The sequence below is a fragment of the Gekko japonicus genome, unplaced genomic scaffold, assembly GCF_001447785.1.
Source record: "Gekko japonicus isolate JY-2015 unplaced genomic scaffold, Gekko_japonicus_V1.1 scaffold305, whole genome shotgun sequence".
Taxonomy (NCBI): Eukaryota; Metazoa; Chordata; class Lepidosauria; order Squamata; family Gekkonidae; genus Gekko; species Gekko japonicus.
The window spans coordinates 1,073,871-1,133,214 of NW_015165839.1; the positions used below are offsets into that span (position 1 = coordinate 1,073,871).

Below are 59,344 nucleotides of genomic sequence, written 5' to 3' on the forward strand. Positions count from 1 at the left end.
TCTGCGCCCGGGGGGGGGGGGGATGGGCAAAGTGCGGCTTTTGAAAGCCGCACCAAAATAGAGACGCGGCAGCGGGATTTTACAGATCCCGTGAGCCGCCGCACAATCGCTCCCCAGCACGATCAGATGCCGGGGAGACCGGGGAGACAGCGCCGGAAGGCTGCCGAACTGCGCATGTGTGAGCATGCGCAGTTCGGCCAGGAGCCGGGGATGCGCCGGCAGAAGCATGTGCCGGCAATCCCATGGCTGCGCTTGCCCCGGCTGTTCCGGTAAGACCTCCTCTGGAGGTGGTGTATTTTTGATGCGGGTTTTCGGCCGGAAGGGCCGGATCGGGGACGGGTGCGCAACGTTTCCCAGATGTTGTGGTGGGATCACGCCCATTTGCTGTGCCCCCGATCCGTCCCTCTCCCGGCCCAAAACCTTTCGTGTGACCGGGGCCCTGGTAACTATAAATTTCCTGCATTGAGCAGGGGGTTGGACTAGATGACCCTCGGGGTCCTGCATCTGATTCCTAACTTTGCTAGAGGTTTGCCGTGCACTCGGTCACGTCATTTCCCTCTGCTTCAATCCTCCCCCAGTTGTAAAGCTGGAACGATTGCAAGTTGCAACCTAACCCCCACAGACGATTGGGCGATGCTTTGCAAATTTCAAACAGAAGGCTGATGTTTAAAATTCTAAATTATGCAAATGAGAGACACTAGGAAGGGTTTCTGGGTGAGTAAAGCAAAAAAAACCCCCACAACAGCCTTGCGAAAGCCCATTCATTTTGACTCTGCAGGCAGATGCTCGCGCGACGTGGCGTGCCATGTAGCGCTTTGCTTTCCGTGCACAGTTGTTGTTTCTCTCCACACATGATGAAGAGTGACGGAACATGAAAAGAGCATGAACACCCCTTGGAAAGCACAAACCTATTAGAACATCTGCTTGCCTTTTTGCAGCATGCGGTCGTGAAACGCTCTCCCTCTGACTCCACAAACAGGGAAAGCTCTTTCGCTCCAACTGTGCCTCTATTTTAGGATTGGGGTTTTTTCCCCCGAGCTCCCTTTTCAAATGGTTTCGGCTGCCAGCTCTGCAGACTGCTGATCAACTAAGATGACAACATCTTCCTCCAGGTGCTTGATTTGAAAGAGGGAAGCAGGAGCCCAAACCCCCTTTTATGACAGATCTCAGAATGCTTCGGAGCTGAGACTTGTCATTATCAAGCTGTGGGAGAGAATGGAGGGTTGAGTGTGCAGAGCTATGAAACCTGTTTGCTCTCCAATGGGTATTGGGCCTAGAAAATGAGGACTGGAAGTTCACGCCCATATAGTCATCACTGTCTCTCCCTGCCCCACCTTAACTCTTGGACATCTTATGCTTGGCAATGAAGCTGATGGGCAGGAGGTTCAGGACGAGCAAAAGGAAATACTACTTTACGCAGAGAGTGATTAAAATGCAGAATTCACTGGCAGAGGATGTCACGATGGCCACAGGAGTGAACAGCTTGAAAAGGGGATTTGATAGATTCACAGAGGATTAGTCTATCAGTGGCTACTAGCCGTGGTGACTGTGGGGAACCTCCACATTCAGAGGCACTAGTCCTCTGAAACCCAGTGCCAGGAAGCAATCTATGCTCTGTTGTTGGCCATCCAGAGGAACTGGTTGGCCCAGGCCTGTAGCTACAGTGGGGCATCTTGGGGTTAGGCGCCCCAACTTCCCATCCAGTGCAGGGCCCCCAAGTGGTGGTGGATGCCGGGAAGGAGCCGGGTATTCCTTTAATTTGATTAGCCAGTGCCCCCTAAGAAATTTAATGCCCTCCCCGACTAAAAATGTCCTGGCTACAGGCCTGGGTTGGCCACTGTATGAGACAAGAGGCTGGAGCAGGTGGACCACTGATCTGATCCACTAGGGCTCTTTTTATGTTCTTAACGTATAATCTTTTTTTAATGTTATTTCTGTACAAAATTTGTATCCCGCCTTTCGGCCCTTACAAGGGCCACCAAGGCAGCGAACCATTTAGAGCATCCGTGATTTTTTTTTAAAAATCACATTTTAAAACCACTAAAATCAACACACCGTTAAAACAATTTTGAAAACAGAGTCGACATACACACAAAAGATAACAATAGCAATGAAATCTTTGGTTGGGAAGCAGAGGTCGTTGAGGGAATGGCAAATGAGAGAAAAGCGTCTTCACCTGCTGGCAGAAGACGGCAAGAGAAGGGGACAGACGGCTCTCCCTGGGGAGAGGGTTTCAGAGCTTTGGTGCCACCCAGGGGTCATTTCCTGCAGGAGCGCACAGGAGCGGTGCTCCGGGAGTAAAGAGCCCAGGGGGCGGGCACATGCAACAAGCCCCACCCCCTGCTCCCAGCAGCCCTCAATCAGAGCAAGAAGCAGCCAGGTAAGCTGCAGAGGCCCCCCCCCCGGCCCCAAACAGTCCAGTGGCACCTTTAAGGCCAAGTTTTATTCAGGTACAAGCTCTCCCTCCTCTGCGAGGACAGATCTGCATGCCCCCCCCCAATAGCTAGCAATCCAAAACAGTCCAGTGGAGCCTGAGCGGTGGGTGTTGCCTTCTGACACACATCCGGTGATGTCAGGGGGTGTGGCATATGCAAATAAGTTATGCTAATGAGTTATGTTAATGAGCTCCTGCACCTCTTTTTTTACAAAATTACCCCTGGTGCCACCACTAAGAAGACTCTCAGCTCCTGGGTTCCGACCCGCCTAATCTCAGAAGGCAAGGGCACCTGAAGCAAAGCCTCCAAAGATGACCACAGTGATCAGGTTCAAGTGGCCTGAACTGAAGTCAGTGAAACTGTTGTGCTTCAGGCAGGGTTGCCACTTGCCTGGAACAAAAAAAAAAAGTCCTATTCTTTTAACAGAGATTTAATGCAGGGATGTCGAACTCATTTGTTATGAGGGCCGGATCTGACATAAATGAGCCCTTGTTGGGCCGGGCCACGTGTGTCATAAAATGTAATGCCAGGTAGCGGAGGTATAAACTTTATAAAGGACACAAACACAAAGGGTTTTTTAAAACTTAAAATAAAAACGTGCTTAAAACATCAGCACTCTTGCAATATCTTGTTTATATAACAGTGTCTGATAACTGACACCTCTTGCTCTGAATGATTGCATCAAAATGCCTGTGCTGTTGCAATCTTGAGTATGCTGTTCAGGTGTGTATCTGTAAGCTGCCAACCTATGATGACGCAGCAGCAGCAGATTTGGAAGAAGAAGCAGAAGACAGCCAGTTCCACTGCGGGCCTGATAGAAGCCCTCCGGGGGCCTGATTTGGCCCCCGGGCCGCATGTTTGACACTCCTGATTTAATGTGTGGAAATGGACAGCTGAAACTTTCATGACATGGAAATTGTTATTATGATGATTAATTGTCACAGTCAGGAATTTGACTGGTAGGTGGTGTTCTGAAATCTGAGATCTAGCCAAGTTCTTGGAAATCACAGATGTATCTTTGCAGGATTCTTGCGGTTATAAGCAGCACTGTCGTCTGGAGCTGAGCTGGTGTTATTTGCTCAGTGCCCAGAACGTCCAGGTGTTTCTTGAGACTTCTAAAAACAGCCCCAAGGGCTCCAATGACAACTGGCATGATGGTCGCCTTCTTCTCCCAGAGGTGTTCTAACTCTATTCGTAGGTCTTGGTATTATGTGATCTTCTCCAGTTCTTTCTTTTCTATTCTGCTGTCTCCTGGCATTGCAGTGCCAGTGATCCAAACCCTATTGCTCATTTTTTTCCCCTACATTGATGATATCAGGGGTATTATGCTGCAGGTGTTCATCTGTTTGCAAATGGAAGTCCCAAAGGATCTTTGTTTCATCACTCTCCATGATCTGGTCTAGTTTGTGCTCCCATGAATTTCTGTCTGATGGTAAGCAATGCTTCTTGCTTACTTACTTCTCACAAACGTATTATTCTTGCATAGTTATTGCTGTTGTTGATGAGGTTCTTGTTGTTGCTAATCATCATCTTCATTTTCTTTTTCATTTATAGTCTGCCTTTCTCACTGAGATCCGAGGCAGATTACAAGTGTGACGAATCTTCCAGTCAATCCGTAAGCGGGTTGCAAAATATAACGACACTTGAATCTAACAGCAAAGATTCCTAATACGACAAAATAAATGCAGTCGGGTCAATGACATCCTGTATAGAAATATTGATTTCTATAGGCTTCATGTCTTCCCTGGAATGTATCTTGCTGATCCCCTGCTGTGTTGATTTCCTATTGAAACCAAATGGCTTTGAACATTTGGTCAGAGAAGCTCTACTGCCATGCTATAAACCACATACCTTCACACCTCATGCTGGAAGCTAGGCTAGCATGCCAGAAACAGCACATACGCTATGGGAGTTGGGGCTTGGGGGATCACATAACTGCGGGTGTGGCCTTCAAGACAACTGACCATTCAGAAATTGTTCCCATGGTAACTCTACAATTGGGCACTCCCAGGTCTCCTTCAATTGGCCCCTGGCCAGGGCTAATTTGAAGACTGAATTGCCGTATATCTGCTTAAACCCTATGGGAGAACTCTCTCTCTCTCTCTCTCTCTCTCTCTCTCTCTTCTGTTCCTGTGATCTCTACTGTTGTGTCTGTCCATCTGAGATGCTATGCTACCATGTGGCTCCTAACAGAGACAAAGGATTGCTTTGGAGCTGAGCACATGGCTAACTTTCATGACATGGAAATTGTTATTATGATGATTAATTGTCACAGTCAGGAATTTGACTGGTAGGTGGTGTTCTGAAATCTGAGATCTAGCCAAGTTCTTGGAAATCACAGATGTATCTTTGCAGGATTCTTGCGGTTATAAGCAGCACTGTCGTCTGGAGCTGAGCTGGTGTTATTTGCTCAGTGCCCAGAACGTCCAGGTGTTTCTTGAGACTTCTAAAAACAGCCCCAAGGGCTCCAATGACAACTGGCATGATGGTCGCCTTCTTCTCCCAGAGGTGTTCTAACTCTATTTGTAGGTCTTGGTATTATGTGATCTTCTCCAGTTCTTTCTTTTCTATTCTGCTGTCTCCTGGCATTGCAGTGCCAGTGATCCAAACCCTATTGCTCATTTTTTCCCCATCAGTGGTGATATCAGGGGTATTATGCTGCAGGTGTTCATCTGTTTGCAAATGGAAGTCCCAAAGGATCTTTGTTTCATCACTCTCCATGATCTGGTCTAGTTTGTGCTCCCATGAATTTCTGTCTGATGGTAAGCAATGCTTCTTGCTTACTTACTTCTCACAAACGTATTATTCTTGCATAGTTATTGCTGTTGTTGATGAGGTTCTTGTTGTTGCTAATCATCATCTTCATTTTCTTTTTCATTTATAGTCTGCCTTTCTCACTGAGATCCGAGGCAGATTACAAGTGTGACGAATCTTCCAGTCAATCCGTAAGCGGGTTGCAAAATATAACGACACTTGAATCTAACAGCAAAGATTCCTAATACGACAAAATAAATGCAGTCGGGTCAATGACATCCTGTATAGAAATATTGATTTCTATAGGCTTCATGTCTTCCCTGGAATGTATCTTGCTGATCCCCTGCTGTGTTGATTTCCTATTGAAACCAAATGGCTTTGAACATTTGGTCAGAGAAGCTCTACTGCCATGCTATAAACCACATACCTTCACACCTCATGCTGGAAGCTAGGCTAGCATGCCAGAAACAGCACGTACGCTATGGGAGTTGGGGCTTGGGGGATCACATAACTGCGGGTGTGGCCTTCAAGACAACTGACCATTCAGAAATTGTTCCCATGGTAACTCTACAATTGGGCACTCCCAGGTCTCCTTCAATTGGCCCCTGGCCAGGGCTAATTTGAAGACTGAATTGCCGTATATCTGCTTAAACCCTATGGGAGAACTCTCTCTCTCTCTCTCTCTCTCTCTCTCTCTCTTCTGTTCCTGTGATCTCTACTGTTGTGTCTGTCCATCTGAGATGCTATGCTACCATGTGGCTCCTAACAGAGACAAAGGATTGCTTTGGAGCTGAGCACATGGCTGGAATCTTGCACAAAGATGGGACCTAATGGACTTTATCACAATGGACAATCTTGGACTATGGATTCCTGAAGTTGGTAATTATGCATATCTCTAATGTTTAGTTAGGGCCAAGAGCCATAAGTTTTGTTATTTTGTAATCCTGATTAGTCTGTGCTAAGTCTGTGCTGAATAAACTTTATTCTGGTTTATAAATAGTGTCTGGATTGTGGTAGCTGGACTCCAAGCCTTTTTCCTGGTGCCTGCTGCTCGCCAAAGGCTGCTACCTGTGAAAGATTAACTGTGCAGCTCTAGACAGAGTTGCTCATCTGTAAAACCCACATGCCAACTGAGATTCTGGGGATCTCTAATCTCAGGTTGGTGAGGGGTTAAGCTTAGAGATTCCTGGTGGCTATTGTGTTTAAATCCAGAGAGCCTATCTCTCTGGGTGATTGAGTAATGTATTGTGCCAGTGTAGAATTCTTTCCCCCATCCATGGACTGGCCTGGGGGGTAGAATCTATACACATCCCCTGGTAAATAAAAATCACATTATTTTGCTGTTAAAGAACCACAACTTTTTTTCTCCAGGCCATTGGCACTGAAAAGAGATTCCAGAGGAGAGTTTGGGTGAGGCCAGGAACTAGTCAAGCTTTGCTCACGCATCTGCAGGTTTGAATTGCATCTAAAGGTTCTGGGGAACAGAGTCAGTTTCTGTGCTCTTAGCTGGAACAGCTATAGGAGCTACAGTGGCTCAAGTGGTTAAGACACTGAACTGCAGACCGGAAGGTCAGTACTTCAGCAGTTCAAGACCCGAGTGCCACGTGACGGAGTGAGCTCCCATCTCTGGCCCCAGCTCCTGCCAACCTAGCAGTTCGAAAGCAAGAAACTGCAAGTAGATAAATAGGTACCATCTAGTCATGCCAGTTACATGACCATGGAAACGTCTTCGGACAGCGCTGGCTCTTCAGCTTGGAAACGGAGATGAGCACCGCATCCCTAGAGTTGGATTCGACTGGCTTTCGAGCAAGGGAAACCTTTACCTTTACTAACTGGAAAAGTTAGATTCAAGTCCTATCATACCTTAGAGACCAACAAGATTTGGAGGGTATGACAGGAGCCTGAAGTTTTGAAAGTCAAAACCCTGAAAAACATGTTGGTCTCTACAGTACAACTGCACTCGAATCTCGCTTTCCTGCTGCCGACCGACACGGCTCCCCTCAGCAACTATCTAGCTAGAACGAAATTCTCATCTCCCTAACAGGAGCAGGGCTGTAGGGAGCAGATGTGAATTGAAACCGACATGAACACAAGAGGGGAACCAGGACGAGTGCTTATAAGGAAACGAGTTGAATCAATTAAAGAGGCAGAGATTGTTTCCTCTCCGACACTTCCGAGTTCAGTAACATGCATAATGAAGAGTCCCTGTTTTGCATGAGAAAGGACTGCTTTGCCAGAATATAATCATGGTACAAAAAAAGGAAAGGGGGAAAAAACCCACCAGCAGGGAGCAGAGGAAAGATTTCGTGTTGCAAACTCATGGATAGAATGACAGCACTGCTGGGATATTGTTGTTGTTCATTCACACAGTCAAGTCCGACTCTTCGCGCCCCCATGGACCACATCACGCCAGGCCCTCCTGTCTTCCGCCATCCTCTGAAGTTTGCTCAACTTCATGTTCGTTGCATCAATGACACTGTCTAACCATCTCATCCTTTGCTGTCCCCGTCTTCTTTGACCTTCAGTCTTCCCCAGCATCAGGGTCTTCTCCAGTGAGTGCTCCCTTCTCATTTGGTGGCCAAAGTATTTGAGCTTCAGCTTCAGTATCTGGCCTTCCAGGGAACAGTCAGGGTTGATTTCTTTTACGACTGACTGATTCGATTTCCTTGCAGTCCAAGGGACTCTCAAGAGTCTTCAAGAGCAAAATCTACCAGGTCATGTGTCATTTCTACCATGAACTCCTGCACCTCTTTTTCTACGAAATGACCCCTGAAATGGAGAACAGTTGAAAGAGAGGGAATATTTTGGGAGGCACTGTGGCTGGAAAAGGCAATCATGCTAGGAAAAGTGGGAGGCAGCAGGAAAAGAGGGAGACCCAACATCAGGTGGATGGACTCAAGAACGGAAGCCGTGGCTATCAGTTTGCAAGACTTGAGCAAGACTGTTAAGGGTAGGACATTTTGGAGGGCATTAATTCATAGGGTCACCACAAGTTGGAAGTGACTTGACAGCACGTAACACAACAACACACTCACACCGTGGCTCAGTGGTAGGGCATCTGCCTTGCATGCAGAAGGTCCCAGGTTCAATCTCCAGTATCTCCATTCAAAAAGGACCAGGCAGGAGGTGATGTGAAAGACCTCCGCCTGAGACCCTGGAGAGCTGTAAAGAGGGGTTGTGGCTCAGTGGCAGAGCATCTGCTTGGTATGCAGAAGGTCCCAGGTTCAATCCTGGCATCTCCAGTTAAAAAGGACCAGGCAGGAGGTGATGTGAAAGACCTCCGCCTGAGACCCTGGAGAGCTGTAAAGAGGGGTTGTGGCTCAGTGGCAGAGCATCTGCTTGGTATGCAGAAGGTCCCAGGTTCAATCCTGGCATCTCCAGTTAAAAAGGACCAGGCAGGAGGTGATGTGAAAGACCTCCGCCTGAGACCCTGGAGAGCTGTAAAGAGGGGTTGTGGCTCAGTGGCAGAGCATCTGCTTGGTATGCAGAAGGTCCCAGGTTCAATCCTGGCATCTCCAGTTAAAAAGGACCAGGCAGGAGGTGATGTGAAAGACCTCCGCCTGAGACCCTGGAGAGCTGTAAAGAGGGGTTGTGGCTCAGTGGCAGAGCATCTGCTTGGTATGCAGAAGGTCCCAGGTTCAATCCTGGCATCTCCAGTTAAAAAGGACCAGGCAGGAGGTGATGTGAAAGACCTTAGCCTGAGACCCCGGAGAGCTGCTGCCAGTCTGAGTAGACAATACTGACCTTGGGGGTCGGATTCAGTAGACTGCAGGTTCAGGGCTGTCCACACAAAAATCCTCTCATACCAAAATCATTATTTTGTTCCTGGGGAACAAAGCTTCACAGAAAATGGACTTTTGCTACCCATTGACGACACGTCCTGGTCTGTTGAAGAAGCAAAAGGAGAACTTCTGTTACAACTCTGCAGGCTGGAAGAAGCCACTGAGCTTTATAGAGGATCACAAGAAAGAGATCCTGAAAACTGGGCAGATCACAAAGGCTTAGAAGAGGGACTTAAACCAGGTAACAAGCTTGGGCAAAGATAAGTGTAAACCTGTGAAATAGTTAACAGTTCTAGGGAAGGGGCCGTAGCTAAGTGGCAGTGCATCTGCTTGGCCTCCCTGGCCTTTCCAACTAAAAAAGGATTGGATGGCAGATGATGTGAAAGACCTCTGCCTAAGATGTTATTCTGAGCAGACAATATTTATTTATTTTTCACATTTATATCCCACCCATCCTGCAAATGGGCTCAGGGCGGGCCACAACATCTTAATAAGTACAATAAAATTTAAAACACATTAAAACATATAAAACCATTAGTCATGCTTGCCGTAGGGAGAACCCGGCCCATTGATGTAACTGGGTATGGCCGGTTATCAGTAGGCGGGAGATTGCAACCATATGTGGACGTCCGCTACCTCAGCCAAATGCCTGGCGGAAGAGCTCCGTCTTTCAGGACCTGCAGAACTGAAGACGGTCCCGCAGGGCCCTGATCTCAATAGGGAGCATGTTCCCCCAGGCGGGGGCCAGGGCAGAAAAGGCACTGGCCCTGGTCGAGGTGAGGCGGACGTCCCTTGGGCCAGGGATCACCAGGAGATGTTGACTCTCAGAGCGTAACGCTCTCCGAGGCGTATATGGGAAGAGGCGGTCCTTTAGGTATGTTGGTCCCAAGCCCTATAAGGCTTTAAATGACCACCTTGAAGCAAATCCAATACTCAACCGGCAACCCATGCAGCAGACAGAGCACATGCCGAGCGTGGGCCCGCACAGGCGTCAACGTCAGCAGTGACACAGTACATGCCAAGCGTGGGCCCGCACAGGTGTCGACGTCAGCAGGCGCGCCGCCGTATTTTGTACCAGCCAGGGGTCATTTCGTAGAAGAAGAGCTAGGGGAACTCATTAGCATAACTCATTAGCATATGCCACACCCCCTGACATCAGGGGCCCGGCGGTGGACCTGCAAGGCCAGCGGGAGTGCAAGGAAGCCCTGCCAAGGCCCTCCCTGGCCCCAGGCAGGCAGGGGTGGGGAGAGGCGGGGAGGAAGCAACTTACCCTCCCTCTTCTCCTGCCTCCTCCTGGCTGAATGAGGGCCTTGAAGCAAATCCAATACTCAACCGGCAACCCATGCAGCAGACAGAGCACATGCCGAGCGTGGGCCCGCACAGGCGTCAACGTCAGCAGGCACGCTGCCGTATTTTGTACCAGCTGTAATTTCCAGATCAGCTTCAAGGGTAAGCCTGCGTAGAGCGAGTTGCAATACTGACCTTGATAGACCAAGGGGTCTGATATAGTATGAGACAGCTTCACGCGGCCTTTCATTGCACCTGTCTCTTCTGTTTTCTCTGCAGTGCCCCGATCCTGCCCCGACTCTCGGCTCAATGAAAGCAAGTGTCTCGCTTTTAAGAGGCTGGGACCCCTGTTGGGGAGCGAAGCCCGGTGAACAGGCCTGCCCTCCCTCCTTCTGGAGATCCAAACTTCCTCCCAGAGAGGCCTGGATCTTCTAGAGCCCACCCAAACCTCCTGTTCTGCTTTGAAAAGCAAGAGAGGCGTCCCTGCCTCTCTGAAGTTCTGCATTCCGTCAAACTGCTGCTAAAGATCTCTGCAGGCAGAAGTCACCGAGCGAGCGTACAAAAATATCACCAAAGGAGCTGAACCAACCCCTTCCGGAGGATACGGCAGCAAAAGGTGCGAAGCAAAGATAGCAATTTGCGGACTGCCAAGCTTTCAAGTCCAATCTCCCCAAGCGAAGCTGCTGATAAAATGTTGCTGAGGTTGGTCCCCCTCTCCCCAGCGTGTGAAGTTGGCACCTTTTCGAGCTTTCTAATTTCATAAACCATCAGCGCTTTGCCGTCTCTTCCGTGCTCTCCTGCTCTCTTGAAGCCCCCCAAAAGCCGAGTACAACAGTTCAATAATTACATGTAATTGGATCTCTCCGCAGCTGGAAGACGGGAAACGGGTGACACGGAGCAATGAGGAAAGGGGGTTGCGCCGTTCACTGGACGGCACCGGAGGCCAGCCTAGAGCCTGAAGGGAAGCTATTTTTTCTGCCTGCAAAGTGGCTCACAGGCGGGGGAGGGGGGCAAAGGTCTCCCCTGAGGATGGATCGACTCAACACAGGGCCTTATTATCGGCACTGCCTATGTCACTAATTTAATCTCAATTTGGGAAGTTTGTCGCTTAAGTGAACTCCGAATAGCAGAGTGCGGTCTCGCTGCACTAGATAGAAGGTTGCCAACTCTCGTTTGAGAGATTCCTGGAGATTTGGGGGTGGAGGCTGGGGAAGGTGGGGGTGGGGAGGAGAGGGGTCTCAGCTGTGGAGGGGTCTCAGCCAGTTTGGTGTAGGCTTCCAATAATACTTTTTGTATTTGGTGTATACGTTTGGTGTAGTGGTTAAGTGCGCGGACTCTAATCTGGGAGAACCGGGTTTGATTCCCCACTCCTCCTCTTGCGCCTGCTGGATGACCTTGGGCAAGCCGTAGTTCTGATAAGAGCTGTCCTTGGAAAAGAGCAGTTTCTGTCAAGAGCTCTCTCAGCCCCACCTACTTCACAGGGTGTCTGTTGTGGGGAGGGGAAGGGGAAGGAGTTTGTACGCTGCTCTGAGACTCCTTTGGGTAGTGAAGGGTGGGGTATAAATCCAATCTCCTCTTCTTCTTCTCTTCCTCTTCCTCCACTTGCAGCTGCTGGTGTGACCTTGGGCAAGCCGTAGTTCTGATAAGAGCTGTTCTTGAAAAAGAGCAGTCTCTGCCAAGAGCTCTCTCAGCCCCACCGACCTCACAGGGTGTCTGTTGTGGGGAGGGGAAGGGAAAGAAGTTTGTACGCCGCTCTGAGACTCCTTTGGGTAGTGAAGGGCGTGGTATAAATCCAATCTCCTCCTCCTGTGCATAATGCCATGGATTCCACCACCACCACCCCGAAGAGGCCGCTTCCTCCAAAGGGGCTGGTCTTTGTCACCTGGACGAACAGATCTCCAGACCCCACCTGGAGCTTGATAACCCTACACTGGAATGGCTAGCTTGTCGTGCCTGGATACATTTCTCATTAGTTTTTAGTACTGATCTAGGACCAGAAATAGGATTGTCGACTGGGCAGTGGATCCTGGGGAGGGTGAGGTTTGGGGAGAGGAGGGACCTCAGCAGAGTATAATGCCATAGGGTCCACCCTCCAAAGCAGCCTTTTTTCTCCAGAGGAACTGACGTGTCATCTGGAGACCACTTGTAATTCTGGGAGGTCTCCAGCCACCACCTGGAGGTTGGCAACCCTGCTGCCTACTCGCTCACTGGGGCTCTTCCCACTTGCCTGCCAGAGTTGAGGCTCCTCCCACCCACAGTGCCTGGGGTTAGACCATTAACTCACGCAGGTGGTGACTTGCCCCCCATCTTGCCTGGGGGGGGGCTGTTGATGCCACCTCTTGTTTGGGTTGAGAGGGGTCCAGATATGATTCTGGAATCCATCCGGGACTTTTGCCTGGGGCCCCGGAATCATTCATCAGTAGACCCTGTTTATGTAAGCCGCGCTATGGTGCAGGAGGTCAGGTATGCAGACTGGCTTGTCATGCCTGGATACATTTCTCATTAGTTTTTAGTACTGATGTCCCCCCAGATCTAGGATTGTCGACTGGGCAGTGGATCCTGGCTAGGACCAGAAATAGGATTGTCGACTGGGCAGTGGATCCTGGGGAAGGTGAGGTTTGGGGAGGGGAGGGACCTCAGCAGAGTATAATGCCATAGGGTCCACCCTCCAAAGCAGCCTTTTTTCTCCAGAGGAACTGACGTGTCATCTGGAGACCACTTGTAATTCTGGGAGGTCTCCAGCCACCACCTGGAGGTTGGCAACCCTGCTGCCTACTCGCTCACTGGGGCTCTTCCCACTTGCCTGCCAGAGTTGAGGCTCCTCCCACCCACAGTGCCTGGGGTTAGACCATTAACTCACGCAGGTGGTGACTTGCCCCCCATCTTGCCTGGGGGGGGGCTGTTGATGCCACCTCTTGTTTGGGTTGAGAGGGGTCCAGATATGATTCTGGAGTCCATCCAGGACTTTTGCCTGGGGCCCCGGAATCATTCATCAGTAGACCCTGTTTATGTAAGCCGCGCTATGGTGCAGGAGGTCAGGTATGCAGACTGGAGGCTGAGATGGGAAGGGTCATGTTTTGACTCCCAGCCTGGTACAATATATTGGGGTGGACCCTGACATCCAGCAGCAGTGGAAGACCCTTTGTTTGGCCCCACCTGGAGATTGGCAACCCTAGACCACTGGAAAGCCCTGTCATCCCCACACTCCCCTACCTCCTGAAACGTCGCTGTCCCATAAGGACTAGTTGTTGTTGTTCAGTCGCACAGTCGAGTCCGACTCTTTGCGACCCCATGGACCAGATCACGCCAGGCCTTCCGGTCTTCCGCCATCCTCTGAAGTTGGCTCAACTTCATGTTCTTTGCATCTATGACACTGTCTAACCATCTAATCCTTTGCCGTCCCCGTCTTCTTTGACCTTCAGTCTTTCCCAGCATCAGGGTCTTCTCCAGTGAGTGCTCCCTTCTCAGTGGGTGGCCAAAGTATCTGAGCTTCAGTTTCATTATCTGACCTTTCCAGGGAACAGTCAGGGTTGATTTCTTTTAAGGATTGACTGATTTGATCTTCTTGCAGTCCAAGGGACTCTCTAGAGTCTTCTCCAGCACCATAGTTCAAAAGGACTAGTAACTTAAAAAAAAAAAATCCAAGTTTAAGCTACACTCCACGGTGCTGGGGAGTCGCTGAATGCTTCCATTTCATTGCATGGCTGTTTTTGATATTCTGGCATCAAACTGATATTCTGTAAGCAGCAAATATTTCCTGGAATTATAGGTACAGAATATTTTGAGTCCATCCTCTTGAAGAATAGTTTATCAATGTGGACCAACATTCTAGACATATTCATTCTGCTGATTTGTTTTATGTGTATGCGTATATATGTGTGTGCCTGTGTGTGTGTGTCTCTGTGTGTCTGTATGTATATAAAGGTAAAGGTAAAGGTTCCCTTGCTCGAAAGCCAGTCGAATCCAACTCTAGGGTTGTGGTGCTCATCTCCGTTTCAAAGCTGAAGAGCCAGCGCTGTCCGAAGACGTTTCCGTCTAAACACCAAGGCTCACGGAACGCTGTTACCTTCCCACTGAAGTGGTACCTATTGATCTACTTGCAATTTCTTGCTTTCAAACTGCTAGGTTGGCAAGAGCTGGAACCAGAGACGGGAGCTCACTCCGTCATGCGGCACACTTGGGTCTCGAACTGCTGAACAACCGACCTTCCACAGCCTGCAGTTCAGCGTCTTAACCACTTGAGCCACCGCAGCTCCAAGTTGTGTGTATATACACACACATATATACCACACTCCCAGGAGAGTTGTCAAGGCAGCTTCTGGTTAAGAATAAAACCCATTAATGCCAATGCAAAACAGTAAAATAATCAGAATTGAGTAATGATCAACATTACAACCGACAGTCCCAGGGAATCATCAGGAGACCAGCAGAGCGGATATTTCAAATAATTTTTACAACCAGTCCATCGATAAATGTGTGGAAAGAACAGGCAAGTAAAAACTCAGCAGCAGGCCTGAGAAAGTGTTTTGGAGGCTTGGTGCCAAACAAATTATGGCAGCGAAGGCGTTTCATCATCGAGACATTTCTATAGCCTGGCTAGAGCAGAGGATTTGCACGCAGGACCTCAAATTGCAAATCTGTATGCAAGGATTGATATCAAAATTATTGATCGCCTCTCTGGAGTATCTTTTGGCTGATATAATATCGTGCAGATTAGTATCTGCCGGAAGAGCAATTAGTGATCCAGCGGAAAAGCTCTTTCCAAGCCAGATTTAGGACAGAAGAACTGATCCATGTGACTTTTTGTATCCCCAGCATTTTCCTTAAAAATGGCCCTCAGCTGCTATGCGTGCGGCATTAGCATGGAAGAGATCTGTGACCCAGGCAGACATTGTGCCGGCATGCTAACATTACGTCCAGAGATGATTTGCTTGAGAAGTTGTCATAAGAACATAAGAACATAAGAGACGCCAATGTTGGATCAGGCCAAAGGCCCATCCAGTCCAACACTCTGTATCACACAGTGGCCAGAAATACCAGTGCCATCAGGAGGTCCAGCAGTGGGGCCAGGACATTAGAAGCCCTCCCACTGTTGACCCCCCCCCCAAGCACCAAGAAGACAGAGCATCACTTGCCCCAGAGCCCCTAGCTATACCTTGTGGCTAATAGCCACTGATGGACCTCTGCTCCATATGCTTATCTAATTCCCTTTTGAAGCCGTCCATGCTTGTAGCACCCACCACTTCCTGTGGCAGTGAATTCCATGTGTTAATCACTCTTTGGGTGAAGAAGTACTTCCTTTTATCCGTTCTAACCCGACCGCTCTGCAGTTTCATGGAGTGCCCACGAGTTCTTGTATTGTGAGAAAGGGAGAAAAGTACCTCTTTCTTTACCTGCTCTTTCCCATGCATAATCTTATAAACCTCGATCATGTCACCCCTCAGTCGTCTTTTCTCCAAGCTAAAGAGCCCTAAGCGCTTTAACCTTTCCTCATAGGGAAAGTGTTCCAACCCTTTTATCATTCGAGTTGCCCTTTTCTGCACTTTTTCCAAAGCTATAATATCCTTTTTAAGGTGTGGTGCCCAGAACTGCACACAGTATTCCAAATGAGGTCTCACCATTGATTTATATAGGGGCATTATTATATTGGCTGAACTGTTTTCAATACCCTTCCTAATAATCCCCAGCATAGCATTGGCCTTCTTTATTGCAGTCACACACTGTCTCGACATTTTCAGTGAGTTATCCACTACAACTCCAAGATCTCTCTCTTGCTCAGTCTCTGCCAGTTCAGACCCCATCAATGTGTATTTATATTTAGGATTTTTGGCTCCAATGTGCATCACCTTGCACTTGGCCACATTGAACCCCATTTGCCATGTTGACGCCCACTCGCCCATCCTTGACAGATCCCCTTGGAGTGCCTCACAATCCTCACTGGTTTTCACCACCCTGAACAACTTTGTCAAGTCTCAACAAGATGGAGCACCTCGGTTTGGAAGTCCCCATCTCCTCCACCGTTGCATGCCTGGTGGGACAAAGTATGGGACCAATTTGTAATGTCCAAAATCACTGACTCTTTACATCGATCCCAAACTGGCTCTCACACAGCGTATTCCCAATTTGTTCTTACCTGGGTCCCTGTCCTGCAATTCGTGGAAGACCACAATCTTCTTCCTTCTGATGTCAGCTACCACACTTGGCTCCACCGATAATGTACCTTTTGATTCTGACCACTGTTGGGACCTCTCATGTTTGACTGAGTCTTTTCCCACGGTCATTTATATTCCTCCTAATAAATCTATGACACCCATCTTCTTTGGGTAATTTGTTGGAGTTCTTACAGATCTATGCAGTGTGTATGTTGATATCTCCTCCTGCACGCTCTGCATTCCATAGAATCTAAATAGTAGTTAAGAATTTAAGGATGCTATATGTGCTAAATTTAATATTGTAATTCATTACTCTGAGACCATGTTCTGCTTTGATGTTTTCATTCTGATTTGTATTGCATTCTTGAAGTCAATAAAGTTTGAAAATTGGGGGGAGGGGAAGATGGAGCACATTTCAAATATTTCAGAGGGTTGTCATGTTGGTCTATAATCAATCAGTCAATCAATCGACCTTTATTGGCATAACATACAGAACATAAGACTCAATTTGCAAGGAATACTGAACACCTTCTTGAAGCTTCATACAGACATTTTGCAACACTTTCAATTATCACGTGATTCTGGGTTGTCAGCAAAAAGTAAATCTTACATATATCAGGTTTCCCTGAATACTTTCTCAACCACAGCTCAATGAATGTAAGGCGCAGGTCCGAGTAGAAAGTACATGAAAGAAATACATGTTCAAGAGTTTCTGTCTCCTGCTTAGTGCAGGAACACAATCTACTGTTGAATGGGATTTTTTGGAATCTCCCAAAAAATACTGCTAATGGCAACACATTAAACCTTGCTTACGTATATGCTCTTCATTGCCCCAGGTTCATTCAACAAGTTAGGTAGTCAGCCCTATGTCCAAAAGGTAAAAGCCCCAAATTGAAGGTGAGCATCTACTTTTTGCACGGCACTCAAGAACCTGCCTCTCAATGTCAACCAGTCTTTGCCTGATCAGTCTAAAAGGCTGACTTTTCTGCGTACAGATATAGGTCTCCAATGTTAAGCCCAATGGAACTGATTTTTTCTTCTATATGACAAAGCCACGTAGAAGACTGGGGCTCTGTTAACATATGAGCAATAAGACCATTGTTGCCTCTTTTAAAAAGTAGGTGTAACCAAAATTTAATGGCAATAATCCATACTCTAGTTTCAAGGAGTCTTTGGTTTGTTTCTATACACATGGCCGCATATGGCACGCATGAGGGTAGGCCCAAAATCTTACGAAGAAAGTTAGACTGAATTCTTTCCGCATCCTTATTAAAGGCCATTATCCAAACGGGACCTCCATAGAACATTCCTGCACTAAGTTTATGATTAAATACTTTAATTGCAGCGGGAGCGTATTGGTTGCCTTTAGTAAAATAGAAACGAGTAAGCGCTGACAGGTTACAGTTTGCGGATTTACTATAGACATTTTTTGATGCTGGTCTATAGTAGAATGGCTAGATTAGAGTCCAGTAGCCCTTTTGAGACCAGCAAGAGTTGGAGGGGGAGTTCTTCTGTCTTGTCCACATTGTGTTTAAATCAAAAGAACTAGAGCAACCCTGCTGGATCAGACCAATGGTTCATCTGGACCAGCGCACAGCGGCCAATGAAATGCCGCTGGGAAGACTACAAGTGAAATTTGGCCACGGAAGCCAAAACCTCCCTTTCTAGTTGCGCCCCCACACCACTGGCTTTCACAGAGTTACTTCTGTACCTGGAGGTTCCATTTAGTCTTTGTGGTTCGTAGCTACAGTTGCCAACCGCCAGGTGGTTAAAAGTAAGAGAGATCACAGGTCGGAACGGTAAACAACAAAAGACAGCCGTGATATAATAACCATGTCTTTGTATTATCAAAGCTTAATGCAACTCCTCCAGGTGGCGGCTGGAGATCTCCCGGAATTACAACTGATCCTGAGGCAACGGAGATCAGTTCACCTGGAGAAAACGGCCATTTTGGAAGGTGGACTGTTAAGTAGCTCGCTTAACAAAGCAGTCAGAGAGTGATTCAGCAAGAACACAACTTTATTCTTCAACTCGAACACAACTCCAACACGGATCAACATCAGATAGCCAGAACAGGTTCAGCTTTTCCATTGCAGTAGTCCTGCTTTTAAACATTCCCGGCTAATATAGCCACGCCCACTGTACCATTACCAACCAATGAGGTTGTACCAATAAAGACCAATCACGAGCGTTCCCGCTCAGGGAGCTTGCTGTGAAGTGATTGGATGTTAGTTCCTGGGCTAGTAACCTGATTGGATGTATTTGGATCCTAGCCCAGGATGAAGCTCAACATGGCAATTCAATTAGATGTTTCACAACACCATGCATTCAATAGGCAGCCTATTGAATACATTACATGGACTCGATGGCCTTATACCCCGCTGAGGTCCCTCCCCTCCCCAAACCCCACCCTCCGCAGGCTCCACCCTCAAAATCTCCAGGTATTTCCCAAATGACAGATGGCATCCCTGTTGATAGCCCTTGATGGAACTCTCCTCTGTGAATCTGTCTGATCCTCCTTTTAAAGCCATCGCTACATCCTCTGGCAGCAAATTCCCCATCGTAACCACTCCCCGTGTCAAGTAGTCTTTCCTTTCAAACGCACCTGCAACATATTGAGAGGAGAAGAGAGACGTAGCCCTGTATTGTGTCGTTTATTTGCTTTTCTTATCATACCTTTCCTTGTCAGGTGAACTTTAATCACTTCCCAACAGTAAAACTACTGCCTCCCCCGCGCTCGCACACACTATGATCTCAAGAGCAGGGGGAAACAGGACACCCAAAGAGAAAACAGAGGTTTCTAGGGATTTGGGACTGTTTAAGTGCACAGAAAATACAATGTTGTGAGCCCAAGGTCTTGTTTAAGCCATGTGGCAACTGTAGGTTTGTCACCCTCCAGGTGAGTTGATGTTGTGTATAAAAAGCAAATATATTTAGCTATAAGTACATGTGAATATTGTGTTTATTATTTCAACACGGTGTTTTCTGTGTTTACCCTCCAGGTGAGGCCTGGCTATCCAATGGAAATACATCTGATCTGATTATGGAGATCAGTTCCTCTGGAGAAAATGGCAGCTTTGTGGGCTGGATTCTATGGCATTATATCCCCCCTCCCCTCCTCAAAGCCTGACTTCCCCAGGCTCCACCCCCAAAACTCGGAGAATTTCCCAACCAGGAGTTGGCGACCCTAGATGTAAGTGAGTATGCAAGGACTTCCGGTGAAAAACAATAGCAGTCATTCGCTTAACACTGGAGAGAAAAATGCAATTTATAGTGCCAGAGTTGGGAGCTTTCAGGGCTCTGGAAATTGAGTTTGTAGGTGTGGCTTCAATATAAGTTCAGTCTTGAGCATGGTCGGCTCACTCACTAGGCGAACTAGGCGATCGCCTAGAGTGGGCTGGTCCTTAGGGGCGCCAACCTGCACCAGGCCCCGTACTCTGGGAGTTTCTTGATTATTTGTGTTTTTAATTCTTCCTAAAATGCATTTATTTTTGAAAATTGGTGGGCGCGGGGGGGGGGGGGGCACCAGAAGGGATCCTCGCCTAGGGTGCAAAATAATATGGAGCTGGTCCTGGTCTTGAGAAAGGATTACCAAAAAGTTTGTGTAGCTGGTTCATCTTCGACTGCTTTGTTTGTATTTTGGACTATAAATATATCTCCTAGCAAGATTCGTGTGTTGCTATTTTGTTTGGAAGACGAAGGAGTCAGAAGGCTGAACTGGGAGTGTTTACCTTTAAGAAGGGCCTGGCAGATAAACGGTGTTTTTTCTCTGGTGTTAAGTGAATGACTCTGACCCTAGATGTAAAGCAGATACGTGTGTTTAGTTTGCCCACTCCTGCAATGTCTGCAAGGACCACAGATCTCCGGCATGCAAACCAGGCCCGTAGCTAACGCAGGGCCCATGGGGCCTGGCCCTGTAGTGTTTCTTCCAGGCTCCCTCCCACCTGGGCTGGCCCCAGGCTGAATTAATTGAATTATTTTTGATCCAATTACCTGTGCCCAGGGAGCTGCGGTGGCTCAAGTGGTTAAGACGCTGAACTGCAGGCTGTGGAAGGTCGGTAGTTCAGCAGTTTGAGACCCAGGGTGCCGCAAGATGGAGTGAGCTCCCGTCTCTAGTTCCAGCTCCTGCCAACCTAGCAGTTCGAAAGCAAGAAATTGCAAGGAGATAAATAGGTACCACTTCGGTGGGAAGGTAACAGCGTTCCGTGCGCCTTGGTGTTTAGTCATGCCGGCCACATGACCACGGAAATGTCTTCGGACATCGCTGGCTCTTCGGCTTTGAAACAGAGATGAGCACCGCAACCCTAGAGTCGGATTCGACTGGCTTTCGAGCAAGGGAACCTTTACCTTTACCTTTTAGGGCTATTTTTGGTCAGGAACGCACAGGAACGGAGTTCCGGCTGGCTTCAGATTTGGCCACACCAACTACAGCCAAAACCTCTGTGTGCCTGGCTACAAAGGCCTGGAGAGCGACCCCCTCCCCAGTGACTCCGAGGCGGGTGGACCAGGGGGGGGCTGGATCTGTCCAAGGGCTGGCTTGTCCTGTGGGTACACAAAAAAAAAAGGGAAAATCCTCCTGTAGAATTAAACCTCCCAAAACACTCAAAGGGTGCAGTCAGACGGCATGTGCTGGGAGCGGTTTAAATTGCTCCGGTCCTGATGCGGTCTTTTTTAACGTGGAGAATTGCAATCCCACTCACCTCCGTGCTCCGGACCACCGCGCTGTTGTTTTTCTCTCTCTCTCAATTTGGGCATGAGCACAGGCAGCCATCTGCGGAACTAAAAGTCTCACGCCTGCGCAGAACAGCGATTTCCACTTCAACCCGACTGCTGTAACGCTTCCCTTTAAACTTTAAAGACACACTTCCCTTTAAACGTTTTCCGCTGAAAATGGCCTCAGTGAGATCCCGAACTCGTCTAAAGGCTAAGACTAGGCACCGTTTAAACATTGTTTTTAATAACGCAGTGGCGGACCTCCGCCTATGCGCACACCACCAACACTTTTTAAAAATGGCTGGCGAAAAGCGGAAGCCTCTGGCAGCTTTCGAGCGGGGAGGGGGTTTAAATCAGAAGTGGCTTGACACCGGAGGAGCGATCACACAGGGGGAAAAGGCGGCTGGAACCGGAGAATCAGGAAAACACCACTTGGGGACCTAGTATGAAAATACTCCGGGTTAAAGCAGTTTTGAGCTGGAAAGCGATGGCTGGGGACGGGAGGCAGATGTTGACCATATGATCGCGCAGATAAAATCCGTTTCTGAGGTGGGCCGAATGCGGACTAAGCAGCCCGTCTGACTGCACCCAAAGACACTAAATATAATGCTTACAATTTTTTTACACAGTCAGCAATCACACACAAAACAGTCTCAATAAAAATATTAAAATTCATACAAATAAATTGTGCCAATAGGGTAAGATCCAAGTTCATGAGTCACAGAACAGGGGATCCAAATGTAAATTGCAAATTCAAAAGTCGACTCAATACACCAATAGTACTTCAGGTGAGTAGGACCCTCTGTTCCTGAAGACTTAAAGTTCCTTTTGTATAGCGGGTCTTTAAAACATTTATTCCACTTCTCCTGGAGAAAATGGATGCTTTGGAAAGCGGACTGCACCGCATTTCTTCCCCCCTAAATTCCACTCTTTCAGGCTGGACGGCACCGGAGACTCTTTCAGGCTCCACCCTCAAATCTCCATATATTTCCAAACCTGGAGTTGGCAACCCTAGGCATCACAGTGCTGCTTGGATTGCCAGGTGCAGGGTAGGCACAGGAGGACCTTTGGGGGACAGGGCACGTGGCACTGTGTGATGCAGCAACATCATCTCCACAAGAAGGGGACACTCTAGGAATTTCATCAATCTGGTTAAAAACCATAGAGATGGGGGGGGTTCCTAGAGAGTCTTTGTCTGGAAGTGACATTACCATATCATGCAAAGTCGTCTGCCATTTTTCCATAGAGTGAGAACAGGGGACGGGGAAGATGAGTGGGGATTGCCTGCCCTTAGAGGCAAACCCTATGTGCTGCTGTGTCACAGATTCACTTCAAGGTGCTGGTTTTGACCTTTAAACCCTTATACAGCCTGGGACCAAGAAGAAGAAGAGATTGGATTTATACCCCACCCTTCACTACCCAAGGGAGTCTCAGAGTGGCTTACAGCCTCCTTTCCCTTCCCCTCCTTACAACAGACACCCTGTGAGGTAGGTGGGGCTGAGAGAGCCCTGACAAAAACTGCTCTTTTTCAAGGACAGCTCTTATCAGAACTACAGCTTGCCCAAGGTCATCCAGCCAGGTGCAAGTGGAGGAGTGGGGAGTCAAACCCGGTTCTCCCAGATTAGAGTCCGCGCACTTAACCACTACACCAAACTGGCTCTCAACAGACCAACATATCTAAGGGACTGCCTCTCCCTATATACGCCTCGAAGAGCGTTACGCGCTAAAGATCGACACCTCCTAGTGGTTCCTGACCTGAAGGACACCTGTCTTGCCTCAACCAGGGCCAGGGCTGTCTCTGTCCTGGCCCCAGCCTGGTGGAACATGCTCCCACTTGAGACGAGGGCCCTGAGGGATCTTCTTCAATTCTGCAGGGCCTGCAAGATGGAGCTGTTCCGCCAGGCCTCCCCAGGGCTTTTTTTGTAGAAAAAGCCCAGCAGGAACTCATTAGCATAACAGGCCACACCCAATAGCATAAACCCATTAGCATATTTGGCCACACCCTAACATCACAGCTAATTAGCATATTAGACCACACCCCATGTTACCAGAAGTGTGGTCATCCAGCCACACCCACCTTTTGCGTCTTATTATGTTTACTTTGTTTATTGTCAAAACCCAGGGCTTGTTTTGTAGCAGGAACTTCTTTGCATGTTAGGCCACCCACCCCTAATGTAGCCAATCCTAATGAGCTTCTGCTGTTGGGTGTGGCCTGTTATGCTAATGAGTCCCTGCTGGGCGTGGCCAACTCAGGAGCCAGCCGCGACACCTCCTAGTGGTTCCTGACCTGAAGGACACCTGTCTTGCCTCAACCAGGGCCAGGGCTGTCTCTGTCCTGGCCCCAGCCTGGTGGAACATGCTCCCACTTGAGACGAGGGCCCTGAGGGATCTTCTTCAATTCTGCAGGGCCTGCAAGATGGAGCTGTTCCGCCAGGCCTCCCCAGGGCTTTTTTTGTAGAAAAAGCCCAGCAGGAACTCATTAGCATAACAGACCACACCCAATAGCATAAACCCATTAGCATATTTGGCCACACCCTAACATCACAGCTAATTAGCATATTAGACCACACCCCATGTTACCAGAAGTGTGGTCATCCAGCCACACCCACCTTTTGCGTCTTATTATGTTTACTTTGTTTATTGTCAAAACCCAGGGCTTGTTTTGTAGCAGGAACTTCTTTGCATGTTAGGCCACCCACCCCTAATGTAGCCAATCCTAATGAGCTTCTGCTGTTGGGTGTGGCCTGTTATGCTAATGAGTCCCTGCTGGGCGTGGCCAACTCAGGAGCCAGCCGGAACTCCGTTCCTGTTCATTCCTGCCCAAAAATAGCCCTGGGCCTCCCTAAGGTTGCTGTCACCCGTCTATTTACTGACCACCGGCAACTGGCCTTTAACTCACTGCGCCATCGGGCCAGAACTTTATAGCCAACTGATGCTGTTTCAAGCTGTACCCATTGTTCTAATTGTTAGAATGTTTTATCGTGTTTTTAACTGAAATTGTATTTATTATAATGATGTTGCCCATCCTGAGCCCACTCACGGGATGGGCGGGATATGAATGCAAATAATAAATAATAAATAAAATGGCCGGGAGCCAATGAGCTCCTGCGGTGCGTCAGCACATTGCACTACCTACGGTGGCCAAGTCTCCCGCATCAGCACGAGACTTCCCACTCCCACGCTCTTGCTGCTCTGTATTCTTGCCACTCTCCCAGAAGAACAGCAGGAACAAAATGAAGGGGGAAACTAGCACCGTAGCAAAGCCACAGCATCACCGCCTGCTACATACCCAGAAGTGACATTGTTGTGTCACAGCAATGCTCTAGAAATTTTCTCAGATCATAGATGTTGGAAAGATGTGTGTTGCAAGGTCTAAATTCAGTCATTATAGGGTTAACGTGTTGACCACCTTGTGTGCTACTGTTTAGACTGACCTGGATGGAAACATGGCACAAAGTCAATGGGGAGAAAGGCCGGGAAACTGGAATCTGTTTACTCACAAATGCATTCAGGTGATTTCCTTCTAGGAGTCAAGAAGAAAGGAAGAATCTCCAGTACTATCTGTGTCTGTCTGTTGTTGCAAGCATGTAGTCTTCAGTGTTTGTTGTTTTGTAGATTTCCCATGACTCACAATCATTGGTTAAATGCATTCAGGTGATTTCCCTCTAGGAGTCAAGAAGAAAGGAAGAATCTCCAGTACTATCTGTGTCTGTCTGTTGTTGCAAGCATGTAGTCTTCAGTGTTTGTTGTTTTGTAGATTTCCCATGTGCCCTTCCCTTTAGAAATGAAGATTGTTACATAGAAGAAAAATGCCTCCTCTCCAGTGAACAAAGATCCATTGCAACCTCTGAATATTTATCTATTTTCACCAAATTTTCCAACAATAGAAACCATGGAGATTTGGGAAATTCCTAGAGCCTTGCTGCAACACTGTGACGTCACTTCCGGGCACGTGCTGCAACGTCACCCTGCCCCACCCCTGAAAGCTCCCGGACGTTCCCAGCAGATGACTGGCGACTGTAATGCTGTCCCAAGGCTGCGTGGGTGGCTGGGCCAGTGAACTGTCCCTGTGCTCTGTGCTCGAGCCTCTGCCTCTAGACTCCTGGAAGGGATTCCTGGAAGGGATTCTCTTTGAGATGGAGATTTCCAAGCAGTTGTCTGCCATGTGCATGCGCATAAGTGCACACAGACACACACAGAGTCACAGGCCCCCAGGTTGCTTCTGAACACTTTTTTAAAAGCCGTCTTGAAATGAAGTTCAGAACCATAAGAAATGTAGGAATGATGTAAGTAAAAGGTAAAGGTAAAGGTTCCCTTGCTCGAAAGCCAGTCGAATCCAACTCTAGGGTTGCAGTGCTCATCTCCGTTTCAAAGCCGAAGAGCCAGTGGTGTCCAAAGACATTTCCGTGGTCATGTGGCCGGCATGACTAAACACCAAGGCGCCGAAGTGGTACCTATTGATCTACTTGCAATTTCTTGCTTTCGAACTGCTAGGTTGGCAGGAGCTGGAACTAGAGATGGGAGCTCACTCCATCATGTGGCACCCGGGTCTCGAACTGCTGGACTACTGACCTTCCACAGCCTGCAGTTCAGCGTCTTAACCACTTGAGCCACCGCAGCTCAGGGAATCAAGGAATGATGTATACACTGGCAAAATCCAACATGCATGTGGGAGAACCCCCCTTCCTCCCTCCCCTCTAGATTTGAGCATTAGGCAAATGTGTCTGTGAATTGCTCAAGCCTCACATTTTTGCACAATCAGCAACAGCCTTGCTGGGCAAGCCCCCCCCCCCAATTACGCCTCCCCCCCTGCCCAATGTTTTTCAAAAATCCCCTCGTCATCAACTGATTTGGAAGCCGAGGTTTTCAGAAAACGACATCAGCACTTCCTCCAAGAGGGAGAGGGCTGTCTGCAGGGCAAAATCTGGTTCTCCTTTTTATGACCTTGTGCGTCTTATCAGGAGGCCAACCTCCAGGCAGGGCCTGGAGATCTCCCAGAATTTTAACTGATCTCCAGGCTACTGAGATCAGTTCCCCCAGAGGAAATGACCGCTTTGGAGGGTAGGGTCTACAGCAGGCCCATAGGAACAGTGGGGCTTTTGGGGGCTCCACCGCCTTTCCTAAAGGCACAGCCCCACAAAAAAATTCTCCTCTAAAGGTGTGCACTCCTTTCAGCAGAGTGGGGTGCTGTAGTTGACTAATTCCCACACTGAGGAAGGGGGTTGGAGTAGGTGACCTCTAGGATACCTTCTGTGTCAAGAAACTGGTCTCCTTTAAGAGAGTTTTTCTGCCTAAGTGTAAGCTTCCCTGACTGTAGAAGTCATCACCACCACCACCACCACCCCATGTGCCAGCTTGTTATCAGAATAGCTGCTTAGGCGGGGATCAAACACAATGACTTATGTTTGATAATGTATGTACTTACTATATCTAGAATTCTTATAGCTAAGTGTTGGAAAACAGATAAATTACCAGAAAGCGAAGAGGTAATTATGAAAATTATGGAAATAAAAGAAATGGATAAAGTGAATATGATATTGTTAGAGAAAGATGAAAAGATATTTCAAAAAAGATGGCAAAAAATGAATAGATGGATGGGAAAAAATGTAAATGTATACTCCAAAAATATGTTGTAGATGAAGATACTTACCTTGTGTTGTTTTGACTGTTATGGAAAAGATAAATAAACTTGGGGGGGGGGGAGAATAGCTGCTTAGGCTGGCAGAAGTGATGAACTTGCAGCAGCTGAGAACTGTCATCTAAAGCGGTTGACAGCTTGCAATTGAGAGATCTGTCCTGGTGACAGCTTTCTATTGGCTACGTGGCTTTTCTTTCTGCACCAAGAACTTCAGCCCCACGGAGTGGGGGGGAATCGCCCCAATAGCCACAAAATCCTGGCTACGGGCCTGCTCTACAGCATAACATCCCTGCAGAGGTCCACCCCCTCCCCAAACCCTGGCCTCCTCAGGCTCCACCCCCAAATATCCAGGAATTTCCCAACCCAGAACTGGCAACCCTATGCTGGGCACGCGTGACTTCTTGGAGCAGTCTGGGCTGTGACCAAGTGGGCTCTTCGGAGTGCCAGGCATCGGTGCCAATACAGCAGAAGAAGCTTTAGAAACGAGCCGAACACGGCATGATGGATGAACAAAGAAGGCGCAAGCGTTCTTCAGTGAAAGACGGAGCGTGTGCTTTTCCTGGCAGACAGTTGAACTGTATTGTGTAATAAACTGAAAGATGAGGATGCGGGGAGAAAAGGGGCGATGGATAACACGCCTGGTGATAGATAGATCAAAGCACAGTTCTCGATAATGAGGGAGATTGAGATCAGCGGTGGGCAGACAAGCAGGCCGTTAGCATATTGATGGCTAGACAGGGTTAAACACCGAGCAAGGGAGAAGGATACCTTTTCTTTTCTTTTCCTTTTTTTACAGGGCCAATTATAATGCTGGCAGTCTGTGCTTTGATCTACCTATTCTTCATCGGGTTTGACAAGTTCAGAACACAAATAATTTAGAAAGGGAAGATTTTTTTACAAGATAGCGGTAACCTGGCAGAGTCCCGGGTGCCTTAGAAAATCAGAGTGGAGGGGTTCGAGATGGGATCTCTTTGTGTGTTACGTTGGGTGGAAAGCTGAGAGATTTTTTTTTTGTCAAAATCACGTGCCTGGAAATGTCAAGTGTGGCAAGCAGGAGTTTAAGAACATGTGTCATACACGTAGCACAGCAGCTCGTGAAGCGGTTTTCTGGAGGTAGCGTTGTCATGTACCTGAGTTCTGCAGGTATTCTCCAGCTTGTGCTGTGTCCTTTCAGCTGCTTTTCTCTGAGCAGCAGAAGGGGAATGGAGGGGACCAGCATCACATGCATCACGACATCACTTCCTGCAAAAACCCAGAAATGACAGCACAGTCATAGCATAATGCACTAGGAATGCCCTGCATCTCTATCCTTTTTACCATAGAGGTTTGAGGGATTCCTAGAGCATCACATTGTAGCCATGATGTCACTTCCAGGCTTTCGCTGTTTTTCAAAGGTTCCACCCCTAAATCTCCCGCTATTTGCAGGAGACAGGTTGGCAACCCTAGCTGGAGGACCCCATCTGAGCATCACTGAATGAAGAGAGGCATCTGGCTACATTGCCAAAGGCTGCCAGAAGGAGTCAACAGAGGCTCCGGGGCTCTTGCTGCAGCATTATGGGATGTATCGCCTTGGTAACTCCATTTTTGTAACAGGCTGGTGCTTGACCTTTAGTTACCCTGAGCTGTGTGAAAGGGCAGCCGTCAGGCCACTCCCAAGAGAATATTCTTCTTTCTCATGCTTGTTAGCAGCTCTTAAGTTCAAAGCCTGACTTTTTTCCTCTCACCACTAGATGCCGGGTGTGAGATGGCCTGGCTCATCTTGGTGTTTATTATTATTATTATTATTATTATTATTATCATCATCATCATCATCACCACCACCACCACCACCACCATCATCATCATCATCATCAATAATAATAATAATAATAATAATAATAATAATAATAATAATAATAATAATACTTTCAATTTATTAATCGCTTTCCCCAGTGAGATCAAAGCGATGTACAGTTACACATTAGACAGGGGACTAAAAATGTTCAAAGGGGATAGGGAGGACAACATATATTCATTTTTAATTGCACACGCTGTCACTGCATGGTGGAAACTTCTTCTGGCTTGGCTCAGTCATTTTCCGAACGGCTGCTTCAGGACCCATATGTCACATCACCACACTGTCACCGCCTGGCCGGAGACATCCACTGCAGGGATTTTTGTAGCCGAGAAGTTCTTTTGCCTTTTTCCAACCTTGACCAGGAAGTCCCGACCGTCAGCTAACACCCTCCCACAAGGGAGATTGGTGTGCCCACCCTCTCTAAGGAGTGGTTCCCATTTTATCTACTTGCCGAAGTTTTGAATCGCTGGATGGACGATGAGCTGGGGACAACAGGCTGGCTGCTCACAACAGTGCGGGGCTCGAACTAACACAGTTCGGATGTTAAGACAGTGGGATATACCCACTGTGCCACCATTTGGGGTAGCTTGATTAATGATTTCTTGACTCATAGCCAGCAATTAGGGTATAAGATGCTTAGTTTTAGCTATGCGTCTCGTCTCGAGGTCTGGCTAAGTTTCACTCTGTGTCTGTGTGCTTTCGAGACCCAGTGGATGGAAACTTGGGCCGTGGTCACACAGTCATTTCGATTGGGTTTCACCGCTGTTCCCTCTCGCATTTAAAATTGCTGATCAGATGCCCACATCCATCTCCCGCACCAAAGTGGGCTCACTCGTGCAATCCTCCCGGTTCCCTAGTGAGTTTTCCTACACTTGGAAAATCAAGTACTTTCCAGATATTTCTGCTTTGAATCTGCGATTTTGCCGATCTGGACAGCCATCTCTCACAATGATCGCGATTAGGTCATCTGAACGTCCTTCTCATGATGGTTTTTTTTAACAAGCTTCCGTCGTTGTGCGCATGGGCAATCCTGCGCTGAATAAATTAAATGTATAAACGTTCAAGCGCACATGTAGACTCCAGCGCTCAGTTGTAGGTCACCGGTTAATTTTGTTCGCTGTTCGGGGGGGGGACCTGCAATAACAAGGGAGTGCGGCGAGTCCCAGTAGGAGCGGTGATTCGGCCATGTGTCTATGCGCAAAGCCAAATATTTTTTTAAAACAAACCATGCCGCCCAAGCAGCGGCGCGGCTATCTGAACGGTGCCCGCAGCCTCATTGCGCAATGTAAGCAGTTCAGGGAGGGATGTGTGGTCATCCCAACCCGAAAAAATATTCCCGATCAAATCTATAGTGGAAACAAATCGGGATAAACTTGCCGTGTGACCACAGCCTTAGCCAGCTATTTCTATAAACTTGATCATTGCTTATTAAAATCTCCTTGTAAGCAAACCTGGATCTTGCATGTCATTTCCTGGGGATTTCTGTGAACCTGGAGCTCCTGGCCAGAATGGCTAGAAATGCCTGGCACTGGCTCAGGTGATGAGGTCACCAGCCCGTAGTGGGAACTGCTGAGCCATTCGGCAGACAAGTGCTTGCACAGGAACGGATCTGATGGATCCAGAATCACTTCCTGAGTCCATCTGCTAAGGGCACCAGACCCTCCTCCCCAGTCAAACCAAAACAAAGGACTGCTGTGGGGAGAGATGCCCAAACAGGAACAAGAACACTGTTTGAACTGGCTGTGGAGCCCATTGGTGAGAATGACTCCTTTAAATTTTTTTAATCAGCTGTGAAAATAGCTTTCCAACTAAATAACCTGTCTGAAACCTCTGCTTTGTGTAACTATTTACAGACACCGCTCAAATTCTAGAAAAATGTATTAGGGTGGACAAGAACAATATCCAAGGAACATAAACAATATACACAAACAATGACCACAGATATTGAACAATTCTAGAGCAAGACTACAGGCAGCCGGTTAACAATCCTCTTTCGAAAATAATCTTCATCAGGTCTGGAAAAAGTAAATAATCCCGAAGCTCTCTTGGTGGATTGAGTTGCACAATAGCAGAAAAGATCAAGCCTACTAGAATGAATTACATTAGAAGCCAATATACATGACATTGCTGAGTTAGAATGGATAAAAGGAAGCACTTCTTCACCCAAAGAGTGATTAACACATGGAATTCACTGCCACAGGAGGTGGCGGCGGCTACAAGCATGGACAGCTTCAAGAGGGGAGTGGATAAGCATATGGAGCAGAGGTCCATCAGTGGCTCTTAGCTACAAGGTATAGATAGGAACTCTTGATCTGGGGCAAGTGACGCTCTGTATTCTTGATGCTTGGGGCCGGGGGGCAACCGTTGGAGGGCCTCTAGTGTCCTGGCCCCACTGGTGGACCTCCTGATGGCACCTGGTGTTTTTGGCCACTGTGTGACAGAGTGTTGGACTGGATGGGCCATTGGCCTGATCCAACATCGGCTTCTCTTATGTTCTTATGAAGTTACTTCATATTAGGTTAGATTTTTTGTTGTTGTTCAGTCGCACAGTCAAGTTCGACTCTTCGCGACCCCATGGACCAGATCCCGCCAGGCCTTCCTGTCTTCCGCCGTCCTCTGAAGTTTTCTCAATTTCATGTTCATTGCATCTATGACACTGTCTAACCATCTCATCCTTTGCCGTCCCTGTCTTCTTTGACCTTCAGTCTTATATCAGGTTACCTCATTGTGTCGAATCCATCATCCTTGTGAAATCATGTAGTCACCAGTCACCTACTAGTTGGCAAAAGCCTGTCCAAATTTCAAGCCTTGTGTACTTCTGTTTCCTGCCGCATTTAAGATTTCAAGGAGTCCTCCCCATTCAACAGTGCTCGCCTACTACCTGCTTCTTTCAACTGGCGCATTTAAGATTTCAAGGAGTCCTCCCCATTCAACAGTGCTTGCCTACTACCTGCTTCTTTCAATTGGAGATGCCGGGGATTGAACCTCAGACCTTCTGTATGCCAAACGGATGCTCAACCACTGAGGCACAGCCCCTTCCTAAGGGTATATTAGCAGTTGGGTTGCTTGTCTTGAATACGTTTCTTTTTTTCTTTCAGCTCTCCAGCTTGGGGGGGGGAGCCAAGGAATCATGCAAGGAGAAATCAGAGCTGTTCCCAGGATGGAAGAACCTGCCCAGCTGTGCATAAAATTGCCCTGTCTCTTCCCTCTTTCTTCCCCCAATCCATGTATGAATTAACAACTGGGGGGGGCTCCTCTCTTCTTTCTCCATCCTCTTGCTGCTCCAAGGTTCGTTATTCCACGCCAACAGCTCAGAAACGTGCCTGGATCCTGGCTGGTTCCGGAAGACAAGGTCAAGAGTTTGGCTTTGGAATATAATCAGGATGGAACGCTGCTCTGTGCTTGTTTGCATCATTTATTCTGATACTGCTGTGGATGAAGAAGGAGGTGGAGGAGGAGGCCACATGACCACTGAAATGTCTTCGGACAGCGCTGGCTCTTCGGCTTTGAAATGGAGATGAGCACCGCAACCCTAGAGTCGGACTCGACTGGCTTTTGAGCAAGGGGACCTTTACCTTTACCTTCACTCAGAGTGTCTTACAAACTCCTTTCCCTTCCCCTCTCCACAACAGACACCCTGTGAGGTAGGTAGGGCTGAGAGAGCTCTTTCCAGGACTGCTCCTGAGAGAACAGCTCTGACAGAACTATGGCTTGCCCAAGATCACCCAGCAGCTGCAAGTGGAGGAGTGGGGAATCAAACCCAGTTCTCCCAGATTAGAGTCCACGCACCTAACCACTACACCAAACTGGCTTTTCTCCCTTTCTCACAATACAAGAAGTGTGTGCACTCAATGAAATTTCTGAGCAGTCAGGTTAGAATGGATAAAAGGAAGTCCTTCACCCAAAGAGTGATTAATGCATGGAATTCACTGCCACAGGAGGTGGTGGCGGCTACAAGCATAGATGGCTTCAAGAGGGAATTGGATAAACATCTGGAGCAACAGTCCATCAGTGGCTATTAGCCACAAGGTCTAGATAGGAACTCTCAAACTGGGGCAAGGGATGCTCTGTATTCTTGCTGCTTGGGGGGGGGGCAACAGTTGGAGGGCTTCTAGTGTCCTGGCCCCACTGCTGGACCTCCTGATGGCACCTGGTATTTTTGGCCACTGTGTGACTAAGTGTTGGACTGGATGGGCCATTGGTCTGATGCAACATTGGCTTCTCTGATGTTCTTATGTTCTTCTCTTGTGTTCTTATGCTCCCCCTCTTCTGGGCATAGAGCAGGGGTCACTGGAGGTGGGTGGGGGAGAGGTATTTGTGAATTGCCTGCATTATGCAGGGGAGTAGACCAGATGCTATCACCTACTGCCACCAGTGTTCCCTCTAAAATGAGTGAGTGTGAGCCAGCTCACAGTTTGTCAGCTCAAGAAGGAGGGCTCCAAAGCAAACTAATCTATGCAGCAGCCAAATCACTTGCTCACAGTTTTAGTGCCAGTAGATCACAAAGTAGAATTTTGGCTCACAAGACTCCACGGCTTAGAGGGAACATTGACTGCCACATCATTTAACTGGAAATGTCAGGGATTGAACTTGGGACCTTCAACATACAAAGTATAAGCCCAGGGCCAGCTCACTCACTAGGTGAGCTAGGCACTCGTCTAGAGCGCGCCGGCCCTTAGGGGCACCAAACTGGCACACACACCCCTGTCCTGGTTCAGCTGCAAACACTACTGAGTTTTAAACATATTATGATCTTTCTGATGATACAAACACCAATTCCACCAAAGAACTTAGCCCTCTGGACACAGAAGGGTCACTCAGCTGAGTCAAAGAAGAATCTAAGTAGGGGGGGGCTATTACATAAGGACACTCAAGTTGCAACTGACTTATGGCAACCCCAGCAAGGAACTGTCAAGGCAAGTGAGAAGCAGAGATTGTTTGCGACGAGTGCCTTTCTTTGCAGAGTCTTCCTTGGTGGAAGCTAGATGTGCAAAGCAGGCAAAGTTACAAAAGCAAAAGTGAGTGTTAAGAGCATGGGTGCCAGGGGAATGGGAGGTCCGGGGTACAGATCCAATTAACAGGTCCGAGCCATGGTGGGCACATTGGGGGGGGGCCCAGAAGTGATTCTCACCTAGGGTGCAAAATAAGCTGGGGCCACCCTCCCACTGAGCCACAGCCCTTCGGGATGCCTGATCCCTTTTACTGTCCCTGGCCCTTTTACCTGCAGATGTTGAGGATTGAACCTGGGAGCTTCTGCTTGCAAAGCAGAAGCTCTTCCCCTGAGCCACAGACTTTCTGCATGCTGAGCAAGCTGTGCACATACGTTTCCAGGACAGAGGGGCTAGAAAGCAGTTTCCTTTGTCAATGAAAGCAGGGCTGCCCAGGAAGCTCGATTCTTCACTCCGTCTCACAGTCTGCCCTTTTCTCTGCACTCTGCAAAATTCACGCCGCACTGCCTATTACCCAGCCTACTGCGTCATAAAGGAAGAGAAGAGTTGCGCTTAATTTTTAAAGCTGAGGGAGGATGAGACTGCAGCCTGCGGGAAACCACACTCTCGATTCCTACCAGACCTCGCTTGAGGATTCTCTCGCACACGCCCCAGAAGAACCACACCAAGCGCCTGTTTCACGTGGCACAGTTTTAGCAAGGAAGAGGGTGCCAAGCCGCGCATGCCCGATAGTTGTTTTTTCTCAAACTCGCATCCCTTCGGACTTCACAATGCCTTATTGGGCATGTGCGACTTTCCCCATGCTGTGTTTCAGGAATGCTTGGAGAATGAGGAGGGGGGACACCTTCGCTACTCTGGCTCATGGGTGGGGGGTGAAAACTATTGGGTATTGTAAATAAGAAGCAGGAGACTGACCAGTTATGAAGGTGCACAGAGAGTTTATATAGTTATAAAGGTGAATATATACAGAGATATTTACAGGCTATTGAACAGCATGTCGTGCCTTAGTCTATGAGAACTGAGTCCCCATCCAGCTTACAAAACTGATAGCTATTATGCTAAACCCCAGCCAATCTCTAACAGGGTGATGCAATCACTACCTCTAACAAGCCCTGAAAGAGCAACACCTGCTAGAAAACACCTGGCTGTAATTACATGATTACTAGCATGACAGCTAGGTCTGACAAACAGATCAAACTGATCTATAGTAACTGCTTGCTACCTCTATCACTCTGACATATATCTCAATAAAAACAGGGTTGCCAGACTCCAGGTGGGGACTGTAAATCTCCTGGAATTACAGCTGATCTCCAGAGGACAGCGATCAGGCCCCCTGAAGAATGTGGCTACTTAGGACGGTGGATACTATGGCATTATACCCCGCTGAGGTTCCTCCCCTCCCCAAATCCCTCTCTCCCCAGGCTCCACTCCCAAAGCTCCAGGAGTTTCCTGACCTGGAGTTGGCAATCCTAGGTGGAAATGGAGGAGTGCCTGGTCAACCAAGGTAGGACGCCAAGTGGGGGAGCTGGAATTACTCCCCCTGCAAATCGGCTTCCTGTGGTCATTGCCTCATTCTGCCTCATTAGAGGGCCAAGGTAAAGGTAAAGGTTCCCTTGCTCGAAAGCCAGTCGAATCCGACTCTAGGGTTGCGGTGCTCATCTCCGTTTCAAAGCCAAAGAGCCAGCGCTGTCCGAAGACGTTTCCGTGGTCATGTGGCCGGCATGACTAAACACCAAGGCGCACGGAACGCTGTTACCTTCCCACCGAAGTGGTACCTATTTATCTACTTGCAATTTCTTGCTTTCGAACTGCTAGGTTGGCAGAAGCTGGAACTAGAGACGGGAGCTCATTCCATCATGCGGCACACTCGGGTCTCGAACTGCTGAACTACCAACCTTCCACAGCCTGCAGTTCAGCGTCTTAACCACTTGAGCCACCGCAACCTGGGTGATATACTTTGAGTTGAGGAAGTGTAATACCATGATAGACATACGTGACAAAAATAATGAAGAGTCAATAAAGATAAGCTGCAAAAACATTTACTGTAGTAATTTCTGCAGAAAATTTTCTTCCATTATTGCTCACATGCTAATGAATACCGTGCAATGAACAATTCGTTTCACAATATTTCCTTTATCTGAGCATGTAGCAATCCCAATTCTTATCAATTACTACTTATCAGCTCTCGAAGGAAACACATTGTGAAGACCTTGGGTTCTGTTATGAGAGAGTCAACATGGAATGTTTCCTTCAAGAGTTCATAAGTAGTAATTGATAAGAACTGGGATCGCTCAGATAAAGCAAATATTGTGAAATGAATTGTTTTCAGTGCGCAGCATTTGTTAGCGTGTGAGCGATAATAGAAGAAAAATTTCTACAGAATTACTACAGTAAATGTTTTTGCAACTTATCTTTATTGACTCTTCGTTATTTTTGTCAACCTCCAGGTAGTAGCTGGAGATCTCCTGGGATTGCAACCAATCTTCAGGTGACATTAACCCAGAGAGATTTATGGAATTCCTAGCATTCCAACATTCTAGGAGTTCCAACACTCTAGGAATTCCACAAACCATAGAGATTTGTGGGATTCCTAGAGTGTGGTGAAAGGGTGTGACATCACTTCCTGGTTGAATAGAGGAAATGCTGCCATGGCAGCCCCACAATGGCAAGTAACTGGTAAACTCGCCCTTATGTATTATTTAGTTAGGAAATCGATACTTTGCCTCTCGAGAGACTCATTTGAGGTTGCTCAGGAGGTAAAAAGCAGCACAATGAAATAATGAAAATAACAACATAAGAATTACCGATAATAAAATTTGCCGTAAAAACAAGGCAGGGGGATAAAAACAGCATAATTTATTGAGAAAGCACATGTTAAAAATGAAATTGCCTTTTCTCACTGTTCTTCTAAGTTGCTATAAAAATTCATCTTTTTATGTGACTGGAAAGGAGAAAAGCTGGAGCGGTGGGGGAAAGAGGTTAAGGACTAGTTAGAAAGGACTAGTCTAAGTCTGGACCTAAAGGCAGCCTACTCAGGAATGATCAAATGTGTGGGAGGCAGAAGTCCACATTTATTGCATGGTGAAGGAAAGGTACTCTGCGCATCCTCAGAGGTATTTTAGTCCAGGACTACTGTTCAGAATGGCTCTTGGCCTAAGCCTTGTTAAACACATAAAGCTGTCTTATACTGAATCAGAACTCTGGTCACACTGGCCAGAACTTCGCCTTCGGCAGTGTTGGAAGGGAGTTTCAAAGCAATCCCTTAACCCTTAAGGCTCTGTTCTTGCTCTCTGGGTGAAATTGACTCTATAGAACACATTTTTTTTTAACTGTCTTAACTATACAAAGGTCTGATCAGAAAGTAATTAGCCCACTGCTAGAAAGATTTCCTGGGAGATCAAATAAAATCAAGCTTGACTATCTCCTGTCTGATATAAACCACCAGACTACTCGACAGGTGGCTCAAGTGGTTAAGACGCTGAACTGCAGGCTGTGGAAGGTCAGTAGTTCAGCAGTCCGAGACCCGAGTGTGCCGCATGACAGAGTGAGCTCCCGTGTCTAGTTCCAGCTCCTGCCAACCTAGCAGGTCGAAAGCAAGAAATTGCAAGTAGATAAATAGGTACCACTTCGGTGGGAAGGTAACAGAGTTCCGTGCACCTTGGTGTTTAGTCATGCCGGCCACATGACCACGGAAACGTCTTTGGACAGCGCTGGCTCTTCGGCTTTGAAACGGAGATGAGCACCGCAACCCTAGAGTCGGATTCGACTGGCTTTCGAGCAAGGGAGCCTTTACCTTTACTCGACAGGTGGCTAAATGGACCAAGATTCTCCTTGGAGAGATCCTATCTATTCTGTCTTGAAACAGCTGCACTGGCTGCCGATTCGGTTCCAGATCAAATTTAAGGTGCTGGTGATTACCGTTAAAGCCCTGAACCTTCTGGGACCTTCATACTTGGCGGACTGCCTCTTCCGACCCCCCCCCCCCCAATTTGTGTTCTTCAACCCGCTACCTCCTTGTGGTGCCTAACCTCTGGGATGTTCACGTGGTACCCACCAGGAAGAGGGCCTTCTTTGTGGTGGCCCCATCCTGGTGGAACCAGCTGTCAGACGGTACATGGGCCCTGCGGGACTTATTTAAGTTCTGTGAGGCCTGCCAAGCAGAGCTCTTCTGTTTAGCTTTTCATTAGTTGGCTCGGTTTATATGGGCTGCCTTTTAGTTTTAGTTGTATTGTTTTTAATTGATATCTGTTAATATTTTAGCTGCTGTTAGCTGCCTTGAGACTGCTTGGTGGCGAGAGGACCTCCTGGTGGCACTGGTATTTCTGGCCACTGTGTGACACAATTCCCATGCGCCTGCACCTTGGATCTGACACAAGTTTAAATGGGATGCTGGCAGCCAAGGGGAAAACTTAAAAGACCCTTATTCGTGAGATGCCGTGGGTTCCCAGCGTCTCAGTTAAACAGGGGCCCTCCGTTGTTCCGCAGCTGGTGTTAGTAGGCTGCTCTGACCAATCTCTCCTCTCCTCCTGGCACTGGTAGTAGGAACATATTGGTTGGACTTTGGGCTTTGCATGGAAAGAGCATCGACATGAGTTAGTCACATAGAGAGCCGGCGTGGTGCAGTTGAAAAAAGCGTGCATTCGCACGGAAGCTCATAACCTTGAATAAACCTTCTCTGGCCTTCGAGGTGCCACTGGACTTGTGTGCATTTGAAAAAGCGTGCATGCGCACAAAAGCTCATAACCTCAAATCAATCTTTGCTGGCCTTTAAGGTGCCACTGGGGGTGGGGAGGGACTTCAGTGCTATATGATGCCATTTAATGTGCACCCTCCAAAGCAGCCATTTTCCCCAGGGGAACTGATCTCTGTTGTCTGGAGATCCGCTGTAATTCCAGGAGACCTCCAGGCACAATCTGGAGGCTGGCAACTCTAGAATTAGCAGATTTATTCTGGTATAAAATTTGTGGCTAGAGCCTGCTCTTGAGAGTCCCTTGGACTGCAAGAAGATCAAATCAGTCAATCCTAAAAGAAATCAACCCTGACTGTTCCCTGGAAGGCCAGATAATGAAGCTGAAGCTCAAATACTTTGGCCACCAAATGAGAAGGGAGCCCTCACTGGAGGAGACCCTGATGCTGGGAAAGATTGAAGGTCAAAGAAGACGGGGACGGCAAAGGATGAGATGGTTAGACAGTGTCATCGATGCAACGAACATGAAGTTGAGCCAACTTCAGAGGATGGCGGAAGACAGGAGGGCCTGGCGGGAGCTGGTCCATGGGGTCGCGAAGAGTCGGACTCAACTGTGCGACTGAACAACAACAACAAGAGCCTGCTTCATCAGATGCATTAATGAACCCTCAGACAACAAATACGGAACAAATGGGGGGGCGGCAGCAGTCACGGAACGCAAGAGGAATCAATTGTGGCCCATCCATGCCAAACTCTTAAGTAAGAGGCAGCGGAGTGACCCACATCAGCTATAACGGTGTTCATCGAAGCCTCGGTTAACACAATTAAATCCATTGTTAAAAGTTGAAATCAGAAATTATTTATTCAGCAGTTATCCATGCTACAATAAATCTGTTAGTTCTCCAGGTGCCACAAACCCCCTTCGTGTTCATAAGGAAAGAACGCAATTGTAATATCCATTAAAAATGCAATCTGCCGTGGAGCTATGATTCCTCGCAATGAATTAATCATATCTTTAATGGGAAAGAAATGGGGGGGTAAAGAAGATCAAATCTCAGGATATGGGAGGTGATTTTCCATGAACCTGGAGGTGGCAGTCAAGAGTGTGGCTTGCTCAGAGTCGCAAAATATCTTGCATCAGCCCTGATCAGAATCGCTTAAAGGAGTCTGATAGAGTCACACCCCACTGTCTCTTCCAAATGTATCTCCCAGCAGGGATCCAAAAAAATATGGCAAAATAACCATAGAGATTTGAGGAATTTCTAGAGTGTTGCAGAAGGTGGTGATATCACTTCCAGGTTTTCTCCTGGATATGATGTAATGGCAGCCCACCCTCAGCAAGCACTTGAGACTCTTTCAGGTTCCTTTTAACCTTGATATTTCCATAAGAACGGGAGCTGCGGTAGCTCAAGTGGTTAAGACGCTGAACTGCAGGCTGTGGAAGGTCGGTAGTTCAGAAGTTCGAGACCCGAGTGTGCCGCATGACTGAGTGAGCTCCCGTCTCTAGTTCCAGCTCCTGCCAACCTAGCAGTTTGAAAGTGAGAAATTGCAAGTAGATAAATAGGTACCACTTTAGTGGGAAGGAAACAGCGTTCCGTGCACCTCGGTGTTTAGTCATGCCGGCCACATGACCACGGAAACGTCTTTGGACAGCGCTGGCTCTTCGGCTTTGGAATGGAGATGAGCACCGCAACCCTAAAGTTGGATTCAACTGGCGTTCGAGCAAGGGAACCTTTACCTTTACCTTACCATAAGAACATAAGAGAAGCCAATGTTGGATCAGGCCAACGGCCCATCCAGTCCAACAGTCTGTCACACAGTGTCAGGTACTTCAATGACTCAGTATCAATAGCAGGTTCTTAAGCAGATTCAACTTTATTGATCAGAGTAAGGTGAAGTCGACTTGAACCCTTTGAGTCAGGAATGACGCATACAAAATGGCAATAGCAGATATAGTGGGTTCATACATTACCCCCTGACACCTAGAGGCCAATAAGCAATGAATATAAAACACGGGGAACTGTGTAACAGTTCAGGGGTGAGCGGGAAAGTTGGAGACATTCGTGCCCAAGCGATGAGTGCTCAAGGCCAGCCGGCGATAAGGAGCAAAACCGAAACACAGCTGCAGAGCAAAGCATATTCCAGCAGAAAGGGGGGAAAACCCTTCATGGCAGGACTACCGGACATCCGGGCCCCCCCAAAGGCCCCCTCCCCCGGCTTGTCGGGAAAGCGAGAGTGAAAGAGGCGGATCAAGCAAGGAGCCCGCACATCAGAGACTTTAACCCATTTCCTGTGTTCAGGCCCAAAATCAACCCATTCGACAAGATAGTACAAGCGGTTATGTTTCAAGCGAGAGTCCAAGATTTGAGCAACTTCAAAATGTGGTTGAACATCCACCATTACAGGAGGGGGTTGGGCCCGGGCTGGGCACCAGACATTTGGACCCGGATCTTTCTTGAGGAGAGGAAAGTGAAACACAGGATGGACATTTTTAAACGTTTTAGACAGGTCCAGTTCAACAGTGACGTCATCGATTTTCCTTTATTACAACAAAAGGGCCAATGTATTTCCAACCAAATTTACGGCTAGGTTGTAAGAGTCTTAAGTTCTTAGTGGAGACATACACCCTGTCTCCAACCTGCACCTCCCAAGCTGGGAGACGTTTATGGTCTGCCTGAGCTTTATAGGCAGCTTTAGCCTTGTTCAAGGTCTGTTGGAGAAGTGGCCAGGCATCTCTAACATGGCACCACCAATCCTCAACCTCCTCCTCCCCCCGAGTGTTTGTAAGTAACCAGGGAAGGGGAGACCCCTCGTATCCATGGACTGCTTGAAAAGGGGAGACCCCTGTAGACGCATGCACAGCATTGTTGGAGCAATATTCTGCATACGGTAGCAACTCAGTCCAATCATCCTGTTGAAAATTAGTGAAGCAGCGCAAAACGTTTTCAAGGGTTTAATTAACCCGTTGAGTTTGGCCGGCCGGCTCTGGGTAGTAAGCGCTACTGTGGGCCCATTCTATTCCAAGGGACTTCAGCAATTCACCCCAGAATTTAGTTCTTATGTCCTCCTCCAACAGCTGTCCCGTGTCTTTGTGTCTGCACAGTAGCTGTGGCGTTGGTTTCATTTCTTTGCAAGTCACTTTTGCATGAGGACAGGAGGTGAAAACTATTTCTCCCCAGGGTCATGGATTGTCAGGTCAGGTAGTTAAGTAATTCTGGGAAGGGACTCCCATAATACTAGGCAACAACTTTCTTGTGTAAAACAGAACCTTGGTAATGTGTGCAAAGTGCCATGAAGTCAGAAGTGACTTATGACAACTCCAGCAAGGGGCATTCAATGCAAGGGAGAAGCAGAGGTGGTTCGCCATGGCCTTCCTATGCGGAGTCTTCCTTGGTGGTCTCCCTTCTAAGTACCAACCCTGCTTAGCTTCCAACTTCTGGCCACCCCAGCCAGGGGGTTCCAAGGCAAGGGAGGAGCAGAGGTGGTCTGCCATGGCCCTCCTCTGCAGAGCTTTCCTCGGCGGTCTCCCTTCTAAGTACCGACCCTGCTTAGCTTCTAACTTCTGGCCACCCCAGCCAGGGGTTTCCAAGGCAAGGGAGGAGCAGAGGTGGTCTGCCATGGCCCTCCTCTGCAGAGCCTTCCTTGGTGGTCTCCCTTCTAAGTACCAACCCTGCTTAGCTTCCAACTTCTGGCCACCCCAGCCAGGGGTTTCCAAGGCAAGGGAGGAGCAGAGGTGGTCTGCCATGGCTTTCCTCTGCAGGGCCTTTCTTGATGGTCTCCCTTCTAAGTACTGAACCTGCTTAGCTTCCATCTTCTGGCCAGCCCAGCCAGGGGTTTCCAAGGCAAGGGAGGAGCAGAGGTTGTCTGCAATTGCCTTCCTCTGCAGAGCCTTCCTTGGCAGTCTCCTCTCCAAGTACTGATGACCTTCCTTAGCTTCTGAGATCTGATGAGATCGGGTTATACCAGACCGCCTTCCCTTCCCTTGGTAACATATCCAGCCTAAACGGTGAGTTTTTTTAAATGAAGTTTTTATTTATAATCACCGGCTGACTGATTAATTTGCTCGCTGTTTGTTTATACAATTGGCTGACAAGTGACGAGCGGCAATGACAGGTCTAAGGGGGAGAGGGAGAACCCGGACTCCCGCCAGTCTGTGTGTAAAATATGGCTGAAATGTGTGGCAAATCACCTGCCCGACAGGTTCAAACTGTTCACGAACGAGGTAAACGATTTGGCAAAAAAAAAAATACAGTTAGGGGGAGAGACTTTGATGGCTAGAAGGACTGCTCTCTTGCCGCTGTGGCTGGTGGGTTGGATCTCGTGGCTGGCTTCTCCTCCTCCCGACTGGATTTCCTCGTTAATATGCTGCCGCGCTCTGTCTCCTTTGTTTGCATTTTAATTGGTATTGTTTGTTTTAATTGATTGCTGTTAGCCACAGTGGGGATTTTAAAGGATCAAAAGGTGTGATCTAAAAGGAAAGGAAAACGGTGTTCCATCTCGCGGAGGCCTGTCTGCTCTGACTGGTAGATGTCCTGGCTGCCTCTGGTAGAGGCCATTCCCAAATCAGACACATTCCCAGTCAGTTTAAAAAAGAGCAGGTCGTTGGTGATGTGAAAGACCTCTTCCTGAGACCCTGGAGAGCTTCTGCCAGTCTGAGGAGATAATACTGACCTTCAGGACTATTTTTGGGCAGGAACGCACAGGAACGGAGTTCCGGCTGGCTCCCAAGTTGGCCACGCCCAGAAGGAACTCATTAGCATAATAGGCCACACCCAACATCAGGAACTCATTAGGATTGGCTACATGAGGGGTGTGTGGCCTAACATGCAAAGGAGTTCCTGCTCCAAAAAAGCCCTGGGTTTTGACAACAAACAAGGTAAACAGAATAAGAAGCAAAAGGTGGGTGTGGCTGGATGAGCACACTTCTGGTAACATGGGGGTGCAGCCTAATGTGCTAGTGAGCTGTGCTGTCAGGGGTGTGGCCTAATAGGTTAATGAGTTTCTGCTGTTGGGTGTGGCCGATTATGCTAATGAGTTCCTGCTGGGCTTTTTCTACAAAAAGAGCCCTGCGTGACCTTGATGGACCAAGGGTCTGTTTTGGGAGAAGGCAGCCTCATGTGATCTCAGTTCATGGCCCCTGCCTCTTACGAGTACCCGAGGAGGAGGAGGATCCACTTCAAAGTGCTGGTTCTTACCTTTAAAGCCCTTTATGATCAGGGTCCGGCATACCTAAGGGACCACCTTTCCCCATATGTTCCCCCAAGGGCACTACGGTCGGGGGACCAACATCTTTTGACTACCCCAGGCCTCAGGGATGCCAAATTCACTGAGACTAGGGCCAGGGCCTTTTCAGTGGTGGCTCCTAACTGGTGGAATGAGCTCCTGGAGGAGATCTGGGCCCTGAGGGATCTTGCGCAGTTCCACAGGGCCTGCAAGATGGAGTTCTTCCGTCAGGCTTTCGAGTAGGAGCCGCCGCCGCTACAGTTCCACCAATGCACCGCCGCTGAAAATTGGCAGAGATACCATCAGGGTGCAAGAGGCCCTGGGAAGAGGACTGGTTATCTGCCGTTTTGGAACTTACGTCGTTGGTCTGGATCCACCCTACCGGAACCCATCTTGGAACTGGGAAAATCAGAGCACCAGCACTTTGTTGTATGATTGTTATGTTTTTATTCTGTTTTTAATTGTTTTAAATATGGCTTTTGCACCAATTGTTAGCTACCCTGAGCCTTAGGGGAGGGCAGAATATAAATCGAATTATAAATAAATAAAATAAAATAAATACCCAGCCTTTCACTCGGAGTCTCAGAGTGGCTTACAATCACCTTCCCTTCCTCTCCCCACAGCGGTCACCCTGTGAGGTAGCTGGAGCTCTGAGAGAACTGTGACTGACCCAAGATCACCCAGCTGGCTGCGAGTGGAGGAGTGGGGAATCAAACCTGGTTCTCCAGATTAGAGTCCTCTGCTCTTAACCATGACACCAAGCTAAGAGAGAACGCTTGGCCCAAGACCATCCTATGAGTTTCATGGTGGAGTCAGGACTTGAACCCAGACCTCTAACCTAAGCACTCTAGCCACACTGTCTCACCACCGAACCTATTTGTTCTCCAAGGTGTTAACCTTTAAAGCCCTATATCAGTGGTGGTGAACCTATGGCACGGGTGCCAGAGGTGGCACTCAGAGCCCTCTCAGTGGGCACGCGTGCCGTCACCCCAGCCAGGCCCAGACCGTCATTAAAGTGTTGAATTCTCCGCCAAATAATTTTAAGTAAATGAAAGCATTTGGGATTGCTTTCCTTACTTTGTTTGGATCATCTTAAATCAATGTGTGAGTTGTTTTTTCTAAAGTAAAACCTCAGTATAAGCGGGTTTTGGGTTGCAGTTTGAGCACTCGGTCTCTAAAAGGTTCGCCATCACTGCCCTATATGGTCAGGGGCCTGCCTACTTGAGGGACCACCTTTCACCAAACATGCCTCAGAGAGCACTGAGGTCAGGGTCACAACATCATTTGACCCTCCATGGTCCGAAAGAAGCCAGGCTGAATACCACCAGGACCAGGGCTTTCTCAGTGGTGGCCCCATACTGGTGGAATGAGCTCCTGGAGGACATCAGGGCCCTGCGGGACCTTTTACAGTTCCGCAGGGCCTGTAAAACGGAGCTCTTCCACCAGGCTTTCGATTAGGAGCCGCCACTGATGAATGTGCCCTGGAACATCTCCTGGCCTGAAATCGAGAACATCTTCTGGCCTGAGACCTTGCTGGATGCTACTCCTATCCAGGGGACATTTCATAGAAAAAGAGCTAGGGGAACTCATTAGCATAACTCATTAGCATATGCCACACCCCCTGACATCAGGGGCCCGGCGGTGGACCTGCAAGGCCAGCGGGAGTGCGAGGAAGCCCCGCCAAGGCCCTCCCTGGCCCCAGGCAGGCAGGGGTGGGGAGAGGCAGGGAGGAAGCAACTTACCCTCCCTCTTCTCCTGCCTCCTCCTGGATGAATGAGGGCCGGAAATGGGGGGCAGGGCTTCGTCGTGTGCCCCATCCCCCGCACCTCACCCGGAAATGACCTCTGCTCCTATCATTGGGTGTGATTTGGATTATCGCCACCATCTGTCGGTTTTACTTGTAAACTGTTCCTGTTTTAACTTGGTATTGTATTTATTAATCGTTTTAACTTGGTGTTGCTCACGTTATTTTAACTCTGTTAGCTGCCTTGAGCCAGAGTGCCCGGCAAGGCAGGATACAAATAGAAATAATAAATAAATAAATTAATTAAAGGTATATCAAGCTGCCCTACATGGAGTAAGATCATCTGGGGAGGGGTGTTGTGGCATTTGCCATGCAGTCGCAAAATCGGCTTTGTACGGAGACAACGATCAGACTCAATGAAAGGCAGCTTCGTATGTTCCCGTATCACTGTTCCGTCTAGCTTAGTCCATCTATCTTCTCTTTGGGGCGGTAACTCTCCAGGTTTGGGAGCGAGGACGGGTCATTCCAAGCTCAACAACCTGTGCTTCTAATGGAGAAACCATAGATTGTAAGTACATGCAAGACAATCCATGCGCTATGAGTCACAGTCCCATAAAACCCTGCTCTGAGTTCCCTCATTGTCAGCAGCACCTATGTTGCCCTTCATCTGCCAGTCAGAGGCTGCGATCATACACACAATTAGCCCTGACATAGGCACGAATGCCGGGCAGATTTAAAGGGCGCAATCAGACACAAACATCTGGGAAGCTCCCCGCAGCCGTCAGCAACCCGTGTTGCTCTGCCGCAGAAGCTGAGGACACAGGCACCGGGGAAAGTCCGGTAGCAAAGAGGTTGCTACGAGCCACAGATAAACTTTCCCCTGTCTGATTGCTACAGCACACTCTCATGGTGTTGAAATGGTCTGATCAGGGCATCCCGACTCCATGCCTTTGGGGAGGTTTCCCCCCCCCCTTCTCAGTATGCGCATCACCGCACACTCCATAGGGATCCCTCAATGCGGAGGTGCGATTAATCGATTCCTTGTTTAAGCGCATCAGAAACAAGCGGCAAAAAAACCCCAGACTCACCTGTGGTTGCGTCTGATCACACAGTAGCAGGCTGTGGCCCGCAGCTTCAAAGGACTGTGCAATCATGCGACTGCGGGTCCAATTCCTCCGGAGGGAATAGCCTCACTTCCCCCACACACCGCTTTATTTCGCACGTGTGACTGCAACCAGATGCTGTCTTATTCCAGAGGGCATTTTGGTATCTGGATTGTAACTTGGGAGGTGGGAAACTTTGCCGTTTGGCTCGGTTATGAGATTTTGCTATTTGTGATTGAGGAGTGTGGCAGCCAGGAACAAAAAGAGTTTTTGGCTAAACATTAAGAAGAATGTCCTAAGAGAGTGACTCCTCAGTGGAACAGGCTTCCTTGGGAGGTGGTGGGCAGTCGGGTTAGAACGGATAAAAGGAAGTCCTTCTTCACCCAAAGAGTGATGAACACATGGAATTCACTGCCACAGGAGGTGGTGGCGGCTACAAGCATGGACAGCTTCAAGAGAGAATTAGATAAACATATGGAGCAGAGGTCCATCAGTGGTTATGAGCCACAAGGTATAGATAGGAACTCTCAGTCTGGGGCAAGGGATGCTCTGTATTCTTGGTGCTTGGGGGGGGGGGACAACAGTGGGAGGGCTTCTAGTGTCCCGGCCCCACTGCTAGATCTCCTGATGTCACGTGGTGTTTTTGGCCACTGTGTGACACAGAGTGTTGGACTGGATGGGCCATTGGCCTGATCCAACATTGGCTTCTCTTACGTTCTTTGGAGGCTTTTGAGCAGAGGCTAGATAGCCGCATGACAGCGATGCTGATTCTATGACTCACCATGAATCTAGGCAGATCATGAGAGGGAGGGCAGGAGGGGTGAACCATTTTCCGGCTCTTGCAGCCCTTTCTTATATGCCTAGGGTAATGGCAATCGCCACTTTGGATTCAGGAAGGAATTTTCCTCCAGGCCGAATTGCTGCAGGGATCCTGGAGGCTTTTTGCCTTCCTCTGGGCATAGAGTGGGGGGGTCACTGGGGGAAAAGGAGACGGAGGTATCTGTGGATACCCTGCATTGTGCAGGGGGTGGACTAGATGACCCTTGGTGGTCTGTGTCAGCTCTCTGTTTCTAGGCTGCCTTGCATAATCCTGTTATTGTCTGACCATTTTAATTGAGTTATGTGATTCTTATTAAATATCCAGCCAGCTGTCTTGGAGATTCTTAGCGAAAGACAGGATATAAATGTCATCATCAATGTCTTTTTTTTCCCTTTCAAAGTCGCTCTGCTTCCTTACATCCCACAAGGGAATATGGGATGGCCACTGCTTTTCTTCCCAGATGTGTAACGACAGTAATTTAATTTGAAGAGTCAGAGTGAATTTAAGGACTTTTCTGAATGGACAGTAGAGGTGAGAATACGCCGATGGGCAGCAGAAAGGTGTGATAACTGAAGCGCTGAAGGTCATGCCTGGGTCTTAGCTGCTTTCTCTGAACCAGAAACAATGCTCCCTCTAAGCCGTGGAGTCTTGTGAGCAAAAATTCTACTCTGTGAGCTCCTGGCATTAAAGTTGTGAGCGAGTGATTTGGCTGCTGCATAAATTAGCTTGCTCTGGAGCCATCCTTCCTAAGCTAGCACAAAAATGTCTGAGCCGGAGGCTAAAAAACTGTGAGCTAGCTCACACTTAACTCATTTTAGAGGGAACACTGCCCAGAAACCATTCCCATAATCCCAGCTGGGGCAGGTACTGATTAAACTATTTGGTGGTGACAGGAGGCATTCTGCACACGCTCAGACACACAACATGTACCACAATCAGTCTGCAGGATTTTCCTCTCCACATCTTTTCTTTTACGATCCAAAAATCTATTCCTTTTCAAATGGGAGCCATTTCCTGATACAATTCCTGACCATTTTGGAGACCCACCAGACCAAGCCGACATATTCCGTTGGCCAGGGATCAATATGAACATCCAGTTTAAAAATAAAACACACGTCAGTGGCAGTTTGGGAATCTGGGGGTCTTCTTTGCATAGTCAGGGCTCTTTCTCTACAAAGCTTAAATAAGGAGTGCTCTGCATAAGAGCATTTGCATTTATTCTTTAAAAAAAAATAATAAAGTTCAGCCATCAGTCAAAGCTGCATCACCAGGCTACGACTTCTGGAGGATAATTAATTTCTGCACAAAAGATGGGGAGGAAGAGCAGAGAGATTCGCTAATGAAGGCATTAACAATTCACCCGTGCATGCTCAAACCGTACGTATGTGTAAGTGTATTTGTGTGTGCTACACAGTCATGCTGGTGTGCATTATTCTTTTTTTAATTGCCATGATAAGTAGCCCAGCCAGGTAAAGATCTCCTTTACAACCTCTCCGACTAAATGAAGCAAACAGTGTGGCTCTGATCCTGTTAAAAGACCTTTAAGAACGTGGCTCAGGGAAGACATTCTGGCTCTGGTAGAGCATCTGCTTGGCAGGCAGAAGGTCCCAGGTTCGATCCCCCCCATCTCCAGTTGAAAGGATCTGGTAGAAGGTGACGTGAAAGATGTCTCCCTGAGACCCTGGAGAGCCGCTGCCCGTCTGAGTAGACAAGGCTGACCTTGACGGGCCCAGGGTCTGATTCATCACAAGGCAGTGTTGTGTGTTCATGTGCACACATTAGGGTTACTCAAGTGGGAAACGTATGTGCATGCTTGCAGACCCCCAGATCCCTGTCCCACGGCTCTGCTGACAGGCAGTGAAGGCTGAAATGGCTTGGAGCAAAGGCTCAGACCCCATGACCCCCCTCCCAGATAAAGAAGAAGAAGAAGAAGAGATTGGATTTATACCCCACCCTTCACTACCCAAAGGTGTCTCAGAGTGGCTTACAAACTCCTTTCCCTTCCCTTCCCCTCCCCACAACAGACACCCTGTGAGGTAGGTGGGGCTAAGAGAGCTCTTGACAGAAACAGCTCTTTTTCAAGAACAGCTCTTCTCAGAACTATGGCTTGCCCAAGGTCATCCAGCCAGGTTCAAGTGGAGAAGTGGGGAATCAAACCTGGTTCTCCCAGATTAGAGTCCGCGCACTTAAACTCTACACCAAACTGGCTCTCTAAAGAGCAGAAGATGGCTGACAGCAAGACCATAGCAAGGCTTCTTTGGCAAGTTGTTTGGTGCTGGGGGGGCAGGGGGGACTTCTGGAGTCCTGGCCCCACTGGCGGACCTCTTGATGGCACCGGGGTTTTGACCACTGTGTGACACAGAGTGTTGGACTGGATGGGCCACTGGCCTGATCCAACATGTCTTCCCTGGTGTTCTTAAGAGCAGAGGTCCATCAGTGGCTATTAGCCACAAGGCATAGATGGAACACTCTTTTAGGGGCAGGGATGCTCTGTCTTCTTGGTGCTTGAAGGGTGACAAAGGGAGGGCTTCTGGAGTTTGGGCCTCCTGCTGGTGGATCTCCTGATGGCACCTGGGTTTGGGCCACTGTGTGACACATAGAGTGTTGGAGTGGATGGGCCAGTGGCCTGATCCAACATGGTTTCCCTCATGTTCTCATGTTTCTACTCCTTTGACTCAGAGGTGCACCCTCACTTTTCTGGAACAGCAGGAAAGCACCACAACTAACCTTATCCATTGACATCAGTGGGCCTTTGTCAAGACTGACATTTAGCTAGATCAGAATTTTGGACTAGCTCCCTTCACGCAACACAAACAGTGTTTATTCAGTTAAATTTCTATCTTGTTTTTACAACCCCATAAAGCCAATCAGCATGGCTAGCTACAAGCCAATAGGTCCATGTACACAAAAAACCCACAATAATATCCTACGCCAAATAAGCAATTCCCAGAATAGCAGCACTGAACAACCGTCTTCAGCCCACTATCGTTCACTCCTTCAGACACAGATGAGGGTTAGACGACCCCATAAAAGCCAGAAGAAATTAGACCTGGCAAGGCTTTCAAGGAGGACATTCCACAAGGTGGATGCCACTACCAAAAAGGCCCTGCCGCTTGCAGACACCGGCTGTGTGGATGGACATCCAAGGCCAACTGTCATGTGGAGCCACCTTCTACCGAGTCAGATCCTTGGTCCATGTATCGCAGTGTTGCTTGCCATGGCTGCCCAGCAGAGCTCCAGGATTCAGGCTGAGAAAGGTCTTAGTCCTCCAGGGGAAGATAATTTAACAGACATTCCAGGAAAAGGACTTTGGCACTCTTACATAAACTCTACCAATGAGCACATGAAGCTGCTTTGTACTGGATCTGACCACTGGTCCATCATAAGAACATAAGAAGAGCCTTGCTGGATCAAACCAATAGTCCATCTAGTCCAGGTTCCTCTCTCACACAGTGGCCAACCAGAGGCCTTCCCCTGATGTTGCCTCTTGGCTCTTGGATTCAGAGGCGTAGTGCCTTTGAATGCAGAGGTACATGTCTACTCATCCTGGCAGCAGCGCTCCAAGATCTCAGGCTGAGGTCTTTGGCATCATCTGACATTTGATCTGTTTAACTGAAGATACCAGGGATTGAACCTGGGACCTTCTGCATACCAAGCAGATGTTCTTCCACAAAGCCACACTCCCCTCATGTGTGACACCTATCATGCTTAATGAGTATTTTAGCCCCAAGTCCCTCTCTAGCAAAATACCAATAGCACAATCCTTGTAATACCTTTCATTAGGACTGACCCAAAGCCACATAAGAGTGTGCAAGTTTTCTACTGGGATGTAAAAAACAACTTACTTTGCTTTGATAATTATTAGAAGAAAAGTGTTTAGAAATAAGTGTAAAAAATATGTTACCTGTAGGCTTTTAAATACCAAGTAAGAAGGTAAAGGGGGGAGTATATGTTCGGGCTGAGGTTGGAGCACTGTGGGAAGTCAGAAGGGGTGGGGAAACAGGAGAAAAGGATGTATGATAGCTAAAAATGTGATATATGTTTGACCTATTAATATATCCTAATAAAATTGTTTTTTAAAAAAAGTGTGCAAGTTTTCAAGCTCACCAGAACTTTTTTTCAGGCAGAATGTTACACACTCCCCTGCCCCAAAAAGTTTAAAGGGGGGTTGGGAAGGAAGAATGCTTAGGTGGGACATGGTTTTGGTCATGAGAGCTCTCCGAGGTGCTGAAAGAAAGAACGTTAGAGACGTCTTTGTTGCACTTGCTCCAAGAGGGAGGTTTGATCTCTGGCAACCCATTCCAGGGCTTTTCTTCCGGTGGCTCCACATCTCCGGAATGGTCTTCCAGTGGAAGTGAAATCTGCCCACTCTCCCCTTGTCCATACTGAGGAAGAAATATAAGGCTGCATGATTTAAAAGGCCAAGTTTGTCACCAGGGTACAACTCTTGCTTTGCATTGAGGCTATGTGTCATCGTGATTGAGGAACATTTTCCCAACTGTATAAGTTTTTTAAAATACAGGAAGGAGCTTGTCTTATAAAATACGCTGGGCCTGTTTCACTAGCCCCCTCCATGGCCCTTTGGAAGAAAGTGTGCTTCCAGGATACAGGGAGGGGGCATGGCTTAGTGGTAGAGCATCTGCTTGGCGTGCAGAAGGCCCCAGGTTCAGTCCCTGGCAGCATCTCCAGTTGAAAAGGACCAGGCAGTCGGTGATGTGAAAGGCCTCTGCCTGAGACCCCGGAGAGCTGCTGCCAGTCTGAGTAGACAATACTGACCTTGAGGGACCAGTGGTCTGATTCAGCATAAGGCAGCTACATGTGTTCAGAATTTTGTGAGCGGTTGCAAGCCATTCTAGCTTTTGCAATAGCGCCATCTTGCCTCTGCCTCCTTCCAAACTGTCCCAAGATGCCATCACAGTAGCTTCTTTCCCCCTTCCTGCAATGGCCACCAGTTGTCAGCCCTGTCATGGGTCTGGAATGTGGAGGGGTGCCCTCCTGTTTTCTGTCTCAGCTCTCTCTGGCTCACCGATTGTACGTTGTCTTATGCTTGACCTTGTAGATGTTCTAGCTGCAATTCCATTTGGCTGGGAAAGCTAACGGCTTTTGCTTTGCCTGCTTGCTTTGCCTGCACGTGTGAAATGTATCCATTGGCTTATGCTTACCAGGGGGGATGTTTGATTCTAGTATAAGTCAGAGGCCCTAGTATTGGCGGCCATTCCTGACACAAGTTGTACACGTGTCTCTAGTACTGGATTTACCAATAAACAGTTATCTTCTCATGAAGACCTGTGTTGTGTAACCTGACTAAGGACCCTGACACCAGTCAGAGATGGGGACATCCTCACACCCATCTCGTCTTTTGAAGGCATTAGTTGTAATCTGCATCTCGTATTCCAGCATGACCACTTCTGAAGAGACCTGTCCAGTCAAGTCCTTGGAGAGAAATCATAAACTGCATATGAATGAGATTGTGTAAACTGGATTGCATAAACTGAACAGGTGGCGATAGGTAGGCAGCCCTGCCATTGGTCAAGGGGTTGGATTTTGGTCCTCTATAACTCATTGGTAATCCTCATGGATGAGTTTGCAGGAGAGGCTAGCAGGGCTGCTGCTGATGTCAGAGAGGCTTTAAAGGTTTGTGATCCGTGGAGGGGCCACCTCCTCTCACTTCACAGAGTGGCCATGTGGTTGTTGCACCGGGGCCCACAACAAAAATGGCATGGATTGTCTTTAGCTTGCCTGACTAGGGTTCCAAATAAGGAACAGTGTCTTGGTTAAATGTACGGACTCTAATCTGGGAGAGCCGGGTTTGATTCCCCATGCCTACACATGCAGCTGCTGGTGTGACCTTGGGTCAGTCACATTCTTTCAGAGCTGTTCTCTCAAGGGCACTTCTCCAGAGAGCTCTCTCAGCCCCACCTACCTCGCAGGATGTCTGTTGTGGGGAGGAGAAGGGAAAGGCATTTGTAAGCTGCTCTGAGACTCCAAGTGAAGGGCGGGGTATTAATCCAATCTCTTGCTGACACTTCTCCTGATGCCCACCAGGTGTTTTTGGAAAGTGGGCGGAGCCAGGCGGGCTTTCGACCAGTAAGGCTTCTGATGGGCCATGGGATATTTGATTGGTTGTGCAGATGCACAAGGATCTTCAATGGGGGGTTGAAGGTCAGCTGCGGCAGCCATTTTGTGGCTGACTCTGCCTCTTGTGGCAGCCATTTTGTCACTGGACCCACCAATCTTTGTCAGAATTCCAAAGGTGCCCACAGGCTTAAAAGGGCTGAGGACACCTGCTGTCAAAAACAACAAAAGGGGGGGGGCAACCTGAAAATCATTGGGAACTATTTATTACACAGTGCACAATAAATTTAAGATTAAAGACAACATACTTAGAATGCAAATCAAAGCTACAAAAATAGTATGCGGCAACAAGCGTAAGTTGCACGTACAGTAACTACTGGATCTCAGTAATGGTTAAAGGTAAAGATTCCCCTTGCTCAAGAGCTAGTCGAATCCGACTCTAGGGGGCGGTGCTCATCTCATCTCCGTTTCCAAGCCAAAGAGCCAGCACTGTCCGAAGACATTTCCATGGTCATGTGGCCAGCATGACTGAATGCCAAGGTGCACGGAATGCTGTTACCTTCCTACCGAAGCGGCACCTGTTTATCTACTTGCAATTTCTTGCTTTCGATCTTCTAGGTTGGCAGGAGCTGGGGTCAGAGACGGGAGCTCACTCCGTCACATGGCACTCGGGTCTCGAACTGCCAAATTACAGACCTTCCGGTCTGCAGCTCAGTGTCTTAACCTCTGAGCCACCACAGCGGAAAAGTGCCACTCCGAATAAGAGTTATAAATCAGGCCTGCATATACAGAGGAGCCCCACACTCAGGCACACACAAAGAGAGAGAGGTCCCAGGTTGGCATCATCCTTGATTGACAGCTGCTCTAGCAACAGCTGGCAGAGAATCTAGCTCTTTTATGCCTAACAGCAAACAACTCCCCTCTCTTCTAAGGAATCCCTCTTCTAATTGCTTCTGCTCTCTGCTAGGCCCTGGCTGCATACCCTGAAGGCAGACATGATGGGGGGGGGCACAGCAGAAGCGCAGTCATTGCAACAAATGCCTTCTAAAGCCAGCTAAGTAGGAACAAGTTCATGCACAATCCTGGAGGCTGAACTCAACAGGCACGGGAGCCAGTCTAGCCTGTTGCCTTCTTCCGTTTCAGTCATCTTTAAAAAGAAAATAAAACCTCAGAACAGGAGAGGCGGCAAACTGCAGGAGGCACTATTAGGATGCATTTTGCTTGTTTATCTCCACAGGGGAGAGGCACCAGGGTTGTGCTTCACTGGTTATGCGCAGTCGTTCCGCGCATTGTGCTCCCAGGAGCGGGTTGTGCGCAATAATTACACGTCAGGTTGGCTGGGGCTGGTGAGGCAGAATGAGTGCCTTTTCCAAAGATGTGCACAGAAATCCCCGACAATAGGTTTGTTTTTTATGTCTGTTTGTGCGTTGGCATTTTCCATTTATGTATATAAAAGCATGGGAGTACATGGGATTTTATGGCACTATGCAGGCCAAAGGAAAATGGCCCCTGGCCATCAGAAACTCAATATGTAGGTTTGGACAGTGGGACAGAAAACATGAGGAGGAGAGGAAGGGAAGGAAGGAGAGTAGATTAATGTGAGCAAATGCAGCTACGTGCCCTGGGGCTTTGAAGTGAGTCATAGAATCATAGAATGTTAGCGTTGAAAGGGACCTTGCAGGTCATCTAGTCCAACCCCCTGCACTCTGCAGGAGTGTAGCTAAAAGATAGCCCTACAACATAGCCGAAAGATGTTTGTCTAGCCTCCGCCTGAAAACGTCCAGCGAAGGAGCATCCACCACCTCCCGAGGCAATCTGTTCCACTGCTCAATCACTGTCCTCAAGCTCAACTCTAGTTTCTCAGAACGGTACTAGCAAAATATCTCTATCTCTCGACCAGTGTATTTTTTTGTTCAAAGCCCAATATGTTTATAACATCTTTTTCTGAACTCTCTAGCACTGAAATTCTCAACAAGAACCCCCCTCTCTGCTAGGCTACCCTTTAATTGTTGTGTGGGTTTCAGGGCACGCTCGGCCCGTCTGCACAAGCGGAAGCAATCAACAAAGAAGCCGGAGCTAAATGAAACTATTTTGTTTTCATTTTCAAACTAATTAAAGTTCCCAATTTGGCGGCGGCAGCCACCTCCCTCATCTGTGAGCTTAAAGCAGTTGAGGTGCGCAACGGGGAGGGGAGGAATCGGGGGGGGGCCTCCGTGGCTACCGACTTCTCTTTCTTTCTGTTCTTTTGGATCCATCATCCTTGTACGCGGCAAGGAGGATCCTAGCTAGTTTTCTGCATGGTTGGAGAGCGTATATGAGTTGGGGACAGGGTAAATGGCGAGACACAGAGAGAAAGAGGCCAGTTTCTCTGAAAGCGCCATCTTGATTTTTCAAACTTCGGCACTGCCAATGCACCTCCAATTGGGGAATTCTCACTGAGGTGGGAAACCTGTGTCTAGGCTTGAGACAGCTGACAGAGACTCCATTCAAGAAGTTCCTTGCATACAGATAACTAGCCTCTCAGGCATATGTGTTCTAGTAGAGCCTTCTGCCTTACATGCTAGCTTTCTGGATGTAGGAATGTGATCTTTATGGAGAGCATATCATCTTGCGAGCCTCCACCAGAAGGCTGACATGGCCCTGATTCAGGTGTATGCCTTCTTTGAGAAATATGGTCAGGCTGTACTGTATACTAGAGAAGGGGTTAAGAGGGTTGGACTAGGACTTGGGAGACCCGGGTTCAAAACTCCACTCATGCCATGGAAGCTTGGTGGGTGACCCTGGGCCAGTCACATACTCTCTCAGCCTAACTTACCTCCTGGGGTTGATGTGAGGATAGATGGAGGAGCGGGAAATGGAGCAAATCACTTCAGAGGGCAGGGAGCTACTCCTGTTGGCACTGCAGCAGAGGAGAGGACCCGCAAGAATAGGTTTAAATTAAGGGCGGGAAGGATCTTAGGAAAACCTTTTTGACAGTCTGTGGCCCCGGCCACAAGTGCCAGAAAACGCGGGGGGGAGGCGTGGCTATTTGCGCCGTCGCATTCTGATCCGCCGTTATGAGATCAGACGCGACGGCGGCGCACCAGGGTTTCGTCCTCCGCCGCGTGCTGCAAAGAGGATGGCCGGAGGGAATAGGCATACGCCAGTGCAATCACACCGAACAAATCCGTCTGCAGCCCGTGGCAAACCATTTGCTAGTGGATCTTTGCAGGTACGTTTTAACTGTGCATCTTCGGCGGCACGCCACGGGTTGGCCACGGGTGCGCTACGCTTCCCAGACGTTGCGGTGTGATCATGCCCTGGAAATCCACCCAGCATTCGTGCCTTTTGCGCGGCAAATTCTCCGTGTGACCGGGGCCAGAGTTGTGCAACAGTGGAATCAGCTGTCCAGGGAGGTGGTGACTTGAGCTCCCCTCACTGGCAGTCTTTAAGCAACGGCTGGACAAACACTCCTCAGGGATGCTCTAGGCCAGGGGTGGCCAAACTAGCTCGGGAGCCACATGCGGCTCTTTCACACATATTGCGTGGCTCCCAGCAGGGCAGCTGGGGGAGCGAAGGGGAGGCATGCTTTTTCTTTCTTTCTTTCTCCCTTCCTTCCCCCCTCCCTCCCATCTATTTGCTTTCTTTGTGTCTCTCTTTCTCTTTCTTTCTTTCCCCCTCTTTCATTCTTTCTTTCCACCTCTCTCTCTCTCTCTCTCTTAAAGGTAAAGGTAAAGGTTCCCTTGCTCAAAAGCCAATCGAGTCCAACTCTAGGGTTGCGGTGCTCATCTCTGTTTCAAAGCCGAAGAGCCAGCGCTGTCCGAAAACGTTTCTGTGGTCATGTGGCCGGCATGACTAAACACCAAGGCGCACAGAACGCTGTTACCTTCCCACTGAAGAATTTATCTACTTGCAATTTTTTGCTTTCAAACTGCTAGGTTGGCAGTTCTCTCTCTTAGACAAGCATAATTAGCAAACAAACAAATATCCTTGCTGTATAGAACTATTGATTTCTAAAAGTCTCATGCCTTCTCCTGTGATGTCTTTTGATAACATGCTGTGTCTTAGTTTCCTGTTGCAAGCCAAATGGTGAGGCCAAATGGCCTCAATAGCCATGCCATATAACCACACATTCTTTCACACCTCTAAGTGGAAGAGCCCGACCTGATGGCTCCTGGCTCTGGCCCACATGCAAAAAGTCACGGAGGCAATGGAGAAGCTGGAGTTTGGGTCATGTGACTGCAGGCGTGGTCTCCAAACTTCTAGCCTATCCCCACACGCAGCTATGACAACCAACAATTGGGCACACCCCTGTCCACTCTTGGTTGGCTGGATGGCCACAGCTAATCATGACTAGATTGGGGTTTAATTGATCGATCCCTATGCGAATGAGTTGCTAATGTGTTAAGTTCCAGATGCCAACTGAGAGTTAGAACCTCTAATCTCAGGTTGGGGGGGAACTACTGTAGAGGTTCTGGTGACAAGTTGTTCTGAACACCAGAGAGGGTATAGACTACCTCTTGGGTTGTTGTTTAATGTACTGAAAAAGTACAAGATTCCCTCCCATCCCTGGCCTGGCCTGGGTGGGCAATCCTGTACACTTGGACAAATAAATGTCATTATCAGTATCTGTTTTCACCCCTTTTGTTTTAATTTTTGGCAGTCTCATTTAATTTTAATAAAAGGCAACTCTGCATATTTGTCAATAAAAACATGCAATATTTGTTCGTGTCTTGCGGCTCTCGAACACCTGACGTTTAGTCTATGTGGCTCTTACATTGAGCAATTTTGTCCACCCCTGCTCTACGCTGATCCTGCACAGAGCAGGGGGTTGGACTAGATGGCCTCTATGGTCCCTTCCAACTCTGCGATTCTATGATTCCCCACCGAGGAGAAAGGCAAGCTACAAATGAAGTAAATCAATAAACATATGAGAGCCACTGGGGTATAGTGGACAGAGGGGCACACTAGGAACTCAGGAACTTCTGCATGGAAAATGAGCGGGTGCTCTACCATTCACTGATCCCACTGCTTCTCAAATGGGGTGGGGGGATAACCTTTCCCTCTTGACCCAGTTTGGTGTCATGGTTGAGTGCGCAGACTCTAATCTGGGGGAACTGGGTTTGATTCCCCACTCCTCCACTTGCACCTGCTGGATGACCTTGGGCAAGCCATAGTTCTGATAAGAGCTGTTCTTGAAAAAGAGCAGTTTCTGTCAGAGCTCTCTCAGCGCCACCTACCTCCCAGGGTGTCTGTTGTGGGGAGGGCAAGGGGAAGGAGTTTGTAAGCCGCTCTGAGACTCCCTTGGGTAGTGAAGGGCGGGGTATAAATCCAATCTCTTCTCTCTTCTCTTCTCTTGTTTCTTCAGCAACACATATACTAAAAACTGGAACGATACAGAGAAGATTAGCATGGCCCGAGAGTCAATTTGGTGTCATGGTTAAGAGCGCGGACTCTAATCTGGGAGAACCGGGTTTGATTCCCCACTCCTCCACTTGCAGGTGCTGGATGACCTTGGGCAAGCCATAGTCCGATCCTGGCAAGTACTTGGATGGGAGAACTGCAAGGAACACCAGGGCTGGGGCTCAGAGGCAGGCCATAGCAAGCCAGCTCTCTGAAATGTGCAAGCCCCAGTAGGGGCTGCCAGAAGTCAACCATGACTTCCAGGCATACACACACACACAAATGATAGCACAGAAAGACTTCTTCCCGATATCTTGGGGAACAGCAGTCACTCATACTTCTTGCAATTGGCCTCAGAGCAAAAATCAGGTTGGGTCATTTTTTCTGGTCAGTTGACAACCTTAAACCCAGATAGACTTAAGTTTCCTTTCTTTGTGTGTGTGGTTTTTTAACACTATACTCAGACAAACCAATAAATTACAGATCCTCATTCTGGAGATAGAACGAATATTGTTTTACTGGAGATGAAAGCTGATAGAGCCACAAAACACTTCATTTTATTGCATTTCTCCTTCTTTTTTAAGCTCCGGTGGTGTTTTTTTTCTCCTCTCTTTCCTCAAGGTTTCTCGTTCTCTGCCAGATGTATCTGTTTCGAATCAGCCAGCAGTTTAAAGAGAAAATTGCTTTTTCCACCACACTCTCCCCAGCTTCTTCTTCTCTTCTTTTTTAAAAAAAAATATATAAAAAAGTCTCCCTTCTCTTT

The 59,344-nt window shown here is 48.2% G+C and overlaps 4 non-coding genes across 4 annotated transcripts; all 4 read left to right on the forward strand.

The window, feature by feature from the left end:
- Positions 1–8,360: 8,360 nt before the first annotated feature.
- Positions 8,361–8,431, forward strand: TRNAT-GGU. Its single transcript has one exon. It is a non-coding gene; the product is annotated as a tRNA-Thr (tRNA).
- A 67-nt stretch (positions 8,432–8,498) lies between these two features.
- On the forward strand, positions 8,499–8,569 carry TRNAT-GGU. The gene has a single exon. It is a non-coding gene; the product is annotated as a tRNA-Thr (tRNA).
- A 67-nt stretch (positions 8,570–8,636) lies between these two features.
- Positions 8,637–8,707, forward strand: TRNAT-GGU. Its single transcript has one exon. It is a non-coding gene; the product is annotated as a tRNA-Thr (tRNA).
- A 67-nt stretch (positions 8,708–8,774) lies between these two features.
- Positions 8,775–8,845, forward strand: TRNAT-GGU. Its single transcript has one exon. It is a non-coding gene; the product is annotated as a tRNA-Thr (tRNA).
- The last annotated feature ends 50,499 nt before the right edge of the window (positions 8,846–59,344 follow it).